The sequence below is a fragment of the Papaver somniferum genome, chromosome 6 (genome assembly GCF_003573695.1).
Source record: "Papaver somniferum cultivar HN1 chromosome 6, ASM357369v1, whole genome shotgun sequence".
Classification (NCBI taxonomy): Eukaryota; Viridiplantae; Streptophyta; class Magnoliopsida; order Ranunculales; family Papaveraceae; genus Papaver; species Papaver somniferum.
In genome coordinates this window covers 1,238,840-1,310,928 of record NC_039363.1, presented here as the reverse complement: position 1 = coordinate 1,310,928, position 72,089 = coordinate 1,238,840, and the positions used below count along the sequence as shown (strand labels likewise).

The 72,089-nt window shown below is 35.2% G+C and overlaps 2 protein-coding genes and 1 pseudogene across 2 annotated transcripts; 1 reads left to right on the top strand and 2 right to left on the bottom strand.

Moving 5' to 3' along the window:
* The first annotated feature begins 2,717 nt into the window (after positions 1-2,717).
* LOC113286543 (L-type lectin-domain containing receptor kinase IX.1-like) lies at positions 2,718-5,429 on the top strand. Its single transcript, XM_026535130.1, has 2 exons — positions 2,718-2,731; positions 3,356-5,429. The coding sequence occupies exons 1-2, from the start codon at positions 2,718-2,720 to the stop codon at positions 5,427-5,429; spliced, it is 2,088 nt and encodes a 695-aa protein (XP_026390915.1).
* A 9,393-nt stretch (positions 5,430-14,822) lies between these two features.
* LOC113286542 lies at positions 14,823-21,285 on the bottom strand (annotated as a pseudogene).
* Positions 21,286-27,087: 5,802 nt separating this feature from the next.
* On the bottom strand, positions 27,088-34,627 carry LOC113286635 (L-type lectin-domain containing receptor kinase IX.1-like). Its single transcript, XM_026535201.1, has 4 exons — positions 33,799-34,627; positions 32,646-32,696; positions 27,983-28,451; positions 27,088-27,916 (listed from the first exon to the last, which is right to left on the bottom strand). Exons 1-4 carry the CDS (start codon positions 34,532-34,534, stop codon positions 27,289-27,291), a joined length of 1,884 nt encoding a protein of 627 aa, XP_026390986.1. The 5' UTR covers positions 34,535-34,627; the 3' UTR covers positions 27,088-27,288.
* Positions 34,628-72,089: the final 37,462 nt, after the last annotated feature.

Sequence of the window (72,089 nt, the reverse complement as noted above, 5' to 3'; positions counted from 1 at the left end):
AGTCAGGATGAATTCAGTTTCATTCTTGCTATTTTTTTTGTGTCAATTTCACCCATAATAATTTTTACTCATCCATTTAAACTACTCCCTCTGTCCATTTTTATCTGTCCTAATTTCTACTTTGGTCTGTCCGTTTTTATCTGTCCGCTCTGTTTATAAACATACTTTTCCCTTAAACTATCAAATATACCCTTTCTTTTTAATAATTGTAAAATCATTTTTAATATAAACTTAATTCAAAGTCATAAATATCATCACCATATATAATGAAAAAATTCATTCAATATTTTTTCATATTAATTGACATTCCTTTTTTAAATTAAGGCATTTATGGGTGGTTAAAAAATTCCTAATAATTCTATTTATTCCTACATTTCCTTTTCATCAATATTAATCTAATAATTTCAATTTTGGTAATAAACTAGGCTAATCAAAGGCTAGTCAGGACATTTTATATGATTTCCTTAATATCTTGAAAAAGTCAAAGCGGACTTTTAAAAGTGGACGGAGGGAGTATGTTTTAAGAATATTTGGCCAATTAACCCAATTTCTATATGTAATATGACTTGAATAAAAATATAAATTATGCTGGAGTTAGAGATACGCAAAGTTTAGATGGATTTACACTTAAAAGAGATTATCAATAGTTAAATAAAAGACTAAGGAAAACGTATAATATTAATTCAATTTCATGAGACCAATATTTTTTCACTTATCAAAAATGAAAAATGATTAACCATTCCAAACAAAACTGTTACAGCCTACAAGAAGTTACCAAATTTTACGGGTATTATCAAGTCCCTATAAAACAAAAATTGCAACCTTATCCTTTACGATTGGTTGGTATCTTTATGAAATTTGATAATCCCTATAACAGCCGTGAATTTTCTAACGAAATATTTATTTAAATAATCTTCGGCGGATTCCAGCTAAACTAGCTCAAACATGGTATATTGGTATTAAAGATATAACGACGACTAAGTATCATGTGGACTTAGTTTAGTTGCCAAGGTAGAAAATTCTACAAAGTGACAGACCAATTTTTAATCGTCAATTTAGTTTTACAAAATCGTAAGACTTCTCTTAAATATAGTCCACATTTTTATTAACATAGTCCAGAAAATTTAAGTTAGAACCAAAAATCTAATTTATCAAACAAGTCTTAATAGTTTTACTAACAATCTACTTCTTCCTCAAAATTAATATATAGACCCTAATTTATTTTCTTAAACCCAAACTAAACTATACTCAAATTTATCTCTAATTTTTTCTCTCAGTGTTATTACAATTGCCCTATTATAATAAACCTTAATTTTTTATACTTTTCTCCTAAAACTGACTAAACCTAAACTTTTAACTTTCTCTAAGATGACGTTAGTTTTCCTAAATCATAACTACAGTTGATTGTGGTTATGTATTCTAATTATTCCTTAAAAGTTCTCCACCATAACATAAATCAAAATCTGAAATTACATAAAGTTTTGTTTTTTTATTGAAATCCAATTTCTAAAACTTCATAAGCATTATTGTTCTATAAAAGATTCTTAAGATGGTGTTCTTTTTTTCTCAATCATGATCAGATTAAGTTAATATTCATAAAAATCATCATTTATCTTACATAAAATTAATTTTGAAAATCATATGATTAACATTTTTTTTTCTTGATATAGGGATTCGGCGATGTATTCAATTATTGTGGGCTATGTATAAAATTTGTATGTAATGTTATGAGTTATGTTGAAAAACTATAAGGAAACATTTGGTTAGATGAATTACTTATTTTTTATGGGATATAGTTAATAAAATCATGGGCTATATTTAAGAGAAACCAATCATAACGACTAATGATAAAACTCTACACAGAAAAGGTTGGTTTTGGTAAGTTATTGGTCGTCAAGGTCCGAAACTCTACAAGATAACGACCAAAGCTCAGTCGTCAACTTAGTTTTACAAATTAAACCATAACGATAATAATTAAATTGTACACAGGAAAACTTGGTTTTTGCTAGTTATTAGTCGTCATGGTCGATAATCTACAAAGTGACGACCAACATTTAATCATCACGATACTATTTCAATAAGGTGATGACTGATAACTAAATTGTACACAGGAGAAACCACTTCGGAAGGTTATTAGCCAGCATGTTTAGGATTTTCAAATCTTGGAAACCCATAATATCACATAATTAGTCGTCAAGATTAGTATTGCGATGATCTATAAATGTTATTTTCAGAGATGAAAAGTCGTCACGATGTTCAACTTAGGAAGATAACGACTAAAATTAAACATAAAACGTCGCTAAGGTAGACGAAGACATACCTTCATGATTACATAATTGCAATTCCAGAATTTTGATTTTTTGACCTAATTTGACATCCAAACAACAAAATAAATTATTGGCTTGAGTTTATGTAATCATTTACTTTCCCAATCTCATTATTTCTTCGGTTTTTTCACTTTCAGATATTTTGTCTTCATTTATTGAATTTTATTCAATTGTATTGTTTCATATTTTTTCCAATTCCAGGATCATGATAATTAGATTTTCTAGAAATTTGTTACCTACGCTTATGCATATTTGAAGATTAATAAATTTCGAATCCACGATTACGAATAATTAATCGACGAGTTTTCAGTTATTCTAAATGATGAAAATGGGGATTAATAGATCTGTATGATAGAGGAAGAATGAGTTCATGAAAATGAAGCTGATAATATGAGATGGAATGGGTCAGTTTTAATTAATTTGGCAAGGATGACTTTGTAATTTTACACATATTTGATACTCTCTATCCTTGTTTTCTAGGTCCACTTAAACTCATGTATACCCAATTAATAAAACTTTTTTTCTAGATTATTTTTATTTATTTGATTAGCTATAATATATTAAATTAAAATTTCTATTTACAAAGAAATTTTTTTGATACAGACCCATCACCTTATACCTAATTAAATCTTTTACCAAAATAAATCAGCCTCTCATGGCCAAAAAAGTAAAATCATTGACCACAAATTATAATTAACCCATATTTGACCAATTTGTTGTTGATCATGACCAAGTCATTTCAACAAGACGATGTCTTTTACCTTATATTTTTCATTCCAAACCAAACACACGTTTGTGAAATGAAAGAAACAATCAAAAGATTGAAAACCTTAATCTTCCCTCTTCAGTGTTCATGCATTTTATAAATCTCTTTCATACTTTTATTTATTTTTTAATAAACAATCCAATCAAGAACAGTTCATTCATAACCAATAATGGGCATCTCCTGCAAATCATCAACAAATTCTCATCTTCACTCTTCAATCTTCTTCTTCTTTCAATCATCACATTGATATTGATTTTTCTAGTACTACTAATTCCATCTCATTTAACTTCCCGAATTTCCATCCAAACGAACGTGGAATACATTATGAAAACGATTCAACCAGGAACGACAACCTTATTGACCTCACCAAGAACTCTGCCGATGATACCAACAGAGATAGTGTTGGCCGTGCAACATACTCACAACCAATACAACTTTGGGATGAAACCACTGGAAGGATCACAGATTTTGTTACACACTTCTCATTCATCATAAAAGGACTGAATGAGACTTCTTATGGTGATGGTATGGCTTTTTTTCTTGCACCATTTGAGTCTGATCTTCCTCCAAATTCTCACGGGGGATCTCTTGGCCTATTGAATGCTAACGTGTCTCAAAAGAACTTGACGACGAATCAAATTGTTGCGGTTGAGTTAGACAATTATAAAAATTCGTTTGATCATATCTCTGATCATGTTGGTATCGACGTTAACTCGATAGTATCTGTGGCTACAAAGTCATTTGCTATTGGTAGTATAAGGGATGGTAGAAAATCTAATGCTTGGGTAAGTTATAACTCTACTACGAAAAACTTGAGTGTTTTTCTAACTTATGATGAAAATCCTGTTTTCAATGGGGATTCCACTTTGTTTTATATTGTTGATCTAAGCAAGATTCTACCGGAGCAAATTCGTGTTGGATTTTCAGCGGCCACCGGATGGGGTATTGAAACTCATAAAGTCCTTTCCTGGCAATTCAATTCTACTTTAGAATTAATCGACGCAAGAAAACATAATACAACTGATGAAGGACAAACTGATAGTATAGGAAAAGGTAATAAAACTGGATTGGCGGTTGGCCTTGGTGTTGGCCTGGGTGTTTTAGGATGTGGGGTTGGTTTTGCTTTGTTTATATGGTTTAAGAAGAGGCGCGGGCCAAGGAACTTTGAGGATGAGGCAGAAGATTCTGATATGTCAATGGATGATGCATTTGAGAAAGGAACCGGACCGAAGAAATTCTCATATAGCGAACTGGTTCTTGCAACGAATAATTTTGATGAGGGAGGAAAACTTGGACAGGGAGGATTCGGCGGAGTGTACAAAGGTTTATTGAGTGATCTAGGCCTAAATATTGCTGTTAAGAGGGTTTCAAAAGGACCACAACAAGGGAAAAAAGAATACCAATCAGAAGTGAAGATTATTAGTCAGCTAAGACACAAAAATCTGGTTCAGCTCATAGGTTGGTGCCACAAAAGAAATGAATTGCTTCTTGTTTACGAGTTCATGCCAAACAGAAGTCTCGGTAAACATTTATTTCAAGGAGAAAATGCTCTCACTTGGGAGGTCAGGTACAAAATTTCTCTTGGTTTAGCTTCTGCGTTGTTATATTTACATGAAGAATGGGAACAATGTGTAGTACACCGAGATATCAAATCAAGTAATGTAATGTTGGATTCAAATTTTAATGCAAAACTTGGCGATTTCGGTTTAGCGAGGCTTGTTGATCATGATCTAGGTTCTCAAACAACAGTTTTTGCCGGAACCATGGGTTACTTAGCACCTGAATGTATTGCTACGGGTAAATCAAGTAAGGAATCTGATGTTTATAGCTTCGGAATTGTAGCGCTTGAGATTGCTTGTCGGAGGAAACCGGTTGAAGGAATCAGGGGTGTCTTAGTAGAGTGGGTCTGGGAACTCTACGGAAGTGGGAAGATCATTGAAGTTGCCGACCATAGATTGAATATGGAGTTTGATGAGAAACAGATGGAGAATTTGATGGTCCCGGGGTTATGGTGTGCTCATCCTGACCATAAATCCAGACCTTCTATTAGGCAAGTGATCAATGTTCTTAATTTTGAATCTCCGTTGCCAATTCTTCCATCGAAGTTGCCTACTCCGGTGTATTATGCACCACCGATTCATATGTTTGATCTCACTTCAACATCGTCTTATGGTGGTTGCAGAAATTCGCAGACAAATGGTAGCCAGTGTACTTGCAGTAGTTGTTCCAATGCGAATTCGTCTCAGATGACAATGCCTTCTGCTGGTTCTTCCCCTTCAAAATGCTCTTTTAAATTCTTATTAAACTTCATTTTTGGTTATTTTGTAAAATTCTGAATTATGGTTTGGTGAATTTTGTATAAGCAGCCGCCTGTTTAATCCTTTTTCGTGAGATTTAAATTTTGTCTTCCTGCCCTGTTCTGACAAAACAGAGAACTCTGTTTGGCATATAGTTATTAAGCCCAACATTTTGGTCCAACCTTTTTAAGAAAGCTTATTCAAGAGATGCTCAAAGAATAACTGCAAAAAACACCGTAAGGATTAGACAACAAAGAAGACCAGACCTGTTTCATTTAGACATATATAGTCCTGGCAGTGATACATCCCGTACCCAAAAAACCTCACTTGGTGTGATTTCGTAACCGAAAGCTTCATTGGCCAAGGGATAAAAGATCACGATAACAATGATTGTCGTCAGAACCATACCGGAGGAGCTCAACTGTATCAGGTAGGGGTTATCTTCCTCGAAGGGGCAGTCTGGGGGAATATAAAGGGACTGCACCCTCCACTAGGCAGCTGAATTGTGTCAAAGACGGCAATATCATGGAACTTCTACTCGCGGGAGTATATAGACATGTTGTATTGTCGCACGAACTCCTGAAGAGGTAATAATACTAAAAGAATACAAAGATAAGGCGAGATCAAAGGACAATGAATCGAGAGAACACATAGAACTGCGATCTTGTCGCCTATACGACAATGTCATGGGGCTTTTGCTCACAGGAGTACTTAGGCACGTAGCATTCTCGCATAAACTCCTGAAGAGGTAATAATACTAAAGAATACAACCATAAGGCGAGATCAAAGGACAACAACTCGCAATAGCACATGGAACTACGATCTCGTTGCCAAAAACAATAAAGACCATGAGGCAATGATAAGGCCTACAAAACATTGGAGAGGAAAAATAATACCTTATGTAGGAAGAACGATAAGACTTCGTATTTGATAAGGCGGGGTCGAGGAACTATTACTCACAAAGAGTACATAGACGTATGTGACTTCGTCGACGGGCTAGGTCACTCAATTGTAAATATCAGTGGCCTCGTCCTTGAGAACTAAGAAACACAAAAGAAAATGAAGAAAGAATGAAATGAATAAAAATATGCGAATGAAAGTGAGATGAAAAAAACATCTAAGAAAAAATAAAAGATCATGCTAAGGCATGAGATTACAAAGGCTAAAATAAAATGAAAAAGAAATATGCTTGTGAAAGCAAGTTGAAGGAAAGATCCCGCAAAGGCATAAAAGAAGCAACAATAACGAGACACATTCTTGCAAAGATGAGTATTATGAAATCTGAAGCAAAATATAATTGCTTGTGAATTGCTTATAAGTCTAATTTGTGATTAATATCTGAGTTAATTGCAATGTTACTACGTTTATTCTATGGATATGCTATACGTGCTAACAATGCAGGTGCAAGTAAAAATTGAGGCGGTGAATGTGCATCCAATGAAACCATGCGATATCAAAGTAATTGAAGCAAATCATCATACATATAGCATACACTCATCGCATACATATAACATATACTCATCACAGACGATCATCGAACATACATATGCTCTGTTCACTTCGGAAATGGATATTTATTATCGTACTCCTTCCGTTTTTTCTTAATAGGCCAATTTTATTTTTAGCGAAATTTAAGAAAATTAAGAGAACTAATCACTGAAAGTGATCCTCATGACGCTTGTCAATAAAAGAAGTGAAATGAAAAGGTCCCCATGACACTTGTTAGCAAAAGAAGTAAAGTGAAATGGTCCACATAACACTTGCCATCAAAAAAAAATTAAGAGAAAGGTGGTACCAAAAAATTAAAATAACATTGGACTTTCCCAATCAGGAAACTGGCCTATTTTTTAAAACTTTTATTTATAGAAACTGGTCAATTAAAAAGGAACAGAAGGAGTATAATTCAAGAGCTAATACATCATATGTTTCTAATTTTTTATTATTAATAATATTTATATAATATTTCTTATTTTACCATTCATTCTTTATAGATTTATTCTTCGATACTTAAGAACGTCGCATAAAAATAGAGGCGAGTATATGTTTCAAGTAGGAGGTATTCTTTTACTGAGTTCTTATGCATCAAGAAATGCACCAAGAATCGATACTTAATATATTTAGGATTTCTTATTATTTATACTTCTTGAAGATTATGCTTTTCATCATAAATATTTTAAATTTTCTACGGAAAGACTATTAATGAAAGATACTTCTTATACTTCGTATTTTTGTATGAGAGCTATATTCACAAGGAGGATTGATTTTTATATACTTCCAAGGATACTCCGCGTTTAATATAATACAAAGGAGGGTATTTATCAATACTTCGCTACTTCACATCAAGGCGTTACACATGAAAGTGAATCTGTACCATACGCAAGCTGAAGCAAGACAGGAATGAAGAACGATATAACCAATTCAAAGGGAGAAGTACTCTACATAAACCATAACATTTTCAAAACCATAAAAGCTCGGGCTCTAACTTATAATCGACCTCGCGGATCAAATCATTTAACTCACATTTTTTATCATCGACAATCCTTACCTCGCAGCTAAAAAACAAAGGATATTATGTCACACAGAAGCAAGTTTGTGTTCTTTATCTCCTTGGTTAGAACCATCTCCGAAGAAAATGCTCGCATATAAATTTCAAGAGTCCTCAACAACGACAGAGTATTGTCCGCAATCAATCTGATTTCATTATGCTTCTTACTTTCCACAAGAACATGAACACCAGTATCCGTAGCTATATTATTATTTGTGAGCAAGGTAGTCGTGGAATTGAATTTCCGAGATATAATTGTTGGAAAAACACAGTTTTATGTGAATAAAAATTAATAATAAAACGGTTTTTCCAAAAATAAAAACACCTTCCAAATATATTTTGGATTTGGGATAAGTTTTACCTTATATATTTTGGATTTGGTTTAGGGTTTTATAAAAGAAGAACCATTTTTTTATTGCGGAAATAGAGAGAAAACTTTTTCTTCTTCTATGTGTTTTGAAACAAGGGTTTAAGTACGTTCAATGTGTTTTCAGCTGCCAAGTTCTAGATAGAATAAGGTTTGAGTACGCTCTTCAAATTTTATTGAGATTGTTGTATGTTGGAGGCAGATGTCCAGTAGGGACATAGCATCATCCTTTTTGGAGTGTAACAGGGCATTCTTGTCTTAAGGACATCATGTTGAACATGCGCCTCAATCCACCATTACAAGTTTCTTCTTTCTATGGTGTTTAGCAGGATGTTCAAGTCATCAACAAATAACTAAGGAAAAAACACAAAAAATCAGATAAGTGCCTCTTATATTATTTAGTTGTTTGATCAATTTTAATTGTTATTCCCAACAATAATTGCATGTGCCTCTCCACCCTTCAGACTTAATGGCGATTTCTTAGTTTTGTCGGATATAATCGAGTTGATATTTATACCAATATGATCATTTCTTGGATCCCATTCATTTGGAAAACAGTCAACTCAACTGCAACAATTTGATATTCAACTAAATTTTTGTTAGTTGTTTCATTAGCAAATAAGCTTAGATAACCACCATATAAATGTGGAGGAATCCGTGCCCCAAAAGGTGAAAGAAAGAAAGTGATCCCATCGCCATATTGAGTTTTATCGACCTGTTGTATTCTGAAGGAGAAGTTTGTAATAAAATCCGTCACCCATCCAGTTCTTGAATCCCAAAGGTGAAGCGGCTTGTTATAATATGTACGACCAACACTGTAAGAGAGCTGGCCGGTTGCTCGATTGGTCGTAAGCTCAAGGCTGTTGTTAGATACAAATGAATCGTTAAGAAAGACAATATTTTGATCGTTTACTTGGAACCCAGGGAAGTTAAAGGATAGTGAGTATATCGATTGGACAAGTAGTAGGGAGAAGATGATGCAAGTCATCTGGAAAATTCTGCGAATAAAATTAGAACAAGTTATAGTAAAGTGATGGTATCAAGTAGTTGTAATTACAGTGACATGCAATACAGTGGTAAAGTCATCTGATGATAGTAACAATAATCTGAATTCGAAACTCGTCAGCACCATATTTTTTACCGAATAAAAAATAATAATTGTAATTTCATAACGCCATCGAGCTGATGAAGAAATGATGGTTTTTTTTTTTTTAGCGTCAGCGACCTCAAATGATTTATGAGAGTTGTTAATATGGCTCATCATTGTCTCAAAAGCAATCCTTGTGTGGGAAATAGTTTTTTGTTCTAATTATTTCTAGATGGTGTTATCTTTTTATCTGTTTTGTTTTTTTTTATTTTGTTGTCATCTTGTAGTTTGTCCAGGTTGTAGGTACGAAAAACCTATTCGCCATGTGGCCTAACAAGATTGAACGAAGTAGCGAAGTAAGGTTACCTTTTATAAGCCCCGAGAAAAAATGTTAGTGACAGATCAAATCAAGGTGTTAGGGTTACTTTAATGAATATTGGATCTGCGAAGTTAGTCATATCGAGAGCGGCGAAATATAAATGGGATAAAATCCCCGAAATGACATTGCTTAGACCAGAAGATATCTCACGAAGAAGTAGTTGATACACGAAGTTAGATTGTTGCACAAGAAATGGTACTACCGTATCGACAACTCACCGGGGTTGTCGGCCAATAGAAGGGACAAAACCTTATTGAAAATGGCTCAGGCGAAGTAAAAAGCGAAATCACGTGAATAGTATCACTAACAACGAAGTAAAATGAGTTGCCTCCCGCTATCCCAATTTTTCCTATAAATAGAAGCCAAAGATCAATGAGAAAGGGGGCTGAATTCTAAAAAAGAGAGAGAGGAAAGGTTAAGAAAGAGTAAATTAGGGTTATGAGTGGTGATTCTTAGCTCAAGAGTGTGTTGTGTATACTTTCTCAATCTTATAATAAAAAGTTTGCTTTAGATTACTTTCATTATGTCTTAAGTAGATTATTATTAATCATTACGGGTGTACTACTAGATTTCCAATAGTTATATTTTGGCGCTAGAAACAGGGAGTTAGGATAAGAGTTTACTCTAACCTAGAAGGATTGAGAGAAAATGGGAGTTGTTGTTTTGAAATACATTATTTGAATTTTAAACGAGAATTTGATTTTGAAGTTTTAGGTAAAGAAATTTGAAAAGTAGAGTGGTTTGAATTTCAACTTGAAAATCAATAAAGATCTATAAGAAAAAAATTGTTCTAAAGATTGGGAACAAACAAAGTTTTGTGGTTATAAATTGATAGCGAACCGGTAATTGACTCACTTGAAATTGTTTGATGGCGCGAATTCCAGATCGAGCCAGACACGTAACTGCATCAAGGAGAAGTACACGATTAGAGGCAAAAAGAGGAAGAAAAATGGAGGAAGGAGAGGTATCAGTTGCACAAGGAAGGCGTGGAATGAACCAACAACAATACGAGAATCTTAATGAAGATCGTTATAGAGAAGAATCGGTTCATACAACTGATATCGAGACTTTTGATGTAGAAGATGAAGGAGAAGAACGAACTGATGCTGAAAGAGAAGGAGATGTCAATGAAGAAAATATGACATTGGAACAGTTGAGGGAAATGCTTCGGCATGAAAAAGGGAGAAGGAACGAAATATGATATGTTTCTCCAGTATCTAATACCCATGTACCATCTGTAATAGTACAAGCTGATGGTGTCACAGTTAATGAGAAATCAAAAGCATCATCTGATTATTCATTACCTTTAGCAATGTTCACCTCGGTATTACTATTATCTTCTTCTCTTGCCTTACACTTGGTATAATCCTTAGCCCAATGACCAAAGTCGTGGCACCAAGCACACTCATCTTTCTACAGTCGCGTTCTACCATTAGAACGTCCTCTACCTTTATCATAACCACCAATCTTCTCTCTCCTATCTGATGAACGACCTCTTGCAAGAAGCAAATCATTATTAGCTTCACTTGTAACGTCTTCACGATCCATCTTCCTGAACTCCTCACTACGCAATGTTGTAGTGACCTCAGCGTATGTCATCTTATCCTTGTCGTGCATTAAAGATTTATTCACGGGTTCATACTTTTCAGGAAGAGAGTTTATCAAACACAAAGCTTGTTCCTCATCGTTGATTTTCTCATCGTAGTTAACCAACTCAGCAAGAAGTTTATTATATGAATCTAGGTGCTCGGTTAGGGTTGCACCTCTCTTCATGTTATAGCGATACAAATTCCTTTTAAGATGTATCCTTTTGGCCACGTTTTTCACAAGGTATTCCTTCTCTAGATTTTCCCAGAGATCCTTAGCTGAAGTCTCGTGCTGATAATTAACTCATGATGTAGTTGCTAAACACCCTCGTACCGAAGAAACACATGATTTATACATCTTGTTCCACTGCTTATCAGACATCTCCACTGGCTGACCTTCTAGAGATTCTTCTAGGTCAAGATGAACATGAGCATCCATTACGTCTGTTCTCCATAAACCAAAGTTATTGGTTCCTGTAAACTTTTCTACCTTGAGTTGTGATCTATGTGAATGAAGTAATTCTTCTTTTGTTTCTTTATCTTTACTTGTGGACTCCAAATGTTCTCCTAAAAGATCTTTCGGATCAACTGGTTTATCTCCGTCAACCATTGTTCGTAAACAACCAAATATAGATAAAAAAAAACAGAACCTTTGAGATTAGTATTACCTCAAGCAATCTTCATAAAAATACCTTCACTTCAACTTCAATATGAGTAACCCGTATCCAAGAGCATCTCCTTGCTCTGATACCAATTGTTACGCCAAAGCCTGCAGAAGCGTTAGGTTTGCATTATTACGAGGTATCTCAATATCGCCAAGAACACAATCACATACACAAGAAGAACAAGTATTTAACGAGGTTTAATCCTCGGGAAGGAATAAGCAATTTTATATATCACCGTATAGGTTGGAATATACAAAGCCTTTAGACGAGAAGAAGAGAACTCTTACTTAGTCCTGGTGTTTTCTCTAGTTCTCTATATGGCTATTTATACACATCAATAGGAGTGGACACATTCCTTAACAAGAAATACTTTCCTACAAGTATAGGATTTCCTAATTTTATCTCTAAGAACAAATCTCTTAAGCTTCTATACTTAGGACACAAGTACTTGGTTTCCTTAACCAACTAGATTTCCTAATCTAGTCCTTGACCATCCTACCAACATTTATTGTGTTCTTTCAACCCTTGTTTCATCTCCTTTCCTGCAAAGAATTCAAATTCCATACAAAGCCAACACTCATAATCATAAAGGAACTCCATCTAAAACAATCGACATCAGTTTTCTGTTAAATCACCATAGAAATGACTAAGATGTTGTTAACTCACAGGATTCAGAAAATAAAAATATCACTCACTGTCAACTATCAATCACTCTCACTATCCATTCAAAATCGATTATAAACACACCACAAAATCAAATTTTGAAATTGATTTGTAGGATTCAGAGATATCACCTGTTTGGTTAAGCGGAGTTTCTACTTCTCATCTCTTTCACTACTTTCTTCACTGGAAGTGGCTCTGGTTTCTGATTGTTCGTTGGATTGAATTGAAGTGTTTTTCAAATGGGAACTAGGTTAAAGATGAATAACTCGAGAATATGTATATCTTTCTGGAATATGGACACAATTCTTGGTGAACAGTACCCATTCTTAAAAATCACCATAAAAAGGACTGAATTAAATCAATTTGTTCTGTTGCTGGTTCTTATCAATTGGTCTGCTGGTGATGATGAAGATGAATGTTTCATAGCGTACATTTTAGAGTATATTAGGTGGTTTACCGTGGATCGTTGATTTTTCTCAAGAAGAATTGCTAGATGATAGATTTTTCTTTTTTCCGACATGTCTTTGAAGTTAATAATAGGTAGGCCGTTTATTTATTTCCACACGCCTTCAATGGACCCTGCAGAAACCCACACTGCAGGAAGGGCATAACTGTAATCTCCGCGTATCCACGATATATCAGCACAATATATTGACTGAGATAACGGATTTTGACTAATCAGCACAATATATTGACTGAGATATATTGACTGATTTTGACTAATCAGCACAATATATTGACTGAGATAACGGATTTGGATGGAATCCGTTAGATTGGCTTACATTTGTAAAAAATAAAAAAAAAGGACTTAGATTTGAAAACGACTTACCAAAACAGAACTATTTCTGTATATATTCCTAATACTAAATAATACTAATTAATAAATTTAATATTACATATATATACTCTAATAGTAGAAAATTTACTTATTTTATGCACAGTAAAATAGAATAAACAATTTTCAGATATACGTTTTTTTTTTGTCATTTTCTCACTCACTATAACTGAAACTGATATTTTCCCAGACACAATTTGATCGTTTTTTGAAATAGTTTAGCTTTAATTTATAATTTCCAACCATTCAATTTTTTTTTTTACATAGCTCGACACAATAACGTACATCAGCAACCATTCAATTATTTTTTTTTAGATAGCTCGGTACAGTAACATACATCCGAAAAGCACTTTTATAAAGCTCGCAGCAATACCAAACTAATGCTATGTTTAGCTAATAAAAATATATTTATTATCACCATTAGTAGAATAATTTATATTTTATTTTATTTTTGAAAAAAAATTGCATTTACCAATTTATATTATTTTCTAAAAGTCTAAACAATTTTTTTTTAATTTGTCATTTAATAAAATATTATCATGGAAAATTAATAGAGTATTTATTGTAAAGTAGAATAATTTTTATATTATCATTTTGAATTCAAAACTAGTCGTAAAATCCAAGGTGACCAAACTTGTGGTATAAAAACCCCATTCAAATGTTGGATCCATTAAAACTCCATCTTAAACAAAATTGATATAAAAATCCCAAAATTTTAAAAATTGATACAAAAACCCCAAATTTCAAAATTGGTTTCATCAAATTATATGATGTTTCATCAAATATTTTGGGGTTTTTGTGTTACCTTTGTTTTGATGGGGTTTTTGTGTTACTTTTGTTTTGATGGGTTTCCTGTGGATGAATAGTGACACCTTTGGGATTATAACTCGCGAACCGTTTTTAGTTTGACATTTAATAAAATATTATAATGGAAAATTAATAGAGTATTTATTATGAAGAATTTTGGAACCTTAATGTCATGATAAATTTTGTCTCTTAGATGCATTTCTAATACCAATCACAACCATAATTTATGACAAACGATTAAATCCCTGAATTTATATCTTATGAGGACAAATCTGAACCGCCAGTTACATAGACAAAGTTAATCAAACTGTGTTTTATATTCTTGACAAATTAATTTATAAATTACAACCGAATGGTACACGGACGGATGTTGGACACGAGAAAGAGAGAGAATAAAGAAAAGATAGACCGAAGCATTTCAAATTCTACTGACCACTAATCTCTGAACGGAATTTATTTTCTTAATAGGCAGAGCTTTGTACTACTACGACTACTAAATTACCGTCCAGTGAGTGTATCGGGAAGACCAACAAATGACGGCAAGTCAGCTACTAGTGGTGATGTTGGAAGATATACCGGAATTGGCAACTGGAATGGAAGTTCAGGTAATGGAGAGTCAAATTTAAGAACATTGAGCACTTGAGCTGCTGAAGGCCTTGATTTAGAATCAGGATGAGCACACCATAATCCTACAACCATTAATCGTTCAGTTTCCAACTCATTGAACTCCATTTTTAAGTCAGCTGCTTCAATGAGTTTTCCACTCCCGTAAAGACCCTATACCCACTCCACTAGTGAGATCCCCTCAGTTACTTCTTTTGGCTTCCTCCCACAAGCAATCTCAAGTGCAACAATACCAAAACCATAAACATCAGATTCCTTACTTGATTTACCCGTAAAAATAAATTCAGGTGCCAAGTAACCCATGCTTCCGGCTAATACCGTTGTTTGAGAACCTAGCTCATGATCAACAAGCCTTGCTAAACCAAAATCCCCGATTAGCATTAAAATTTGAATCTTGCATTACGTTACTTGACTTATTATCTCTATGAACCACACATTGTTCCCAATATTCATGCAAGTACAACAATGCCGAAGCTAACCCAAGAGCTATTTTGTACCTAACTCCCCAAGTGAGAACAGTTTCTCCTTTAAATAGATGGTTATTGAGGCTCCGGTTTGGCATGAATTCATAAACAAGAAGCATTTCATTTCGTTCATAGCACCAACCAACAAGTTGAACCAAATTTCTATGTCGCAGCTGGCTAATAATCCTTACTTCTGATTTGTATTCTTTTTTCCCCTGTTTGGATCCTCTGGATACTCTCTTTAATGGCAACTGCAAGATGAAACTTAGCTTATATAAAGACAACTCTCTTTATTGATGTTTAGAAAATCTCTCAAAACTAAACACAAGCTCTTATCTTGCTCATATGATCAACCACAACTTTGGTGATCATATATATATAGAACTATGAATTCCTTTTCCTAGTCCTATTACCTTATTACATGTCTTTCCTTTTCTTAGAACTAGATGACATCTAATTCCCTTAGGATTACATTAATTTCATAATCTTGTCCTAACCAGCTTATTAGTGACTTCTATGTTGAAGTTAATCCAACATTCTCCCCCTTAAGCTTCAACTGTGCTTGTGAAAAATCTTGTACTCCTATTAATTTCCTCATTTCTTCAAACTTGATCCGAGCTAATGCCTTTGTCAATATATCTGCTTTCTGCTCAGTTCCTGGTATGTGTTCAACGTTGATGATCTCCTTCTCGATACATTCTCATATGAAATGATACCTTTTGTGAATGTGTTTCGTCTTCCCATGAAACACTGGACCTTTGGTGAGTGCAATTGCAGACTTATTATCAATCTTGATGAGAACTTTTTCAGGTTCTCTTCCTTTGATTTCACCCAACAGTTCTTGAAGCCATATTGATTGTTTAGCTGCTTCTGTTGTAGCCATAAACTCAGCTTCACAGGATGAGAGAGCAACAGTGTCTTGCTTCTGTGAACACCATGTAATAGGTGTTTCTCCTAGATAAAATATATGACCAGTTGTACCTTTTCCATCATCTTGGTCAATATTATGACTGCTGTCACTATACCCAACAATTCCTTTTGATCCTCCTCGACCATACTTCAATTTACAGCTGATTGTTCCTCTTAGATATCTCAATACCTGCTTTATTACATCACCATGAGACTTGAGTGGACTCTGCATATAACGGCTTGCTACTCCCACAGAGAAAGCCAAATCTGGTCTTGTGTGTAATAAGTATCTTAGGCATCCAAGATTTCTTCTATAACTCGTTGGATTAATCTTAGGATCCTCTTGTACTTTTGAAATTTTCAGTCCAAATTCCATTGGAATTCTTGTTGGATTACAAGTTTCGAGTCCTGCTTGTTTCAGAATTCTCCTTGCATAAGCTTCCTGTTTAATCTGAATCCAATCTACTCCTTGATGGACTTCTATGCCAAGGTAATAAGTGAGTTTTCCGAGGTCTGACATCTCAAACTTTGATGACATTTCTCTATTGAACTCATTGATCACCTTAAGGGAGTTGCCAGTCAAAAATAGATCATCTAGATAGACTGCAATCACAAGAAGCGTTCCTTTTTCTTCTCTTCTGTATACAGAAGTTTCTTTAGAACAATTTATGAATCTCATTCCCTTTAAGATTTTCATCAGTACCTTCATTCTCATGGCCCATACTGCGTAGTTTGTGGCGTTGAGGATTGGAACTTGTATTGATGGTGGCGTGAACTGTTTTGCACCCACAATGGTGGTTTCGTTTTCCATGGCTCAGAAACCTCGCTCTGATACCAATTAATGGCAACTGCAAGATGAAACTTAGCTTATATAAAGACAACTCTCTTTATTGATGTTTAGAAAATATCGCAAAACTAAACACAAGCTCTTATCTTGCTCATATGATCAACCACAACTTTGGTGATCATATATATATAGAACTATGAATTCCTTTGCCTAGTCCTATTACCTTATTACATGTCTTTTCTTTTCTTAGAACTAGATGACTTCTAATTCCCTTAGGATTACATCAATTTCCTAATCTTGTCCTAACCATCTTGTTAGTGACTTCTATGTTGAAGTTAATCCAACACTCTTAACGGCCACATTCAAGCTTAAATCACTTAAAAACCCTTTGTAGACTCCACCGAATCCCCCCTCTCCAAGTTTTCCTCCCTCATCAAAATTACTAGTTGCATGAACCAGTTCGTTGTATGAGAATCACTTCGCGCCCGTTCCACTTTCAAATTCGTCATCCATTGACATGTCCAAATTTGCCATCTCCGCATCATTAATTCTTGTGTTCTCGCGCCTCTTCTTTAACCAGATCAAGAAAGAAACACAAAGGCCACAAGCTCCGCCAATTCCAACAACAAGACATCAAGACCCATTACTAATGCAACTGAATTACTCTCAGTCTCTACTTTTTGAGCAGTTTTTAGAGTGGAATTGAATTGCCAGGAAAGGATTTTATGAATTTCAACCCCCAAGCCAGTAGACGCTGAAAATCCAACTGTAATCTTCTCAGGCAGGACCTTGCTTAGATCAAAAATATGATATAAAGTGGAATTCTCACTGAAAAGAGGTTTTTTAGCATAAGTTAAGAAAACTGTCAAATGTTTCGTAGTTGCATTATATCTTACCCAAGCATTAGCTTTACTTCCATCCTTCATACTACCAGCCCATGACGCAGTAGCTACAGATACAACAGAGTTGATGTTGACACCGACATGATCAGCACACAAATCCCATGGGTCTTTGAAACTGTCAAACTCGACCGCAACAATCTGATTTCTCGTCAAGTTCTTTTCAGAGACTCTTAAACTACAAGATTTCTATGTGGAATTTTCACACAATAGTGTCGACTATCTCTTTTCATTAGGTATTTATATGAGTACAAATATAGAGAATATCTCAAAGAGTCATTCCTAATCTAAACAACTTATGACAAGAATACAGGTAAGTGATAACTAGATACAACAACTTATGAAATCAATGACTGCACAAGACTCGGACGTTGCTGCATAAGACTCTGACGATGCTGAAGACTTGCGTTGCTGGTTGGTATACCACTGTTGTGGTACATCATATGTACATGTCCAATACCCCCCCCCCCCCCCCCCCCTCAAGTTGGAGCGGGAGGGTGATGAGGCCGAACGCCCAACTTGCTGACAAGACGTCTGAAGTGATCTACGCCAAGTGGTTTAGTGAAGAGATCAGCCAATTGCACTGCATAGGGAATGTGAGTTGGTTTGATAAGCCCAGATATCAATTTTTCGCGAACAAAATAACAATCGATTTCGATATGTTTAGTTTGTTCGTGAAACACAGGATTATCAGAGATGTGAATAGCAGCTTGATTGTCACAATATACTGGAATTGGCTTCGGAATATTAACACGAATATCAGTGAATAAATAATGTAACCATTGTAACTCAGAAGTTACCCTGGCTAGAGCTCGATATTCTGCCTCAGTAGAAGATAGAGAAATAGTTGGTTGCTTCTTGGATTTCCAAGAGAGGGGACTATCGCCCAACATGATGAAATAGCCTTTCGTGGAACGGCGAGTAATTGGGCAACCTGCCCAATCCGAATCAGTGTAACCAGCGAGAGAAAGTGATCTAGTTGCAGATAGAAAAATTCCATGACTAATGGTACCTTTGAGATAACAAACCACACGATAAGCAGCATCCAAGTGACCAGAACAAGGTTGCTGCATGAATTGACTTAAATAATTCACATAATAAGTGATATCAGGACGAGTTACCTGAAGATATAATAGTCGACCAATTAATCGTCGATAAATACTTGGATCAGGTAGAGGATTTCCCGAGTTTGGTATTAATTTAAGGTGTTGCTCCATAGGAGAAGCAACAGGTTTAGCTCCTAAAATACCAGAATCCTGAACAATGTCTAGAATATATTTACATTGTCCAAGAAAAATACCCTTTGGAGAACGAGAGACTTCAATGCCCAGAAAATATTGCAAACGCCCAAGATTTTTGAGGGAGAATTTGGCTTCCAGTTTATGCTTGAGCTCTTGAATAGCCAAGTTATTGTTACCTGTAATAATAATATCGTCGACATAAACCAAAACATAAATAAAAACTTCTCCTGAATGAAAAAGAAAGAGTGCATAATCAGCACGAGATTGTATAAATAATTCTTCAAGTAAGGCATTAGAAAATTTAGCAATCCATTGACGAGATGCTTGCTTAAGACCATATAGAGATTTATTGAGTTTATAAACACGAGTATCTCCCTTCTTCTGAAATTCAGGAAGAAGTTTCATGTAGATTTCTTCATGAAGATCTCCTTGTAAAAAAACATTGTTGACATCAAGTTGATGGAGAGGCCAATTGAAAATGGCAGCAATAGACAACAAGACTCGGACAGTAACTAACTTAGCAACAGGATCAAAATTATCATGATAGTCAATACCTTCCTGTTGTGTGTATCCTTTGGCAACCACACGTGCCTTACGACGATCAATGTCACCATTCGGCTTATATTTAATCTTGAACACCCATTTACATCCAATGATAGATTTTCCAGGGGGAAGAGTAGTCGTGGTAAAAGTATTATTTTCTTGTAGAGCAGAATGCTCTCTAACTATGGCATCACGCCACTCTGGAGTTTTAATGGCCTCCGTAAACGATCTCAGTTCATCATTGGCAATAACCGAAGAGAGAAAAGCACGATGTTGCGGAGTGAATTTATCAAAAGAAATGTAATTCGTAAGAGGATATAGGGAGTTAGATATACCTTTGTTAACAGAGTAAATGTAATCTTTGAAGTGAGAAGGACGATGATGTTCCCTGGTTGATCTGCGTAAAATATTGTCGTTGGCAGAAATAGGAGGAGTAGAAACCACTACGTCAGTAGTAATGCCTGGAGAACTGGTTACACTAGTAGAGTCATTCTCAGGATAAGCAGTATCACCCGTAGTTTGTGTGAAAGAATTAGAATCATCACCTTGCAAAAAAGGTGAGAAACTAGGAGACGGTATATCTAGCACAGGATTTGATGGAACAACATACATGGGGTCCTCAAAGAAAACATCAGGCTCTATAGAGGGTGAAACTACATTGTCAGATGTCAATTTAGCATCTTTGAAGGGAAACAGATGCTCATGAAAGACAACATCTCTGGATACAAAAGTTGTCTTTGTGATTTCTCGTCAAGTTCTTTTCAGAGACTCTTAAACTACAAGATTTCTATGTGGAATTGTCACACAATAGTGTCGACTATCTCTTTTCATTAGGTATTTATATGAGTACAAATATAGAGAATATCTCAAAGAATCATTCCTCAATTAAACAACTTATGACGAGAATACAGGTAAGTTATAACCAGATACAACAACTTATGAAATCAATGACTGCACAAGACTCAGACGTTGCTGCACAAGACTCGGACGATGCTGAAGACTTGCGCTGCTGGTTGGTGTACCACTGCTGTGGTACATCATATGTACATGTCCAATAGAGACGTTGGCACTCAGTAGGCCAAGTGATCCCCCATGAGAATTTGGTGGAAGTTTAGACCCGAAAGGGGCGAGAAAGAAAGTTAGACCATCACAGTACGAACTGTCATTTAGGCCTTTTATGATGAATGAGAAGTTTGTATCGAAATCTGTAATCCCTCCAGTGGTTGCATCCCAAAGTTGTATAGGTTCCGAATAGGTGATTCGTCCCACACTATTTTTAAGAGTATCGTTGGCTGAATTCTTAGTGAGGTCAATGATGTTATCGCTTAAGAATGAATCTCCTTCGAACTTTATTTGGAGATCATTTTGTTGGAAATGTGGAATGTTAAAGGAAATTGAATTAGTAGTAGTAGAAAGATTCAATATTATCGTGATGATTAAGCAGAAGCAAATTGAAGAATGAAGATCATTTGATGATTTATAGAAGAAAGCCATCGATGATGATTGAATGGAAGAGAAAGATCTTCTTCTAAACTGCAAATTGTGTTGCATTATTTAGAACACCTAAGGCAAAAAAAAAAAAAAGGCTACAATTGAGTAAGCTCTTATAAAATAACGAGGGAACCTGATATGCTCTCTAATAGGCTTGGAACCTAATCTTATATGCAAAAGAAAAATGGTTTTGAACTTAATGTTTTCTGTACTTGATCTCCCAAGTGCTAATACAAATTTGGAAAACCCTCGTGTTGCATACATTTAAATTCCAACAGCAAACAAAAGGACTCGCATAAAACAAAATCTGATTGAAATAGGTACACCATTGGACCATTTGTCGTCGTGGAAGCATGTTAATGAATGATCGTACTTTCTGTACTAAGTGAGTATAAAAGGGGTATCCATAGTTTCCTTTCCTGGCTCAAAACGAAGAAAGGAAGAAAAGCGGAAGGCAGATACTACTCAAAGTCTCAAAACACCCCCATATATCACATTTTGTTAGGGACTTTCCTGGCTGATAGTGCCCAGCCTAAACATCTTTAACCATACACGTGTTTTCTTTCTTGTCAAAGATAACGGAGTTATGACTTTTTATCTTAGATAATGGAAATAAAAGTTGACAGTGTTAAACATATTTAGACAAAATGGCATAGTCGTGATAAACAGTAACGGTTTTTCCAGGTGGTCAATGAGTGAAATAGATATTCACTGTCTACTGGTTGAAAGGTCAACTGCCAGAGCAGGTTAGATCAGAATTTACGACGGTTTATATCCCTTGTTTTTCCCCGTCCTGACAAATTTTATTCATCCCGACAAATTTGATCTTCCGTTTCATTTTTTTCTACTTCTTGCGGATACTCCGTGGACCTTGTACATTTTTCTTAGATTTTTTAATAATTTATTCCCTTTCTATCAATTTATTTTTTATTAAACTTCCTTCGTTTCTTAAAACTAAATCCGACATTATTTTAATTAAGGGTGATTGTTATGTTTGTAAAATTTCTGGCCACACCGTAGTAAATTGTACAACATAAAAACCTTAATAAGTAGAAAGTTAATGCTAATTTAGTTGAAACAAACTAGAACGAGTTTAGTGGCATGTTGTCGGAAGTTATTTTGATAACCAATGTGAGAAACCAGTGGGTGGACTCTGGAGCCACCAAGAATGTTTGTTGAAATAGAGACTTGTTCACCTCTTATCATAGGATAGGGGATGTCGAGAAACTCTTATTGAGTAACTCATCTGCAATAGAGGTTGCATAAAAGGAAAAGGTCGAGCAGAAGCTCATATCTGTAATATTCTCACATTGAATGAAGTTTTCATGTTCCGAGCATATGCGAAAATCTCGTATCTTGTTCAGTTGTAGATGGAAAAAGATTTAAGATCTTAATTGAATTTGGAAAACTTGTTGTAACAAGGCAGTGATTTTTTAAGCATGAGTGATAGGACTTTGGGTCTATATAAGCTTAACGGAAAAACTGATGATGTGAGAATAGTTGATTCTTGTGCTTTCTTTGTGTGGTTGATTGTTTTACGTGGCAGACTTGGAACCGTAAACTTATAAGTCAATGCTTAACTGGCTAGCATAGGCTGCGTACCCAAATTTAGTTTGGATTTTGAACACAAAAGTGAAATCTGTGAAGAATCAAAATATGCTATAAAACCTTTTAGCACAAATGTTCAGAGTAATTCTAAGCCTTTAGAATTAATTCAGTTAGGCCTAGTTGACATGAGTTCAACCCAAAACCACTATGGTAAAAGATGGTTTATAACTTCTGTAGATGATTGTACGAGGTACTATCTAGTATACTTGTTTAAGGATAAGGATGACGCCTTTGAAGCCTTAAGATGTATAAACTTGAAGTTGGAAACCAATTAGAATCCTTGAACATAACAACTGTATCCTTAAGGAGATGATAATTTTCATGTTGATTAGTTCAGGATTACCTGCGGCCTTGTGGGGGAAGGCAATCCTCTTAACTAGTATATCCTAAATAAAGTACCCTTTAAAGGATCATATGAAACTCCATATGATTTATGGAAAGGTAGATGACCTTCTTATGAATGCGTCAAAGTGTAGGGGTGTTTGACTAAGATTGTAATTCCTCTTCCTAAATGAACTATTTTTGAAACCAAAAATGTTGATTGTGTTTTCGTACAGGGTATGCTGAGTATACTTCTACAAATAGATTTTTGGTTGTGTGTTCTGATTTTTCTGACTTTGGTGTGAATATTAATACGGAATCTAGGGATGCTGGGTTCTTGGAAAATGTTTATTCTAAACCTGTACCTCATTAGAGATGTGTTGTTGATCCCCTAGATTTATTTTCAAATAGTCAGAACTTATTTTAAAGGAAGAAGTTGATGTTGAGCCTAAGAGAAGTAAAATAATTAGACTTGAGACTTCTTATGAAACCGACTTCAGACTTGTAAAGAAGCCTTGATATCTACTAAAACCCTATTTTGGTAAGAAGCTTCTTTAGTGAAATGGACTCAGTCAGTCGGAACCAGACATGGGAGCTTGCTTGTTTACCTCCAGGGAGTAAGACCATGGGATGGAAATGAATCTTTAAGAGGAAATGATAGGTAGATGGAACTGTGGAAAAATATTAAACTAAGTTGGTAGCTAAAGGCTATAAACTAAAAGAAGGTGTAGATTTCCTTGATTCTAATTCACCTGTGACGAGAATTACTTCCGTTGAGATGCTAATTTTTATTGCTGCCATAAAGAACTTAGAGATACATCAGATGTATGTTAAGGAAGCTTTTCTAAAACCGTGAATTAGATAAAGAAATTTACATAGATCAACCTGAAGACTTTGTAGTGAAAGGTTGGGAATACAAAGTTTATAAGTTTGAACAAATCTTTATATTGTTTTCAAATTAGCACGTAAACAGTGACATGATAATTTTATCATGTGATAATGAGTAGTGGATTTAAGGTAATGAATCTGACAAGTATATCTGCAAGTAACTTGTTAAGTATGTCTATGTGATTGTATGCTTGTATGTCGATGATATGCTTATACTTGATTCAAACTTAGATGTAATTAATTCCACCAAAACATACGCTGAATGAGAACCTTGACTTGAAAGACTTAGGCCTTGTTGATGTAATCATAACAATGAGGATTAGAAGATAATCTAACATTTATAGTCTTAGTCGTTCTCATTATGTTGAATTTGTGCTTAAGAGATACAATCAATCTGATTGTAAGCCTGCTTGTACCCCATATGATTCTTCTTGTAGACTCAAGAAAAATAAGGGTAATGAAGTATCTTAACTTGAATACTCAAGAGTTATAAGATGTATGATGAATTTAATGAACTGTAAGAGTCCAGACATTGCCTATATTGTGAGTAAGTTAAGTAGATATAATTGTAGTCCAGAGCAAGAGAATTCAGATGCTTTGAGTAGAGTATTATAGTACCTAAAATACTCTTTTGATTTATGAAAGGTATCTTGTTTTCCTTGGGACTTTATGATGCAAAATGGATAGTTGACTCAGAGGACTCTAAGTCTACGGGTGTATATGGTTTCACTCTAGCATGAGGGTTTGTTTTTGGAAGATTTACAAACAAACATATCGCTCAATTCATTATGGAATCTGAAAATATTGCGTTAGATAAAGCACGAGAGGGGGGCGAGTGCCTAAAATGCTTTTTAGAAGACATTCCTCTCTGGCATAGGCATGTGCCAGCTATATCTATACATTGTGTTAGCCAAGCTATAATAGTTAAAGCTAAGAAATAACTAATCTCAATCGGCGTTATTTTCATTGATTGGATAAAGTCCAAGGAGAATATCGCGTAACCTTTGACGAAAGTTTGTACAAAAAGATAGTTAAAACTACATCGAGGGGGTTGGGGCTTAAGCTCATATATTAAACTTGCCATGAAGGATACTCAACCTTGCTGACTGGAGATTCCATGATCAAGGTTTCGAATGAGACAACTAATTTGTGGTGGGTAAAGATAAACACTATCAGAGATTTTCATTCTCTGTCCCTTCCCCATGGTGTAGACGTGATAGTGTGACTGCATGTGGAGGATGACTTTTTAATAAGTCTTAATGAGTTTTATAGTTTCAATTTAAGATTGAAGTGGAGTGTAGCAGTAACACTCTTTATGGAAACTCACCTATCTGAATGAGGAAGTGGGTCGCTTCCTATAAGAATATGAGCTGATTCTCTAGAGCATTCTGAGAAACAGGATACGTCCAGGGCCAAAACGGATAAAACGACACGAGCTTGGCAGCAACCTTGGAGATATCATTCGTGGTTGTTATCGCGAATTACATCAAACACTAGAAGTTCAACACATAGTTCACTGTCTCTAGCAAGTAATCCCGGTAATATCTCACTAAGCAAAGGTTCAAGACCTCATGGACACCTCTGCCTAAGATGGTATTTCCTGCATTTTTTATATGATTTTCGCTTTTGATGGTTTTGGTATTACTGGAACTTAGTATCTAAGGGTCACTTAGTGTCCGCTGGTTCATGCTTTTTCACTTTCGTGAAAGGAACCTTTAGTCTCACTTATGAGGAGCCAAAGATGAAAGCTCTCTATACTATATGATTTTTGCAATCCATAGTATGACCCTGGGGTCAACACATTTTTGTGTGAAGGAGAGGACATTGAAATGACTAGTATGATTTCAACACACAGACGGTCCGTATGTATGTTCGATCATGTCGGATCGTGGAGATTGGGTGTTGACTTACCAAGATTTATCTGTGTCTTTCATGTTTTATTGAGGTTTTCATTCATGTGGGGGATTGTTGAAACAATATTTATTAATTATTATATTAAGGTTTTTAACTAAATAAAATTAATTTATTGTTTTGTTTGTGAATGAAAAACTTATTAGTCCCACATTGTGGAGTTTCCACTTTTTAGTTGTTTTAAGAGACTATATAAGCTTTTTAGTCCCACATTGGGGAATTCCTCTTCTTAAATTGTTTTATTCCATTATATAAAGAAATTCACTACTTTTTTAAAATCTATGGGAAAGTGGTTGCTCTATATTTTAGAGGGACCCCTAAGGGAAAATATTTTATACTGTTTCCTAAGCGTTCGCTATTTTCCTTAACGGTTTTATTCGGAGTTGCAAAGCTCAAGTTGAGCATCTACTACATATGCTAGTAGTAGGTGTAGTAGGGTGTTTTATCCTGGAGATATCCGTTCTGTCTTAAGGGGAGCGTGTTGAACACGTGACTCACTCTGGTTTTCCAAAGTTTTGCCTTGTTGCTATTGTGGAGATATGGGAAACTCGTCCGCTTCGTCAACCGATCACTTCCATTAAAAAGGAGATAAATATCACTGACTTTTGCTTATTCGATTTTTTCTTTATTTTTGATTATTGCACCCAACAGGAATGATTATGCTGTTAAGTCTAAGCGGTGTTTTTGACCATTTTGAGGAACGGCCAGAAGAGATTAGATCAGACTTTTTGGCCGTTAATTTTCCTACTTATATCACACTCATCCGACAATTTTTCCCGTTTGATAATGGTTGGGATGTCTATTTTATAGAGATGTAAACAGTCGTACGTCAAAAAAGACGTGTCACGTGCTGTTTGGAAAGCTAATTTAGGATATGAATGAATTTAAGGAATCTACATTTCTACTCCCACTAGTTGGACTTCGAATCGTTTACAAGATGAAGCATTCAATTAGGAAATAATTCACATACCTATAATGAAACAAATAGTAAGAAACAGCCAAGATAAATTATTTTAATTCCCCCAAAATTACAATGAAAAATAAACTGAAACTTGATGGCAAAACCAAGACCGTCACATAAAGCACCCAGACCAACAACAGGATCCATCACAATCGCCTGCCCGTTTAGGTTTTCTGATAGTTCTGAAATTCGATATTTCCCCAATCATTTGAAAGTAGACAACATTATTTTGTAGACATTGCTTTGCAAGACAAGTGCATAGACACATGAAAGGTAAAGGATATCACATACAGTGCTAATAGTCACCAGAATAATACCTATCGACCCGTGAGTGTATCGGTAAGACTAGTTAATGACGGAGAACGCGGCCCTGATGGTACTGCTGTAGTAAGATACACCGGTGGTAACTCAAGCGGAAGCATAGGCAGTGGAGATTCAAATTTAAGAACATTAATTACTTCACTGATTGAAGGCCTTGATTTATAATCAGGATGAGCACACCATAATCCAGCAATCAGTAAGTGTACCATTTCTGACTCATCGAACTTCATTTTCAACCTTTTGTCAACTGCTTCAATGAGTTTTTCACTCCCGTAAAGACCCCAAACCCACTCGACTAGATCCATCTTTCCAATTTCGGCTGGTTTCCTCCCGCTTGCAATTTCAAGTGCTACAATCCCGAAACTGTAAATGTCTGATTCTTTACTAAATTTACCTGTAATTAAACATTCGGGTGCTAAGTAACCCCTTGTTCCTGCTATTGCAGTTGTTTGTGATCCTTTCCCGTGATCCACAAGCCTGGCTAAACCAAAATCGCCAAGTTTCGCGTTAAAATCTGAATCCAACATAATGTTACTTGATTTAATATCTCTGTGAACCACACATTGTTCCCATTCTTCATGCAAGTACAACAATCCAGAAGCCAGCCCAAGAGCTACTTTGTACCTAATTTCCCAGGCAAGAACATTTTCCCCATGATATAGATGCTTGTCCATGCTTTTGTTTCTGCACCTAACTTCCCAGGAGAGAACATTTTCCCCTTGAAACAGATGTTTATCTAGACTTTTATTCGGCATGAATTCGTAAACTAGAAGCAATTCATTTCTTTCGTGGCACCAGCCTATCAGTTGAACCAAATTTCTGTGTCGTAACCGGCTAATGATCCTTACTTCCGATTGATATTCTCTTTTTCCTTGTTGTGATTCTTTCGAAATCCTCTTAACAGCAACATTCATATCACTTAAGGATCCCTTGTAAACAGCTCCAAATCCTCCTTGCCCGAGTTTTCCTCTGTCATCGAAGTTACTGGTTGCATCAACTAATTCCTTGTATGAAAACCTCCTTGGTCCTGTTCCCTTCTGAAATTCCTCTTCCATCGACATACCCCAATTTTCTATTTCTGCATTGAAGTTCCTTGAGGTGCACCTCTTTTTGAACCAGATGCAAAAAGCAATACCAATCCCCAAACCAACAAGGGCAGCTGGATGTTGATTTATAGTCAGTAACATTCTAATTTCACAGGGTAGGCCAATAGTAAATGTGTAATGCATAACCAGCAGCCAATAAAGCGGGCATGCCCCCATAGTCTAGCAGTTTAGGTCCTCTCTCTTTCATGGAGCAGCGGGGATTTATCTTTTTCCTTTTTTAACTCCAAAGGACAGGGTGGCCATGGATTTATCAATAAGACAAAAATTGTTTCTTCCTATGTTGAGGCCAAGTAGTTAATGGGGATGGTGTAATATTAGTATCCACCTACACTGGTACAATATTATCCTGTTAGTGATACTGACCTTCGTTTATGATAACTTGAATAGATGTAAGTAAAAAATACTTACAACATAATATTTTAGCAAAAAAATTAGTTATTAATTGGACTCGAATTTGTTATATACTCGTATGGGAAACTTCCACCGCAAAGCGGTTTAAGAAAAGGGCGAAATTTCACATCCCCTAAAGTCCTCGTAAATTACGAAACAGACAAGTATGACCAAATGAAAAAATTTTGACCAAAAAAGTACCTGAAATAATGAGGTACATCACTGCATGATCAATGCAGTAAGAACAATTTTTAGAGCACACTAATACTATGTGAACATGTCAACTTGAATCATATGAACCGGTCAATAGCACTATATTCGAGTGTCATGTAGAAGTGCACAACCGTTCTGGACAGTCGACTTGACTCAGTCTACTGGCCATAGCACGTTAACTGGACTTAGTCGACTAGCCATAGCACGAAAACTGGTCATAGCAAGTCAACTGGACTCAGTTAACAAAACAGTTGGGAAAAGTACATAAAACCATCGCATGCTATTCTTCAAGCTTTACATGTGTATCTTATGTCTTTTATTGTGGCTCCAGTTGCTGTTATTAAGAAGTTAGAGAGGTTGTTTAGAATTTTTTTATGAAACGATTAGGATGGAAACCACAAGACTCACTTGGTTGATTGGGAGATGGTTATTTGTGATAAAGCGAATGGTGTGGTCTTGGGGTTAAGAACTTCAAAATCCTGAATGCCTCTCTTATTATGAAGTGGTTGTGGCGCTTCGGGTGTGAAAAATTAGCTCTTTGGAGGATTATTGTTGCTGAAAAGTATGGTGAAGACTCCTCGGGCTGGTTTACAAAGTTACCAAAGTTACCAAAATTAGGTTATGGAGAGGAATATGTAAGTTTATGGAAGTTTTTTCTTCACATTGCAAGATGCAGGTGGGTGACGGAAGTCTAACTAGCTTTTGGGGAGATGGATGGATCTCGGATACTTCGTTGAAAGATCTTTACCCAGCAGTTTATGCTATCTGCGGTTGTAAGGGAGCTGTGGTCGGAGAGGTAAGAGTACTTGAAAATGGCACCGTTAATTGGAACTTGAATATTTCTAGAAGAGTTTACGATGCAGTCATCATTGAGCTAACATCCTTACTTTCTTTACTTGACAATTTTACTTCTGGAAATATCTCGGATACGGATAGGAGGATTTGGTTAGGTGAAAAGTCAAATGGATATTTTTCTGTTAAGTCTTGCTATCAATTGCTTTGTAAGTCCAAAACACATCCAACAAGGTTCATTCCAAAGAAGAGAGTGTGGTCGAGTTAGTGGCCAACAAAAGTTAGCTTTTTTATGTGGATTGCTGGTTATGAGAAAATTTCGACACAAGACATGATGGTTAGGAGGGGTTGGCCTTTTGAGTGGGTAAACCATTGTTATCTTTGTGTAAAAGATAAAGAATCAGTTAATCATTTACTTATTCATTGTAATGTGGCGTGGGCGGTGTGGGTTTTTTTTCTCAAGGAATGGTCAGTGAAATGGGTCACACCTCCTGATTTCTTATCACTCGTTTGTTCTTGGCCTAGTAGGTGTAAAATGTCAAGACAAGGTTTGGTATTTCGTGTTCTTCCGGCTACAATTTCTTGGTGTCTATGGAAAGAGAGGAACGATAGAGCCTTTCAAAATACTAGCAAGGATTTTGATGGCATTATTGACTCAGTGAAGTTCACGGTGGCTTATTGGTTGCATAAAGGGGAGTTTTTAAGGGCATTTGCTTGGATCATTTTGTTATTAGTTGGAAAGAAGTGTTATTCCAACCACCTTAAGTTTGGTCGAGTTGGGATTGAAAGTGTTTAGGGAATTTTACTGGTACTTCTCTCCTTTTTGTTTGTGGTTTTGTTGGATTCACTGCTGCGACAGTGGTAGTTATTTTTGGCTTTGGGTGGTTTGTTATAGTTTTCCACTACAAAACAAGTAGTTTCTAGGGACGGCTGTTTTGAAAAAACCGTCCCTAAAGAAGGATATTTGGGACGGTGATGGCCTGACCGTTCCTAATAATCATAAAATATTTAAATCAAGACTAAAATATGTCCGTCCCAAAAAAAAAACATGGCCAAATAGTATTAGTGATGGTGGAACAGGGGACGGTACATAAACCGTCCCTAATACCTCTTGGGACGTTTTTTGGCCGTCCCAAGAGGCCTTCTGTTTTGTAGTGTTCGTTGTCTTGTTCGGTCGGTTTTGTTTTGAGTTCATATATCATGTACTACATTTTCTCCTTTCAATATACGTTTAATTTACCGATAAAAAAAAGTACATAAAACCATCGAGAAGAAGTCTATAGAAAGTTAATTGGACTCAACGTGGGTGTAAAATCGGTATAAAACGTTGCCAGAAGTCAGAAGTGTCACTTTTGGAAATTTTGACACAGAGTAGTAAGTGCCCAGAATATCACCTTTTTCTTTTAATCCTCTCCCGGCCAACAACTCTTAATATGGAGGTAAGAATTTTGATGGTTTTTAGAGAATTTCAAACTTTATTATTCGTCTATGGAGACTTATTTGATATCTTTGCAAATCATTAAAACTCCATTTAACTAGAGTAAGATTTCTAAAGAATCACTTATAAACCTTTGTTATTAAATTTAGACTTCAAAATTACTGCCTTGTCGTTTTTTGAAATTTCTGGACCTTTTTTAGAAAAAAATGGGCATGGGAGAATTATATAATACGTAGGTGATATTTTGAGATTGAAATCTCATGTTTGTTTAGGATTGCTTGTGGAAGTAAAAGCAAATAAGAATATATCTGGAGTCCTTGAACCTCGGTGATAAAAGATCATTTTCAAAACTTAAAAGCAGCGCAACTTGACCTAAGAATACTTGAAGATGATGTTTCCGCTCAAAGGGAACGACAAAAACATGTTAATCAATGACGATATAAGTTGGAGAAGTAAAACAAAGAGAATATAAGCTTAAACATAACACAACGATGAAATTTATTTTATCTATGGACACATAATTTCGTAGGTATCCATAGTACTGTTATTAACATTATAACGCGGATATTTACTAGATGCACATTTTGTTGGTAAATTTTTGGATTTTTTATTAGATGCACATTTTGCTGTCTCTTTTAACCACAAGAGCTCTTTAAAAATTTACTAGATTTTGAATATATGAGTCGTAAAATTTTTCTAAAAATTTACTAGATTTTGTATATTTGAGTAAATTACGTTAAATTTCCTTATGTTAAAATATTCTCTAAAAGAACCGAGGGAGTACCAGTTTTTATAGTTAGAGATACATGTTACTTTTAAGTTTTTGTTGTATTGTTACTCGGAAAATGTAAGTAGGAAAAAAATAAGAAAAAATGAAAAATCTTGACAGCGTTCACCAACATTTTACAGGTTTTCTTTCATTTTAACAAAAAAAAAATTCACTATGAGGGACTATCTAATGACATGGTTGAATTTCGGCGCCATTTTTCTTATGAAATCTAAAGGGTAATTAATTTGAAGATAATTTTTCTCTATGACGCATTCCTATTACAAAGATCCATCTTCTTACTAAAAATGAGCATATTTTAAAGTACGATACCTCATTATCTATAGTTTAAATTCAATAGTCAATATTTAATGGTTGAAATTAGAAGTGGTAGATGGTGGCGTTATACTCTCAGAAATCACTCATTTTTGTTAGGAAGGTTGATTTTTAAAGGAATAATATGTGTTCAGAAAACTAATTTCAAATTCACTTTCATTCGAGTTTCATAAGACCAATGACGGCGAAATGTCAACTATATATCCATGTCATTGAATCTTCCCATCGTTCAATTTTTAATTGTAACTTTCTAAGTACCTCCTCACATCATTCTAGTGTGTTGACCCGTTTTTCCTTTGTTAGATATATTACCTGCGCCCATTGACATTTGAACAACAACCTTCATAGCTCGACTAGGACGACCTGCAAACAAATATAGAATGGTTGGTTAGTACAAAGAAAGACTTGATACGAGAATATATAACACTAAGGTTACCGTCAAAAAGAAAGAAAAAACAAATGAAAAGTTTCTGCATTTCCAGTTATGTTTGCTTTCTTCGAACCGAACGGTGGTAATCGGCCTGACAAAAACCTTGACTGCTGTGGATATTTTTTGTATTGAGTGCTCCCAAAATGGGTGTCACATATCATTTTTGTATTTTTGGTGATATTCTCAAACTCACCTTTTTACAGGTCCGTAGAAATTAAAGTAAAATTTTTTAATCTTGAATTACAGCAGAACCTCCATATATTAATATTATTGGGCACACACAAAATTAGTAATATATAGAGTTTACAAATACATGGAGGTTGATAAATGTAGGATTTTATAAATGGTATTATTATAATTTGTATCAATATGTAGGTTATTAATATACAAAGTATTACTAGATGGAGGTTCTACGGCTATTTTAAGTGCACTGTAAACTTAACGTAATTTACTCAAATTTCACTAAAATTTGAAGAAATTTAACCAGCGTAAATCTTTACTAATATTTACTATTCGACTGTAAAAATAATTAGCAACACATATATGCGTTCTTAGGTGTTTGTTTTAACTTGAATCAATTAGAGGTGAAATTTATTGAGGTTATTTGATTTTTATGAAGTTTAAATATAATTGGAGACCAAAAAGAAATCAAGGTTTTATGGTTGAATTGGTTAATATCGGAGATTAAAACAAAATTACGTACAAGTCAAAAAGTCAAAAAAACAAACAAAGAGAAACTTGGGCTGTTCAATCAGTGCAAGAAACTACAGACTAGAGGCAAGGGGTTGTTCAGTTAGTGGCGGAACTATAATAGTAAGGGCTCTAACTTTCAAGGGTTGGTTTGGTACAACCGTAAATGTCTATCATTTTGATTGAATCTTTCTTAAAAAAACAAATAAAAAACTTTGCTACAGATGAAAAACCAAGATATTAACTCCCGTGCTGGACTATATACGGTATTGATATCAACATTCTGGATTGAAAATTCATCTGAAACATAAAATTAAAGGCGATCAAAGAGAAAGAAAACTATACCTTGTGCAAAACACACTAGGTGATCATTGTCATCTAATCCACAAGATTCACCCGTTTCTTGGCACCAACCACATCGGGTTTGATCCCATTCTAAAGTGAAACTTTTTTTCAATAGCGGCAAATAGTCGTTAACCGGACCTTCAGTTTGATTCAACTCAACTTCCACAGGTACATGAACAGAAAACTGGCACTTCAACTTATCATAAATCGATTTTCCATTAGGAACAATACCGGCAAAAGAGAAAAGGTCAGGATCAGGTAAAGTTACACAAGAAGTATTTACTGGATATGTGAAATTCTCAAACAAATTGCTATCGGAATGGGTGCAATTGTAAAAGAACGTAAGATCCTGAACTTGGGAACCAGATTTGAAGGGACTTTGATCATAATTGAATGTAGAATTGAATGTAGAATTTTTAAAAGGAACAGGACAGGAACCATATGCAACTGAATTCTCTACTCGAAACGATCTATCGATGGGACGTATATCCCGGATTATATAATCATATCCTGCTGTGTATAAAATGGGTTCATTGTTCTTACAAGTGACTTCAAATCCTGGATCACCACAATAGTCTTCTTTAATCCAAAATGGGTAGCTGATATTCAAGCCATTTCCGCAGTCTTTAGGCTTACAATCTTCAAATTTGTTGAGTGTTAAAGCTAATTCAATTGAGTTTAAGGCGAAAACAATACCGATAAGCAAAATCAGATGAACACTGATGTTTGTTTTCATAGTAAGGAAAGGAGAAATACTAATGTTGAGAAAGAACAAAGAAAAAGAGACAGAGATGGAAATTCATGAATAACTGGGATGTGATCAATCTGTTCTAAGGTAATCTCTGCTTACCCTAACAACGGTAGAGGATATGAATATATATCGAGAATATCGACATAATTACAATATATTAGGTACAGCTGGTTGCAACCTATTACAGTAGACAAGGCATCCATATATAGGAATCCTTTACAGAAGAGAACTAAAATAAAATTACAGAAAAATAGCCTCCCAATTAGTAAGTAGCAAGGACTTGTCTTTTATTATCTAGCTCCTTTTTTATTATTTTCTAAACTGCCCGATAACTTAAGAGCTACAAATTCTTACCGTTGAACATCATCATCGATGTGAGGAGCAACGTAAGATGTTGAGAGTTTTTTTATTATCTGTTGAACATCATCGTCAAGGCCGGCCTTGAAGATGTTGATGCCCAAAGCGAACATCCGGAAGAGAGCGATTCTAAACAGCCCTTTATTTCGAACAATTTAAAAACCACTTACTCACAAAAAGATGGGGCCGACCCCCAAAATAAAAGCACGGTCCTATTTTATGGAATGGTGTGAGTATGTTGTTTTTATCATGGTATTATTACGGGCGATCTTAAAAGAATTAGGACGATTTTTTATTCCCAATGCATAGACACGGTTATGGGATATCCAAATTTCCAGAAATTACTTAAGTGTCCTTACACAATCGGTAGTTTAGTATAGATTTTTTAGCTACCGATTATTAAAGTATAAAACTCGAAATGGAACTTGTGGCCGTTATAAATCGGTAGATAATAAACATCACGAGTCTACTGATTGTGAAAATAAAAAAACTCAAAATTCCATTGGCTTTTGAAAATTTTGAATTTGAGGCTACTAGCATAATCGATATATAATGAACATCACGAGACTACCGATTGTAGTATCGGTAGATAATAAACATCACGAGTCTATCGATTGGGAAAATGGAGAAACTCAAAATTCCGTTGGTTTTTGAAAATTTTGAATTTGGGGCTACTAGAACAATCAGTAGATAATAAACATCACGAAACTACCAATTGTGCGTATTTATTTGGACAGAAAGGTATAATCGGTTGATAAAGTATTTTATTATCTACCGATTCTGAGACGTTAATCGTGCCAAATACATTTAATTGTCTCTTTAATCAGTATTGATCCTTGAACATGATATTTTTTATGATGTTTCTCATCTCCTTCTTCATACCCATCCATGTTTGTTGTTGATTTAAGAAAAAAAATGATATTCTCCACCATTTTTCTTCCTTTCTTCTACTCTAAAATCTTAAAACTAAATGATAGTTTGGAAATTAAAAAAAACGGGAAATAAAGGATAATTACATTTTACGTTTGGATGATCATTTTTTATCTTTTGTGTATCCCCTAATTCTTTCATGATCGTCCCTAATGACGCCAGATTTTTTATGTTGTTTAAATTGATGGTCCGACAAGAATTTTGTCAAAAATATGGCCCCATCAACATATGTGGACAATTGGTGGAAAGTTGTTAAGTAAACCATAATATACTGTATCAACAAAAAAGAATAGAAAAAATGATTAGAAAAGATTGCGGTTTTTTATTCTAAAATTGATTAGAAAAAAATTATGTCGGTTTATTTTACTATTTCCTTGGTCCCAATATTAGATGACCTAGTTCAAGTTTGCACAATTTTTAACACAAGAAATTTTTAATTATTTTTACAATTATATTCTTATGGATAATAATTAGTGAAATTTTGAAATGACTACGTAAGTTCGCAAACTTCATACCATTGAAAAGCATTTTAAAACACCTACCTAACGAATATAAACATGCATATCAAATTATGTATATTTCTTATAATCAATTAAATGGAAAATTTTATAAATATCTCCTTATTTAGTGATACAGGTCATCTATTATGAGACGAAATCTAAAAATAAATATGTCAAATAATAATGGGACAAAAGGTGTATTATTTATGTGTATGCTTTCAAAATATCTTTCAAGTAAATATTTAGCACTTTTGGCGTAAAAGAGATGTAATAATCAACATATACAGGGAAGTGAGTGGAATCGGCCTTTCCGTGGGACCATTAAACTTTGCTTCTTTTTTTCTTCTAATTTTTAGTTTTTTTTAGTAGATTTTTTAGGCTAAAGCTGTACCTAGCTCCCTAACCCAAATTCAGTTAATTGAACTGGGCCCACTGCCGCAGCGTATTCCGTCAAACTCCTCTATATAACTAATTAATTAAATATATTAAAACCTCCATATATTAATATATTTGTGAATTCATAAATTTATTAATATAGGGAGGTTTACCTAGAAGATGTGAAAATTGTATATTTCAATGTATGTAAATCATATTAGATAATGTAATCATATTTATAGTTCCAATACATAAGTACATGTACATATCTAAGAATTTGTAAGGTTATAATGAAAATTTTGATAATTCATTGATCTATACAACACAAAAAATGCGTTAACAACCCAAAAGATTATCTCTTCTTGTCATAGAAATGTAAATAAGTATTTTATTTCATCATAAATTTTAATGTAGAAAGATCTACATTTCTCTAATATAACGTCGGTTATTAATATACAGATGTAAATTCCTTAAGGCGAGACTGGAAAAATACATTAATATTAAAATGTGGAGGTTATTACTATATATGTGTAACTGGTCCAAGTTGGGACCATGATTTTTTATTAATACGTAGAGGTTATTAATATATGGAGTATCAAACATATCGAGGTTTTACTATACGAACTTTTTTGGTGGGCGGGGATTGAACCTCTGGCTTCCTTCTTACTGGAGTTTGATTCTTATACTTCCAAGTTTCAATACTTTTCCTACTTCCTTATTATAGTTAAACTACTAAAAACTGTGTTACTATGAGCAAAATCTCCGCTAGAAATAATGGATTTGATACTCTTATTCACTTGATGCCCAAAGTATACCTTCGGGTACTTTGGCTCAAGGCCGAATTTATCATACCATCACTTATTTATTAAAATATATAAAATATTGCTCGGAGTGAGTTTTTTTTGAAGCACGAGCAAACATAAAGAATGGAATAAAAATCTAGTATATGTGGGTATTTTGCATCCACGGAGTCATTATATAGTATTTGGATAATAAAGTTTAGGATTGTCTGGTCCCATATTGATGTTGATAAATCTCCTGCTTGGCTCCCATCTTCCCCGTCATTTGACATACCATTTGTTGCTTGATTTCCTTCTTTATAGTTATGTTGTATAGTACAATGAGGTATTTGGCACATTCTCTGTTTTATTCTAATTATTTCTACAACATACCAAGGAGCTTCAACCGCCTTTTTTATGAAGCGCATCGTATTTTCCGAGTCTATCTCAAAGATAACTTTTGTCCATTGTCTCTTTGTTGTTCTCGATGCTAGCAGAGTTTCCCAAGTTTCAGATAATATTTTTGTAGTTATTCTTAGAGGATGTGCGAGAGCTATCACAGTTCTAGCAGTCGAATCCCTGCATATAAAACCTGTTTCCACCGTTAACCCCGGATGTCCCCTAGCATATCCATCTGTGTTGATCTTTATCCAATCTGGTTCCCGTGTGGGTGACCCTTCTAATATCATCGTGTTGGTCTGATGTTTGGGGTGGCTCTAGCTGGTGTGCCCCCGGGTAAAACATGGGGCAAAATCATTGTTTCCCATTCAAATTCCTTTTGTTCCTTCGGGGAATATGCCAGGATGTTGTCTGAGGGTGTATGGTGTTGCTTGAAAGGTAAATCATTTCTGGATGTCCAAATATTCCATAAAATAAACCGGCAAGCTGATACATAGGGGGTATGTATAACGTTTGTAGAATTTGGGTAACGGTTGTTTGATTGTTTGTCTTGATATGAGAGTTGAGTTTGGGTTGGTTTATTAGTAGAAAAGATAATAGGATATTCCAGGAAACTGTTGATATTGCGAATGAATAAGCATGTGATCCATTGTTTCTGGTTCGGAATTGCACCTGAGGCATTGGTTAGAATTTGTGATGTTGATGAGGTTTAATATAAAGAAGGTTGGAAGACCCTCATTTATAGCTTTACATAAGAAAATTTGAATTTTTGGTGAACATGGTAAGTTTTACAAAAATTTGGTGGGAGGAATAGGGTTTAGGTGGTGATGGTTGTCTTTTCATATTAGACAATCGTATCTAGTGGCAGTAGAGTATTTTCCGGATATTAAATGTGGCCATATGATCTTATCTGGTGGCATGTCTAGGGGAAGGTGGATGTTTATGATGTTTTGGATAGTATCAGGTGGAAGATGATTCAATTGTTCATGATTCTAGTTGTGTGTGGAGGGGTCTATGAGATCAGATACTCGTTAGATTAGATAGCATTGGTCCGGGTTATGGTTTTGATAGTGTGGTATCCAATTTGCTTAGATAAGTGTGTCTAAACCATTCCTGATGCGATGAAAATGAGTTGTTGTAAAGTAGGTATGAGGTATGCCATTTTTTCCATTGTGGGATGGATGATGAAGGAATGGGAGTGTTTTCATGTAAGATCGATCTATTTTGCAGATATTTCTCATTTTATAATATGGAGCAAATGAAATTGGGTTGGCCGTGTATGTTCCATATTCTTTTCATGAGTAATGCTTTATATTGATGGCTACTTTTCCTTATGCCGAGAAATTCTTTTGCTATCGGTGTGTTTAGTTTGGTCCATCTTAGTAGGTGAAAATTTTCATGACCCCAAAAAAATTCAGTGCAACCCGATCTATTTGTTTTTTTATATGGGTGGGTAACATTGTGTAAGCATAAGGTGGTTTGAGGTCGGAATTAAGGAGGTTTTAATGAGCATTAACCTTCCTGATTGAGTACGGAATTTGTTCAACCATCATTGATCTTTCCTTGCGACACATTGAAGCAGTGGTCCAAAGATGTGACTAGAAGTTCTCTCGCGTCCAACTGATGTTGTTGCAGTCTTAGATGGTGAATTATTGTTGATTTTGCTATGTTGATTTCCTGGCCCGTTGAAGAGCTATATGATTGAATTAGTCTCTTGAGGTGTCCATATTCTTCCCCAGATTCCTGGTAGGTGATTAAGAGTTCGTCCGCATACTTTAGACGCAATATATGTGGATATTTTTGAGAAATGTTTAGTCCTTTGACAAGATTTTGGGATTCCAAATTGCCTAAGTTGGTCGAAAAGATTTCAGCACATATTATGAAAATGTAGGAATTTAGAGGATCTCCTTGTCGAATTACTCTCGTAGGGGTGATGTATTCATGGGGGTACCATTGATGTTAATTGAATATGTAACTGAAGTGATGCATAACATAATATAATCTACAAATCTGGTTGGAAATCCCAGTTTTTTGAATGTTTTTTTGATGAATCTCCAGTCTAAGCTATCATAATATCTAGTTTAGGGGCTATTTTTATATTTTTGGTAAAGCAGAGGTTTTAATATGATGGAATAGTTCTCCATCAATTGTTATGATATCATGTATGGATCTTTATGGAACGAAGGCACTCTGACATGGACTGATGATAAATGGGAAGAGAGGGTGTAATTGATTTACTAAGATTTTTGATATCACTTTGTATACTACATTGCAAAGGATGATTGGTATGAATTGGGATGGTTTTGATGGGTGGTTTATTTTTGGTATCAGTTTTATGTTGGTGTGATTCATAGGTGGGTGAATATTCTGTGTGAGCTATTAATTGATGGTGTGTGGTATCCTATAATACCTTGAAAAACTTACTAGTATATCCATCAGGTCCATGAGAACTTTCATAGTTAATGGAGAACAAAGCATGTTTGATTTTTTCTTGAGTCACCTCTTCTGTTAGTTTGGTGCATTGTCGTGACGATAGTCTGGGTATTATTTGTGCGAAGAGATCTTCGTATATATTGTGCTTTGGGATGTGTATTTTTCAGTAAAATTATCAAGGATGATTCAAATTACCTGATCATTATCGCTGACCCAGTTGTTCTGTTGCTTTTGCAATTGTTGTATGTTATTATAACTTTTGTGTATGGTAGCTTTCGTATGGAAAATTTTTACACTGTTGTCTCTTGATTGAAGACATTGGATTCCAGATATTTCTTTCCAATACGGTGCATGACATCGTAGCACAATTAAGTGATTGGATCGAAGTTGCTTTTCCTTATTCAACCAGTAGTCTAGTTCATCACCAGTTCGTATAACACATTGTTGTTGTGCGATTTGAATTGCAGCAGTTGATTTTTGATAAATTTTGGGAGGTGTCCAAAGGTTTCCTTGTTATATTCTATAAGGACTTCGCCAGTTGTAATTAGCTTTAGCTGGAGGTCTAGAGCAGGTTCCGAGTCATTTCGTTGATACCAGGATGTCTCGATTATGTTTTTCACTTGTTTGTGAGTTAGCCAAAGATGCTTGAACTTGTAAATTTTTTTATCTTTGCCAAACAATTGCTTTGGTATTTAACGAAATTGGAGCATGATCAAAATCTATTCTCGGAAGATGAATAACGCCCGCATGAGGATTTTCCATATGCCAATCTGGGTAGCGATTTCTCGATATAGTCTTTCGATGATATTATATTGTCCTTGTTGATTATATGTCCATGTCTTTGGATCCCCGCGTAATTATAGGTCAGTAAAGCTCGTTTGATCCATTATTGTGAGGAATGGTTGTTGGATATTGACTCGATTTTAGGGAACATCAGTTTGATTTCCTAAATCAGTTTTAACTGATTTTTAGAATTATGTTTAGACTTCTATCTAAACAAGAGTTTCCTATATTAACTTGTTTAGGTTTCCTAAATTAGAGTAAAGCTTGGTTTCCTAATGAAGTATTGTAAGCCAATAAATAAAGGCATAACCTTTAGGTTATAGGCATATACATCATCCACATAAATCTTGTCTAAACCCTTAGGTTGTAGACATCACCTCACAAAGAAGAGAAATAATCTCTCCATTAGCAAGACATAGACCCTCTCATGGATTTGGGGATGGGAGAGTTGGGGGAGATTTGAAGGTGAGTTGAGAATGGTAAGAAGAAGAACGGGTGTTGAGTGTCATGTCCATTGTGTATTCTTTTATATATGAATAAAGTGAATTTCTGCTGCCCGTGGACGTAGGCCATTACCGAACCACGTAAATCTCCGTGTCTTGTGTGTTTTATGTGCATTAGCTTCCGTTCAATGTTTATTTTTTTGTTTCTGATGCCAGATCCTGGAATGCCTTGAGGAACAATATGAACCTCTCGGCTCAACAAACTAGTATCATAGATAAGGTCTAGGTTCTTGAAAACTAGGGTTTGCTCGTTTGAATTGGGTTGGAGACGATATGTGAAAATATCAAAGAAGATGTTAAATTTGAAGAAGAACACAAAGACGAGGTGGCGTTTTTGGACAAAAATTTGTGATAGAAGAATCGTAACAGTTCTGAAAACTGTGGTGCAAGGTTGCATCCATTTCATCGGAAAAACGTAGGTGTATTGAATTAGCTGAGGATTTTTGTAAGAAGACATACTTAGGGATTGAAGTAAAAGCCTTGAAGATGATGCATCAATAGGCATGTTGTATAATCAAGTTATGTCATTTGGAATTCATAAAGTCATTGTGAAACCTCATGAGAAGAATCTTGGAAACAAGGTCGTTTGAATTGCATCAAGGTAAAGAGGTGGATTTTCTGATTTGACAAGCATCGTTTGAAATATCAATTACTCATAAACGTATGTATTTGAAGTGTTTCATATTCGTTCATTGTTGATTGATACACTTTTGAATTTGAAGATCTACTTGAAAAGGGGATTTGCATAGCTTCGGCTAAGTGATTTCATAACCTTATTAACTAGTTTGATAAAGGTGTTTAGATGTTTTTGATCTTTACCTTGTTTTTTTGATACTTTTGTGGACTATTTGGGAATACCTTGTTGGTTTTCCATTTGAATGTGTTTTCTTTGCAAGTCAAGTTGCAAGGAAACAAGAGTATTGTGATTGAAGTACAAGTTGAATTGTTTGTACGTTGGAAAAGGTAAAGACGCAAAACTTGGAGGATCCTTAGAATTGTTTGAAGTACCAAGGGGAACAATATGAATGTTAACGGTTGTCATTAGTTCGATCATGTTGTCCTTGACGTAGTCGAAGGAATTGAAGAAGTTAAACTCAGTTTTGCCTCGGTTGCATGATGTTGCGAGGATTGCAGAAACCTATTAGTAGGTTTCATGTGATATTTATCAATCATTTGAATGTCTTAGTGATGTGAGAGCACTAGTGGAGGGTTGGTAAATTCTGGTTGAAGAGTTTGATTTTCACGAAGAAGTGCTTGAAGCAGGTGGCTATAAGCATATTGCATTGTTAATGATCGATTGGAGAGAGTCGGTAAATTGGATTTCCTATATGTACATATTGTGTATGGTGGAGCTATAGTTTCTTGTTTTGTTTTGAAGAATAGTGATTGAAGATGAAGTTGACACAATATTTGGCATATGCACCTTGGCCATATGATTAAAAAAGGGTTTGTTTGAATGTTTTGAGTTTGAAGCTTACTTGTAGAGTTATCTTATGAGCATTGAATTTCTGCAAGCTTTTGTGGTTTACATAACAATGTAGGAGCATAGTTTTTCGTACCGTTGAAACACCGCAAATATGGTACGTTTTGAATCATCCACTCGGATGTTTGAAGGCACCTCTTTGATTTACTGTTTTTTAAAAGAGAAGCTAGGTGGTTTGTTTCCTTTATTTTTGGATGATATTTGGCGGAGAATTAAGGTGTTTACCTTTTGAAGTCATCAAGTTTAAGAAGTGCAAGAGCATGGTGAAAAAAACAGATTGGTCATATGGATATGTTCTGTTTTTGAGGTGCAAACTCGGTTACAAGTAATAAGGTACCATTGTAGCACTTTACAATTGTAAGGTATAATACTACATGTGAAGAATACAGTTAAGCAAAGAAATCGTGAACTATTTGAAGAATACGTATGTCAATCGAATTGAATTGAATTGCCTTATGTCATAAGAAAAAGCATTAGAAAACAGGAAAGAAGTTCCAAGTTCAGACGTGAATGTTGGAATATAAAGATCTAATGTTGATGAAGAACGTGGAAGTTATCGAGTGTTTGAATGTTTGTGTATCATGTGCATCCTCTAGGGAATGGTTTCTGACTTTTAGGAGTTGGAGTTTGAAGTTCAAGATACTAAGCATTCGTTTGAAGTACTTAGGTGCAACTCGAGAAGTTTGTAGTTGTTCGGTGTGTACTGAAGTTTGAATAAGAATCGGAAACCACTAGATCCATTTAACTTCGTGGGATTTAAAGTTGTTTAAACAGTGGAGTATTGAAGAAATGTGGTTGAAGTGATGGAAGGATTGAAAAATGGAAATTTGTATTGTTGAATATGGAAGTAGAAGTATTAGATAGTGCACTAATACATTTGAAGACTAAATCATGTAGTTAAGGCATGAAGTTGAAGAACGCATAATCACGTAGTTTAGAATTATGTGAACATTGTGTGAAGGTTGAGAAAGAATCAAGCTTAGAGTTGGAGTAGAAAGTTCTAGTTTTTTGAAGATATGAGAATATCATGAATACCACCACATATGGAATACCGAAATGTGTTCACATAGATGTTTGGGAACTTACTTTGTAAGGTATGAATTATTTTATCTTTGAAGAAAACTTCGTAGGTATGGGGATACCCCATACATTTTCATGTGATGAAATATTGAACCCCATATTTAAAGACGAAGTGGTGGAATTTGAAGAAGTAGGATGGAGAAAGAGATCAAATTTGACAACTGAAGTGGTGAGTTGAAGTCAAAGACTATCCCACAAGGTGAAATAAATGTGTAAAGAATTGAATATTGCAAGTTTGAAGAATATGTTCATGTGAAATCTATGAAGTTGAAGACGCGTGAAGAATTCATAGATAATTGGATTTGCTGAGAAATTAGCAAAGTAGCAAAAGAAGTGGTGGAATTCGGGTAAGGCCTTCCTGGATTGAATTTGCTACACCGTTTTGGTGTATTGGTGTCTAAAAGACATATTGCAACCCTACTATGGGATTGACTTTGTGAAACACATGTTGATGCACATTGCATCCTTAATAGGAATTTGAAACACCATTTGGTATGTTGGTGTTAGCTGACACATTTGAACCTTACACAATGATTTTTGAAGTTGTACAAGTGTAACATCTTAGGATTATTGAAGCATGAAAGCATCATTAGATGTTTGGAGAATTGAAGTCCTATGAGGGATTGAAATATATTGGGATGGGTGGCACCTACAGGTGAGTTAATTCTCGAGCATGCCGGTACTGCTAACGGCATAGTATGTTGCTTAAATTTTTATGCCGGCACATGATGTAAAGTATCCAGAAACTTGATTTTTTTTTCACTTGACTACCGGCATTGAGCATGCAGGCATTATGTTACGACATTGAATGTTAGTTACCAAGCATCCCGACACCATTTATCGGCATGGTGTTCATCAATTACGGCATGGTCTTCATCACTTCCGGCGATTTAAAAAAATTATTTCCGACATGGTCTTCATCACTACCATCATGGTCTTTATCATTTTCGGCATGGTCTTCATGGTGTTCATCACCACCGCATGGTCTTCACTTACGGCATGGTTTCATCACTACCGACATGGTCTTCATCAATTCCGGCATGGTCTTCATCACTTGCGAATGTAAAAAAAAAAAAATTGTTTTCAAAGTGGAAAATATTTAGGCTTCAAATCCCTAACCCTAACGAGAACGCTGGCAGTGAAGATGCAAATGAGGGATATGATTTTTTTTTTCATTTTAAGTTATTAGATTTTTATTTTGAGGGAAGGGTATTTTAGTATTTTCTCCCTCAAAAAACACCCCTTAGCAGACACTATCGGTTGGGGGAAGTAATTCATATCCCCAATTAATTTTGATATCCCCCAATTGCACAATCCTATAAAAACGAAAATTAGGAGGTTTTTTTATTAATAAAATTATTTTGTTATTGTTAAACCTTGTTTAACTTTATTTTGATTTTTTATTTATAGTCGGGTTCATTCTGAGGTCTAAATAATCACCATATCCATAGTTGTGATTCTTCAGAGTTACAGGGTCTAGATCATTGTTCATAGTCGTTATCGCAAAAATAATTTGAGGTCTGAACATACTATCAGTTACTTTTCTATATTTTTATTCTGCTGCGATACTATCATCTTAAAACGCTTCGGATCTGCATTAGTTGGTACCAACGCTAATTCAATTCTAGATTTGATAAGATTCTATAAAGAGTACAAATCGGTCGTGGTCGAGGAGGTGCTGTAGAATATTTTAATGAAATAGTGGAAGATATCGAAGGTGTCTTCAACATAACATTGATGGTATTTTTGATGACGCTTCTGAAGATGACGAACCTACTGAAGAAGTTGTTTCTGGAGATGAAGAAGATAGTGACATATTTTTTTTCCTATGGTCGAAAGAAAGCTAGTTTTTTATTATTGTGATACACAGATGGTGTCTCGTATTTAGCAAAATAAAAGAAGATTTATTGAATGAACTTATAAGGAACCGTTTTGGGTTCCTAGCATACCTCATACTTCCCTCCAGTACATAAAGTTTTTTTCACCGCATCGTTTCATATTTTTGAAGATTGTCATTAACGAGCTATACATCCAAAATATGTTACCGGCAAGATTCTAAGACGAATCTTTTCCAACACCGGTAGAATGATGAAGGGAGATTTATGGAAACTAAATATATCGTTTTCCCATTATTTCTTGAATTTTATTAATGATAATTTTAACAGAAAATTAATTAATTTTCGAATTTATTAATTAGGATAATTTTAGAAGAGTCTAGAAGTTTATATTAAGAGTTTTAAGAAAGTTGCCTAAAGGTAGTAAATACCTTGGGAAACAAGTTTTTGATATTTTTGGTTTAGGGCTTTTTTTAAGAGGAAGGATTTCCAAATACGAAAATTAGGAGATTCTTTTGGTTAAGAAAATTATTTTTATTTTCTTTAAACTTGTTAAGTTTATTGATTTTGATTTTATATTCAGAGTATTATTCATATCCATAATTGTAATTCTTCGGAGTTACAAGGTCTGGATTGTTTTTGTTGACAGTCGTTATTTTTAGGAATAATTTGAGGCCAGAACAAATTTACCGTTTATTTTTTTTATTTTTATTCCGCTACGACGATTATCATATCTCTTACGCTTCCGATCTGTATCAAAAATTGAATTGGCAATTCTATAGAAAGATCTTTCACTTCTAGTCTAACATACATTGAATAGTGGGCAGAGTTTATCTTTCCGGTTCTTATTTTTTTGGATTATAAATAGATATAGGGCTTCTTTTTATACCCGATAGATAACCATAGACCCGATTTTTCCACTTTGTAAATCTAGGTCTTTATCCATGTTTCCATCCTAATCCGTTACTTTTGTCAAATTCTCGGTCAACACGGTCAATTTCTCATCAGACGATATGAGATAGTGTTGCACAATTTACGGATATGCCCTTATACAGGTGTTGTTGCATCGAGTACCAATCTCATCTTTTTAAAACCCTATATATGAAAATTAACGACCAAAATTAACCTCCCACATTCGGTCATTATATAACACGTGGTTGGGCTTGTCGCATGGAACCATCGAAAGCCAAATCCAGAATCCCGGATTTCCACATCTTCTGCATCTGGGAAAGAAAAAAAAAAAGCCGAAAAATTAGGTTTAGAAAATGAACAAGGTTTTTAATTTTTTCGAAGGTTATTAGAGATAAACCGTCTACGAAGACCCTATTGAAATTTTTTTGTCAAAACAGAGAAGGTCGTGAAGAAGAAAAAGCCACAAGAAAGGTAATTCAGGAACCCTAACTTTATTTTTGTTGATTGTGTTAGTTATCGGTTTGTCATGAATAGGCTTTCATTAATTTTATGTAGAAATTGACTGATTAGGTTTTATGTGTAAATTGATTTGTTTTTTTTGTTGGATTTACATGTTTTTTTACTGATTTGGAACATCAAATTGAAGTTGGTATCAAATTGAAATGTTAATGAAATATCGATTGTTGCAGCATGAGTTCATATGAATGGAATAATTGATTGTTCGAGATGGATTGAATTGTTGGAAAACGATTAATAAAAAAATAATTTTTTAAAGTTTTAATAAAAAATTATAATTTATTGTTTTATTTTGTGAATGAAACTTTTTAGTCCCACATCGTGGAGTTTCCAATTTTTAGTAGTTTTAAGAAACTATATAAACCTTTTAGTCCCACATCGGGGAGTTTTTCTTCTTAAGTTGTATTTGTCAATTTTATAAAGAAATTCACTACTTTTTGTAAAATCTATGGGAAAGGGGTTGCTCTATATTTTAGAGGGACCCCTAAGGGAAAATATTTTATAGCGGTTTTTAAGCATTCGCGATTTTCCTTGACGGTTTTTTCGGAGTTTCCAAGCTCAAGTTGAGCATCTACTACATATGCTAGTAGTAGGTGTATTAGGGTGTTTTATCCTGGAGATATCCGTCCTGTGAGAGCTATAGCATCACTCTTGAGTGTATCCGGGCGCTAATGTCTTAAGGACAGCGTGTTGAACACGTGACTCACTTTATTTTCCAAAGTTTTGCCTTGTTGCTGTTGCGGAGATACGAGGAGCTTGTTCGTTTCGTCAAAGCAATCACTTCCATTATAAAGGAGCTAAGTATCAATAACTTTTGCTTATTTGATTTTTCTTTGTTTTTTACTATTGCACCCAACAATCTTAAGACATTATCATTTGTAATAATCGAAAACGATTGATTGGTTTGTGAATCATGGATGTTAATTGTGGAGTGAAAAACAAAAACGAATTTCTGGTCAGATGTAGAGTTTCAATTTTATCTTTTAATCTAGAAGTAATTTCGATGAATCCTTTTGACACAACGTAGTAGACATTCTGATAGTTACCCGCGTAAAATTTCAGAATTTTTAGAGTTGTAAAAGTATTTTTTTGATATTTTACAAAACAGAAAAACGTTTCTGAAAAATTCTGACGAGCAGAAAATTGTTGTTAACTAAATTAATTTTTGTGGGGTAACCATGAGTTTTTTGAAACGCTGATTCAAACGAAGTTTGTATATATAGATGTTATCTTCAAAACTTATATTTTACTTTCTGATTTGGAATTGTGATTTGTGAATAAAGGTGTCATCTCCGAGGGACATGGCTAATAGCCGCATGTGGTTGGAAACAAATCTTCCAAAGATGGCAAAGGTGAGAACATCGAACGCAACTCTAAGCATGGTCTTCATGATAAAGGTATATTTCGTAAACCTGAATCCGGAATTACTTTAGTTAAGGGTGAGTGTTATGTTTGTAAAATTTTTGGCCACGCGGCAGTAAATTGTAGACAACATAAAAACCTTAATAAGTAGAAAGTTAATGCTAATTTAGATGAAACAAACTAGAACGAGTTTGGTGGCATGATGTCGGAAGTTATTTTAATAACCAATGTGAGAGACCAGTAGGTGGACTCTGGAGCCACCAAGAATGTTTGTTGAAACAGAGACCTGTTCACCTCCTATCATAGGATAGGGGATGTCGAGAAACTCTTATTGAGTAACTCATATGCAATAGAGGTTGCATAAAAGGAAAAGGTCGAGCAGAAGCTCATATCTGTAATATTCTCACATTGAATGAAGTTTTCATGTTCCTAGCATATGCGAAAATCTTGTATCTTGTTCTGTTGTAGATGGAAAAATATTTAAGATCTTAATTGAATCTGGAAAACTTGTTGTAACTAGGCAGTGATTTTTTAAGCAAGAGTTATAGGACTTTGAGTCTATATAAGCTTAACGGAAAAACTGATGATGTGAACGTAGTTGATTCTTGTGATATCTTTGTGTGATTGATTGTTTTACGTGGTAGACTTGGAACCGTAAACTTATAAGTCAATGCTTAACTGGCTAGCATAGGCTTCGTACCCAAATTTAGTTTGGATTTTGAACACAAAAGTGAAATCTGTGAAGAATCAAAATATGCTATAAAATCTTTTAGCACAAATGTTCAGAGTAATTCTAAGCCTTTAGAATTAATTCAGTTAGGCCTAGTTGACATGAGTTCAACCCAAAACCACTGTGGTAAAAGATGGTTATAATTTCCGTAGATGATTGTACGAGGTACTATCTTGTATACTTGCTTAGGATAAGGATAACGCCTTAGAAGCCTTAAGATGTATAAACTTGAAGTTGGAAACCAATTAGAAGCCTTGAACATAACAACCGTATCCTTAAGGAGATGATAATTTCCATGTTGATTAGTTCAGGATTACCTGCGTCCTTGTGGGGGGAGGCAGTCCTCTTAACTAGTATATCCTGAATAAAGTACCCTTTTAAGAATCAGATGAAACTCCATATGGTTTATGGAACGGTAGATGACCTTCTTATGAATGTGTCAAAGTGTGGGGGCGTTTGACTAAGATTGTAATTCCTCTTCCTAAAATAACTAGATGGAAACCAAAAATGTTGATTGTGTTTTCGTATAGGGTATATTGAGTATACTTCTACAAATAGATTTTTGGTTGTGTGTTCTGAATTTTTCTGACATTGGTGTGAATATTTTTACGGAATCTAAGGATGCTGAGTTCTTTGAACATGTTTATTCTAAACCTGTACCTCATTAGAGATGTGTTGTTGATCCCCTAGATTTATCTTCAAATAGTCAGAACTTATTTTAAAGGAAGATGAAGTTGATGTTGAGCCTAAGAGAAGTAAAATAATTAGACTTGAGACTTCTTATGAAACCGACTTCATAACATGCCTAGCTTATTCTGAGCCACAGACTTGTAAAGAAGCCTTAATATCTACTGAAACCCCATTTTGGTAAGAAGCTTTATTTAGTGAAATGGACTCAGTCCGTTGGAACCAGACTTGGGAGCTTGCTAGTTTACCTCCAGGTTGTAAGACCATGGGATGTAACTGAGTCTTTAAGAGGAAACGATAGGTAGATGAAACTGTGGAAAAATATTAAGCTAAGTTGGTAGCTAAAGGCTATAAACTAAAAGAAGGTGTAGATTTCCTTGATTCTAATTCAATTGTGACGGAAATTACTTCTGTTGAGATACTAATTGTTATTGCTGCCATAAAGAACGTAGAGATACATCAGATGGATGTTAAGACAGCTTTTTCTAAAACCGCGAATTAGGTAAAGAAATTTACATAGATCAACCTGAAGACTTTGTAGTGAAAGGTTGTGAATACAAAGTTTGTAATTTGAAAAATCTTTGTATGGTTTTCAAATAAGCACGTAAACAGTGACATGGAAAATTTAATCATGTGATAATGGATAGTGGATTTAAATTAATGAATCTGACAAGTATGTCTACAAGTAACTTGTTAAGGATGTATGTGTAATTGTATGCTTGTATGTTGATGATATGCTTGATACAAACATAGATGTGATCAATTCCACTAAAAACATGCACTGAATGAGAACATTGACTTGAAAGACTTGGGCCCTTTTGATGTAATCTTAGGGATGAGAATTAGAAGATAATCAAACATTTATAAGTCTTAGTCGTTCTCATTATGTTGAGTTGTGCTTAAGAGATACAGTCAGTCTGATTGTAAACCTGCTTGTACTTCGTACGATTATTCTTGTAGTCTCAAGAAAAATAAGGGTAGTGGAGTATCTTAACTTGAATACTCAAAAGTTATAGGATGTCTGATGAATTTAATGAACTGTAAGAGTCCAGACATTGCCTATATTGTGAGTAAGTTAAGTGGATATAATTGTAGTCCAGAGCAAGAGAATTCAGATGCACTGAGTAGAGTATTGTGGTACCTAAAATACTCTTTTGATTTATGAAAGGTATCTTGTTGTACTTGGGACTTTATGATGCAAACTGGATAGTTGACTCAGAGGAGTCTAAGTCTACGAGTGGATATGGTTTCACTCTAACATGTGGGTTTGTTGTTGGAAGATTTCCAAACAAACATATCGCTCAATTCATTATGGAATCTGAGAGTATTGAGTTAGATAAAGCATGAGAGGGGGCCGAGTGCCTAAGATGCTTTTTAGAAGACATTCCTCTTTGGCATAGGCCTGTGCCAGCTATATCTATACATTGTGTTAGCCAAGCTATAATAGTTAAAGCTAAGAAATAACTAATCTCAATCGGCGTTATTTCCATTGATTGGATAAAGTCCAAGGAGAATATCGCGCAATCTTTGACGAAAGGTTTGTACAAAGAGATAGTTAAAAATGCATCGAGAGGGTTGGGGCTTAAGCTCATATATTAAACTTTCCATGAAGGATACTCAACCTTGCTGACTGGAGATCCCATGATCAAGGTTTCGAATGAGACAACTAATTTGTGGTGGGTAAAGGTAAACACTATCAGAGATTTTTCATTCTCTGTCCCTTCCCTATGGTGTAGACGTGATAGTGTGACTGCATGTGGAGGATGACTTTTTAATAAGTCTTAATGAGTTCTATAGTTTCAATTTAAGATTGAAGTGGGGTGTAGCAGTAACACTCTTTATGGAAACTCACCTATGTGAATGAGGAAGTGGGTCGCTTCCTGTGAGAATATGAGCTGATTCTCTAGAGAATTCTGAGAAACAGGATACGTCCAGGGCCAAAACGGACAAAACGGCACGAGCTTGGAAGAAATCTTGGAGATATCACCCGTGGTTGTTATCACGAATTACATCAAATGCTAGCAGTTCAAGACATAGTTCACTGTCTCTAGCAAGTAATTCTGGTAATATCTCACTAAGCAAAGGTTCAAGACCTCATGGACACCTCTGCCTAAAATGGTATTTCCTGCGTTTTTCATGTGATTTTCATTTTGATGGTTTTGGTATTACTGGAACTTAGGACCTAAAGGTCACTAAGGGTTCACTAGTTCATGCTTTTTCACTTTGGTGAAAGATACCTATAGTCTCACCATGTGAGAACTAAAGATGAAAGCTCTCAATACTAGTATGATTTATGCAATCCATAGTATGACCCTGGGGTCAACACACTTTTGTGTGAGGGAGAGGACGTAGAAATGACTAGTATGATTTCAACACTTGCACGATCAGTCTGTTTGGATCGTGAGGTTGGGATGTTTATTTACCAAGATCTATCTGTGTTTTCATGTTTTATTGAGTTTTCATTCATGTGGGGGATTGTTGGAAAACGATTAATAAAAAATAATTTTTTAAAGTTTTAATAAAAAATTATAATTTATTGTTTTATTTTGTGAATGAAACTTTTTAGTCCCACATCGTGGAGTTTCCAATTTTTAGTAGTTTTAAGAAACTATATAAACCTTTTAGTCCCACATCGGGGAGTTTTTCTTCTTAAGTTGTATTTGTCAATTATATAAAGAAATTCACTACTTTTGTAAAATCTATGGGAAAGGGGTTGCTCTATATTTTAGAGGGACCCCTAAGGGAAAATATTTTATAGCGGTTTTTAAGCATTCACGATTTTCCTTAACGGTTTTTTCGGAGTTGCCAAGCTCAAGTTGAGCATCTACTACATATGCCAGTAGTAGGTGTATTAGGGTGTTTTATCCTGGAGATATCCGTCCTGTGAGGGCTATAGCATCACTCTTGAGTGTAGCCGGGCGCTAATGTCTTAAGGACAGCGTGTTGAACACGTGACTCACTCTATTTTCCAAAGTTTTGCCTTGTTGCTGTTTCGGAGATATGGGAAGCTTGTTCGTTTCGTCAAAGCAATCACTTCCATTATAAAGGAGCTAAGTATCAATAGCTTTTGCTTATTTGATTTTTCTTTGTTTTTGATTATTGCACCCAACATGAATCAGCTGCTGTTGCATGCAACTGTGCTGTGGATGAATTTGAATTCAAATTCAGGGAGAAATGATTATGGTGCTTAGGTGGTGGTTTGTACAGAACTTGGGGATTAGTATGGGTCCAATACGTGATTTTGCAGCTACAGAGAAGTCGATGCATTTTTTGGCTGAATGGGTTGTGTCTAGAATTGGAATTGATTGATTGAGCTAGTTTTTATGGGATTAATTGCTTTGTTTTGAATTCGTAGTGGAGGTGATGATCAGTTGGTTGCACTACATGTAGGTGGTTGCTGTTGGAGTTAGAAAGTGGTTGTGTCAATTTCAATTGAAGCAGTGGTGGTTGTACTGTTTGTATGTGTTTGATGCATGATTGCAGGCGATTAATACATGCTAAATTTCAGCAGGGAGATGGAGTTTTTGAAGGAAAAATGTTTGATCTCGCGGTGCTAGATCATCTTTGACCTAGCACTGTGGCCAATCATTCAAGTGCTTACAGTTTTTGAAGGTTTGAAGGCTTAGTGTCTGATTTAAATCCATTCCCCCACTTTCTTTCATCTGTGTTCTTCTCGTAAGGGCCAACTGAGGATTTGTTATGCTTAATTAGTTTCTTTACATACTAAATGTAATATGGTTAGAAATCAAACTTTGATTTATACTGGAAGAACCTTTACCTCTATGCACTGGAAATGAACATCAGAGCATATTTTCTCTCATATGGTTTTTTATCCACTAGTTCCCAAACAGAAATGTGATACAAGGCTCTTTGATTTACATAGATAACGCAAAACACGTAAAGCTGCATCATGACGAGCAGTTCTAGGATTTTGCATAAATTAACTTAAAATATTCACTACATAGGTGATGTCTGGCCGAGTAACAGTTAGATACAAAAGTCGACCAATAAGTCTACGATATGGTATAGGGTCAGATAATGGTTCACCATCTGTAGGTTTGAGGCGAAGATTTTGCTCCATGGGAAAAGAAACTACTTTGGATGCGGTTAGCCCCATGTCTTTTAAAAGATCAATAATGTATTTTCTTTGACAAAGAAATATACCTAGATTTGAACGGGAAACTTCAATCCCTAGAAAGTACTGCAAGCGTCCCAAATTTTTAAGCGAAAACCGCTTTTCTAGAGACACTTTGAATTTTGATATAGAGTTTTCGTCATTACCTGTAATGATAATATCATCTACATATACTAAAACATATATATACGTAGATCTGCGATTATAGGTAAAGAGTGAATAATCTGATTTAGATTGTTGAAAACCTTCACTAATAAGTGCAGATGAAAATGTAGCAAACCATTGTCGGGATGCTTGTTTTAAACCATATATAGATTTATTTAAGCGACATACTTGCGTGCCATCTGAACTTTCAAATCCTGGTGGAAGTTTCATGTATACTTCTTCTTCCAAATCTCCTTGAAGAAAAGCATTATTCACATCAAGTTGATGTAAGTGCCATCCACGAATTGCAGCTAAAGAAAGTAAAACTCTTACAGTTACTAATTTTGCGACAGGTGCAAAGGTTTCATGAAAATCGATACCTTCCACTTGTGTATAATCTTTGGCGACTAATCGGGCTTTATATCTTTCGATCGAGCCATCTGGATTATATTTAATTTTGTATACCCATTTAAAACCAATCGCTTTTTTTCCTTTAGGTAAGCATTGTTTTGTCCAGGTATTATTTTGTTTATGAGCCTGTACCTCCTTGAACATCGCATCTTTCCATACTGGAATTTTGATGGCTTGGAGATAATTAGTGGGTACATCAGTGACGAGAACTTTTGTGAGAAATGTCTTATGTTGTTCAGACATTTTAGTATAAGAAAGGAAATGATTAAGAGGATACTTTGGACCCTCTAAAATAGGAGTTTCCATCACTTTGCATATATAATCTTTTAGATATGCTGGAGGATTACGATCCCTAATGGGACGTGATGAGATTCGCTCATTCATTTGGGATTCATTTAATGATGATAATGACGGTCCAGGAGATGTCATTGAAGATGAATGTGACTCACTCATGTATGGAGGAGTTTCACATTGAGTATCTTCGTTCGACGAAGCATGGCTATATGTGCATCCTTGTGACGAGGAAGGTAAATTTCCAGGCGAATTAAAAGGAGTAATAGTCGTATTTCGTGGAGAAGTAGGAATTGCGGAGTTTTTATCTGATTCATATTCATTACCGTTTTCTAACTCTTCTGAATACTGGTCAGAATCATTGAATTGGTTTAATTCTGGCGATGGTAAAATCGCATTGCCATATGGAAATGTTCGTTCATGAAATATGACATCTCTTGAAGTATAGATTTTCTTTGTTTCTAAATCAAAGATCTTATAACCTTTTTGATTATATGGATATCCAATAAAAATTCCTGGTTTTGCTCGAGCATCAAATTTATGAGAAGGGCTTGTGTTGCAAGCAAAACATAAACAACCAAATACTCTAAGATGTGAATAATTTGGCGGTGATCCGAAAAGGACTTCATGTGGAGATATATAATTGAGTACTAGTGTGGGAATCTTATTGATCAAATACCCTGCTACCATAATACATTCTCCCCAAAATTCTAATGGTAAACCTGCTTGAAAACGGAGTGATCTTGCTACATTAAGTAGATGACGGTGTTTGCGTTCTACAACACCATTTTGTTGTGGAGTGTATACACAACTCCTTTGATGTAAAATTCCATTTTGGAGAAACCATTGTTGTAAGCCCTTTGTCAGGAATTCGGTTCCATTATCGGAACGAAATTTTTGAATCTGGGGAATATAGATTTTTCCAGATCCGCACGAGATAGTACCAATTTTTGACTTATATTGATTTATCACAAAATTAAAAAAATAATCTAAATATTTTTGTGTTTCAGATTTTGAATTCATTAAGAATACCCAAGTGCAACGTGTATAATCATCAACAATAGTAATAAAATATCGTGCACCATTTAAAGATGGAACCGAAAACGGTCCCCATAAATCACAATGAATTAACTCAAAAGGAGATTTACTAGAAATACTACTTTTATTAAAAGGTAACCTTTTGTTTTGCTAAAGGACAAATCTCACACTTGTGAGTGCAGCTGGAATTAATATAATTAAAATTACCACTTAAAAATTTTAGACGTTTCAAGGATGGATGCCCTAGACGCCAATGCCATAAATCAAATGACTTATTATTTCTAACTGAATTTATCGAACTTTGTTGGATATAATAAAGATCTCCTACTTGATTAGCTAGACCAATCTGCATCTTCTTTGTATGGTCCTGAAATGTACACAAGTTAGAAGAAAAATTCGCAGAACAACCAAGTGATCTGGTGAGTTGACTAATAGATAATAAATTAAATTTAAAATCAGGTATGTGATAAACATCTTCTATTTTGAGAAGAGATGAGAATATAATTGTCCTTATGTGTTTCACACGGGTACTAGATCCGTCAGGCAATTGAACAGATAGATTTGCAGGTGCAGATTTATAAGATGAAAACATTGATAGTAAATAACAACAATGATTTGATGCACCACTGTCAACTATCCAACTTGAGTTAGATACGCTCAAAACTCTACCTGCTAGATTTAGATCTACTAATGAAAAAGAAAAATTAGATGTAGTTAGAATTTTACCTGCAAGATTTGCTGATGAAACAACAGAAGAATCACCACCTTTGGAAGCCATAAAAGATTTGAACTTCATGTACTCTTGATAATCATCAGCTGTGAACGATTCTTTTGGTGTCGAAGATTCTTTCTCGTTCCTTGATGTGGAAAGCATTGTCCCTTGTCTTTCTTTGGACTTTGGAACATAATTTGGTGGATAACCATTCAGCTTCCAACATTTTTCTCGAGAATGACCAATCATATTACAATGGTCACAAAAAGGTCTAGGTTTCTTATTCGCTGGACCCTTTGAATACTTTGATTCACTTCTTTGATTAAAAAGCGCTGCACTCTCAACTTGAACATTGGAGGATGTAGAAATATGTAACTGTTTTTCTTCCTGACGAACAAGGTTGTAAACCTTATTGATTGATGGAATAGGATCCATCAACAAAACAGAACTTTTTACATTCGCAAATCTGTCATCAAGACCTTGCAAAAATTCCATCACCTTATCTCTGTTGCGGTGTTCGGCAATTTCTTTTCCTGCAGCACAAATACATGGGGTAGTTCCCATGAAAGTTGCGTCCAGCTCCTCCCATAATGCTTTCATCTTTGTGAAAAACATTGATACAGACATCCCTTCAATTTTAGAGTGGAAATTGCATGTTTCAACTCAAAAAATTTGGGAGCATTGGATTGGTAAAAATGATCACGGAGTTCATTCCAGAGTTGATATGCTGAATCGACATACATAAAACTAGATTTTATATCTGGTTCTATTGAGTTGGTGATCCACATCTTAACAAGATTAGTAGATCTTTTCCATCTAGCATACAAGTTTGAATCCTCGGGTTCCAAAATTGACCCATTAATAAAATTCATCTTGTCTTTGACGGAAAGAGCCATGGTGATTCCAAGTGCCCAAATTCCATAATTGTCGCCATTCAAGAGAGGAGTGAACAAAACAAGACTAGTATTATCCGAATGGTGAATCGCATACGGATCATTAATCGCCACTTTTGGTGTGGGTTCAATTGGAGTTTCCGAAAAAGAATCATCCGGTTTTTTGGTTGGAGAAGAAGGAGGAGTTACCATTTCAATTGACTAAACAAAAAAGTGGAGAAACTTACTTGGATTATGGATCTTTTAAACACTCTCTTGTATACCATCATAGAAATGGACACACCTCTTGTTTACTTGTCTTTCCAACTTGGTTAGACTTAGAATTATATTCACATATATATATATATATATATATGTAATTACATTACTTGATTTACAAAGATATAAAATATAAAGGAATAAAAGAAAAATTAAGAGAAAATAAAATATTATAAATTCTACTCCTAATTTATATGAGACTTGCTATGTACAAAATATATTGCATGATCTTCAATATCTTCCGATCTTCAATTTAATATCTTCAATATCTTCAATATAATATGATCTTTATTTATGCAAATCTTCTTAATATATGTGGGCCCATATATATATATATCTAATAACATTTAATACATAACTTGGAAATAAAGTTGATGGCTTCGAATTCATACACATTAAATTTGCCGGTGTTGTACGCTTTAATGGTGTTGTATGCTTCAATGATCGCTGTAAGATTGAAGGTATGTATATAGATTTGTTCTCAAAATGTATAACAGGAAAGGATAGTAGGAATTTTGCGGGTTCAGAGATTTTCCTTTACGCAGAATATATAAAGATATGTGATTTATCTTCTAATATGTTGACGTCATAAGCACCTAAGTTATTGGCCATGGTCAACTATGGTTTGTCGAATTTGTTTTCAGTTTGCACTGTGATATCTTGATTTTTGGAGTGCAACGTGTGAACTAGTGGTGATGCATACATAGTTTACGTGGACAGAAACTGTACATGTGGGATACAGACCCTGAGCTGGTAAATGGAACTCATTGCGTCAAAGAGCTTAAATGTGAGTTGAAGAACTCAAAGGTCTTTTCCTAATACCCTAACGGGGACAAAACATTACATAACTGCTGTTAGCCATTTTTTCAATAAAGCAGTCAAAATCGGCTTAAAAAAACGAGCCTAGATTTGTAACCTTGAAAAAACAACAGGCCTAAATTTGTTTTTTACCCCTTTTTTTTTTGCTCGATTCTTTCATGTTCTTTGTCTTTCCGATTTCTTTTTTTTTGCTCGATTCTGTGTCTTTCCGGTTCTTTTGCTCCTAGTGCAAGTTGGTTTCCTGGTTTTATAACTTTCAAATCATATCATTTACGAAGAAGTATTTAACATTTGTGGAATAAATGAACAAGAACGCGGTTTGAGATTGATATTCTAGCGGACTGTCATATGGATTGGGCTGTTCGTTATACATTTGTGATAAAATCAGCAGCCTCATTTGATATGCCTCCTCATTAGCTCAAAAGCAATCCTATGGTGGAAAATGGTCTTTTGCTGTAACTATTCCATATAATCACCAGGATGCAATAAGAATAGACAAGCTTCGAAGTCGGACATACTCCTAAATGTTACAATCTGACGTTCCACTGGTTAATAGCATAGTTTGCTTTTCTTTGTGACATCATTAGAGTCTTCTTTCTATGGTTGACAACTGTTTACTGTAGATTAGCCAAAAAGACAATGGGTGCCATCCTCTGGTAACATCTACTGGTTGCAATAATGGCAATGGCACTTCTCCAATCGTGAGAAGGGAGTAAAATAGTCTGCGATCTCGCTGCTACCAAATCCATAATACTAAACCTCTTCCCGATCCTCACCATCTTAATGCTACTCGGCCACTAAAAAACAGTACAAAACATTAAAAAAGGAACTAATTAATACTAATGGGAAAACAAACAAAGACTAAGATTCTCAAAAAATAAAAACTTGATTGCATTTTCTGTTCACTGTTACGCAATCTGTTTTCTTCATCTCGTCCTCCTTTCACTCTACTGCTGCACCGGATATAGGCTTTCGACAAACGTTCCAAAATCATAACCATAAATAGTTCCATTTACGAGGATGCCCTTGCCGTTACTAAAAGTACTGATTTCAACAAGATTCAATGTTTTCGGTTTCCTATCATAACAATAAAGAGAGAAGACATCTCTAATGGCAACTGCAAGATGAAACTTAGCTTGTATAAAGATTACTCTCTTTATTGATATTTAGAAAATCTCTCAAAACTAAACACAAGCTCTAATCTTGCTCATATGATCAACCACAACTTTGGTGATCATATATGTATAGAACTATGAATTCCTTTTCCTAGTCCTATTACCTTATTACATGTCTTTCCTTTTCTTAGAACTAGATTGACTTCTAATTCCCTTAGGATTACATCAATTGCCTTTTCTTATCCTAACCAACTTGTTAGAGATTATCTTAGGCTTAATGTTGAAGTTTAACCAACATTCTCCCCGTTAAGCTTCAACCTTACCTGTGACATATCTTGTACTCCAATCAGTTGTCTCATTTCTTCAAACTTGATCCGAGCTAATGCCTTTGTCAATATATCTGCTTTCTGCTCAGTTCCTGGTATGTGTTCAACGTTGATGATCTCCTTCTCGATACATTCTCGTATGAAATGATGCCTTTTGTGAATGTGTTTCTTCTTCCCATAAAACACTGATTTTTTAGTGAGTGCAATTGCAGACTTATTATCAATCTTGATGAGAACTTTTTCAGGTTCTCTTCCTTTGATTTCACCCAACAGTTCTTGAAGCCATATTGATTTTTTAGATGCTTCTGTTGCGGCCATAAGCTCAGCTTCACAGGATGAGAGAGCTACTGTGTCTTGCTTCTGTGAGCACCATGTGATAGGTGCATCTCCTAGGTAGAAGATATGACCTGTCGTACTCCTTCCATCGTCTTGTTCAATGTTGTGGATACTATAACTATACCCTACAATCTTCTTTGATCCTCCTCGACCATACTTCAATCCACAGCTGATTGTTCCTCTTAGATATCTCAATATCTGCTTTATTACATCACCATGAGACTTGCGTGGACTCTGCATATAACGGCTTGCTACTCCCACAGAGAAAGCCAAATCTGGTCTTGTGTGTAATAAGTATCTTAGGCATCCAACATTTCTTCTATAACTCGTTGGATCAATCTCAGGCTCCTCTTGTACTTTCGAAATTTTCAGTCCAAATTCCATTGGAATTCTTGTTGGATTACAAGTTTCAAGTCCTGCTTCCTGTAGAATTTTCTTTGCATAGCTTTCTTGTTTAATCTGAATCCCATCTACTCCTTGATGGACTTCTATGCCAAGGTAATAAGTGAGTTTTCCGAGGTCTGACATCTCAAACTTTGATGACATTTCTCTCTTGAACTCATTGATCACCTTAAGGGAGTTTCCACTCAAAAATAGATCATCTACATAGACTGCAATCACAAGAAGCGTTCCCTTTTCTTCTCTTCTATATATTGATGTTTCTTTAGAGCACTTAACAAATCTGATTTCTCTTAAGATTTGATTTAACTTTGTATTCCAGGCTGGAGGAGCTTGTCTTAGACCATATAGAGCTTTTGATAACTTATAAACCTTATGCTCTTGTCTTTTTACTTCAAAACCTTCTGGTTGTTCAACATACACATCTTCTCGCAATTCACCATGTAAAAATGCCGTCTTAACGTCTAAGTGGTGAATTTCCCATGAGTTTGATGCTGCCTGTGCAATTAATAAGCGTATTGTTTCAATTCTAGCAACTGGTGCGAAAACTTCATCAAAGTCTATGCTTGATTCTTGAACGTATCCCTTAGCTACAAGTCTTGCCTTATATTTGTTAATAGTTCCATCAGCCTTTCTTTTAACCTTGAAGATCCACTTGAGGCCAATCACTTTTACCCCACCTGGCTTATCAACTAGAAACCAAGTCTTGTTTCTGTTGATTGAAATAATTTCTTCTATACATGCTTGTGTCCATTTAGTCGAGATCTTTGCTTCCTGAAAATTCCTTGGTTCATCGTTAACAGAAAGTAGCATAATCTCACATTCTTCTGCAGCTTGAAGAACATAATCCCCCAGATACTGTGGCTTTTATATCTGTCTTGTTGATTTTCGCAGTGGAATGGGTTGAGTTATTTCATCGATCTCCTCCTCCTCCTCCTCTTCTTCTTCTTCTTATTCGTTATTCTCAGTGTTTTCATTATTCTCTTCTTCTTCTTGATTATCATAGTGATTCTCTTCAGTGTTGATGGTTATGGTTCCTTCTCCTTCATCAATTACTTGACCCCATATCATGTGAAACATTCCTGGATCCCTACTTGTTCCATCATTAGTTTCTTTCCAGTTCCAGTTTTCTTTTTCATCGAATACCACATCTCGACTCACTATTACTCTTTTCGTTGTTGGATTGAATAATCTGTAAGCTTTGAATCTGTCAAATGCTTCACTCTTTTCTTTTATAATAATAGACCACATATATATTGAGAAGTCATCTATAATAACAAATATGTATTTGTTATTTGCAAGGGTTTGTGGTGTAATAGGACCACATAAATCAGCATGAAGAAGCTCTAATGGCTTTGAGGCTCTGAATGTTGTTGCTTTTGGAAAACCTTGACGCGTTTGTTTCCCAACTAAACATGATTCACAGATCCTTGATTCATCGTTTATCTGTGGTAGCCCTCGAACTATCTTGTTCTGAGACATTGCCTTTAAAGTTCTAACGCTTATGTGTCCTAATCTTGCATGCCACTTCCATGTATGATCTTCCAGTCTCATATTCAAACACAATGGCCTTCCAATCATGAGACTTATCTTGTAGCGTCTATTCTGTGAGCGTGAGACTCTAACTAAAAGTCTTCCACTTGGGTCATGATCTGTTAGATAATGTTGTCGCATTCTAACATCACATCCAACTTATGTAGCTTGTCCTAAACTTAGAATGTTGCTTTGTAAGTTTGGGATGAATTAGATGTTTGTGACAAGCTTCTGTTCTCCGGTCTTGCTCTGAAATAGAATTGATCCTTTCCCTTCAATTTCTACAGAAGATCCATCCCCAAACTTCACTTGTCCTTTGATTTTCTCATTGAGTTCAGAAAAGTAGTGTCTCTTACCAGTCATGTGATTGCTGGCTCCATTATCTAAATACCAGATTCCTTCTTCACCATCCTTTGATTCGTAGTTCTTTGGTATTAATTTCCCTTCGTTTAAGAATACAACTTCGTGCATGAGAAGAGTTGTATCTTCTTCCCTTGTTTCATTCTTGTTTGCTTCTTCCATCTTTTGTATTCTTTCAGGGCATACAGAGGAGAAGTGTCCTGGTTTATCACATCTGTAACAAATAATGTTTGATCTATCCTTCTTTTCTTTCCCTTGGTTTTGATCATTCTAACTTGTTGTTCTATCTTGTGAGTTAAACCTTCCTCCCCTTCCTCGGCCTCTGTTTACTCTACCACCTCTTCCACGACCTCTTCCTCTTGTCGCAGAGTTTTGTTGGTAAGAGTTTGTGTACAAGAGTTTTCCTTGAGTTTCTCCATTGTTTTCTTCATCAAGGATTCTCTCTTCATATGCTTTCAATCTTCCAATTATATATTTGTAGCTAGTCTTCTTTAAATCTAAGACTTGTACGAGAGAAGCTATGATATGAATATACTTGGATCTTGGTAAGCTATTGAGAAACTTCTTTACCAGTTTATCTTCATCAATGGATTGTCCAAGTGACGCAGCTTTTTAGGCTATCTCTGATAGCTTTCCAGCAAAGCTATCAATAGTATCAGTGTCTTTCATCTTCACTCTTTCAAATTCAGACATTAAGGTTTGCAGATGACTTCTAATTCCCTTAGGATTACATCAATTGCCTTTTCTTATCCTAACCAACTTGTTAGAGATTATCTTAGGCTTAATGTTGAAGTTTAACCAACAACCTCCTCGTTGTTTACACTCTTCAGGCATCATAATGATCAGGTTTGCACCTGTAATGGCTTGAAACCAAAGTTCTGAGCATGGAATTCTCTGATAACAAGGAATGATGTTTCTTTCCCATTCCAGAGGGACTGAAGTCGTTTCTTCAGTCCATTTAGAAGCAGTGAAACTCTTTTCTTCATGGTCATCATGAAATATCCACATCTTGATCACATCTCTGTTATCTGCATCAACTAAAAGTGTTCTATCCAGCAAACCCACGCATCCATCGATTACCAGTAAATCATTATAATTACGGCTGATCACAAAGGAACTCCGGCGACAATCAGCAATGAAATTAGGGATGGGTATCACTCTAAATTTCTCTCTACCAATATCAAATGCTACTATGACTTTAGCATCAGGAGGAGTTGACGTCTCATCGAAAGAGTTGTAACTACTCAGCCAATAGACGACTCCATTCACATAAATAGATTCTCCGTAAGCCTTATAAGGTGGTACATCATGAATCCTTCTCCATGTATTTTGCGCTAAAGTCAAAACCTCGCAAACATCACTAGCATGAGTTTCGTATATACTATCATATGAATTGTGTTTCTTAGTTTTGGAATCAAATCCAAATCCATAAAAAGGTTTCTTTCCTCTTTGCTTTGATTCAATGCAGGATGTTTTGTCTCCGGTGCTGGGGTTATAAATAAGAACCTTACCCATATATCTCTCAAAGCACACCAATCCATTGACAGGATTCAGAATTCGAACTGGACCGCGTTCAGAGTGTAACTCTAGTATCATCTGATCTAAGAGCACCCTGCCTCCAATCAAGTCCATCGAGAAAAAAAATCTTCCGATGATCCTACTAACATAGATAAGGAGTTTGGGCAAGCTTTTGATCGAGTGTACTGTAAATCAGCAAAGTATGGATCTCTAACTATTGAACGCCAATGTTTACAAACACGCTTTACCTGCAATAATGACTTGAACGGGAGTCGGATCAGTATAACTAGTGTGACCATCAAGTAGACTAAAAGGGGTTCTATCGTTGTTAACATCTTTAATACAATCTCTTTTTCTCTTCATCTTGCTTGTTAATAGGTGGGTTTGAATTAATTGATAAACCCTAAACCCCGAATATAATTGAAAGTTAAATTTAAATTGGGAGTTCAAGCAATGCGTTACAATAAAAAGAAATAACGCATTGTGAAAATATTAACGTATATACCTGAATCTGCAAGCAAACCCTAATGGGTGAGCCAGAGAGAGATAGAGGAGAGATAGGGAGCGACTGATCCCGTGATTCGAAGTACCTCTATTTTTCCTATTTAAAGGCAACGCTGCTAGATTGATCGTGGGCTGTGTCCAGGTCAAGGCCCCTTAGCCCCCAACCGGTAGACTAAACAGGGGGCGGTCATTAAGTATTCAGTACTGTTAAATATCTTTGAACAGAATGGAAAGGTCGTGAAAGAACAGGCTAATGGTTTTTCAGCTGGTTAGTGAGTCAAATAGAACATTAACGTATATCAATCAGATTTAACAAGAGTACATATACGAGAGACTCTGATGAAAAACCAGTCGCAAAGCCGGCATATGTTATTACAAGAGAAAAACCATAATTTAGAAAAACAGAAATACTTAACAAAACATTGATTGCAGCTAACAGAATTTGGTATCCTAACAGGTATCCTAACAGAACACAAGAAAAATGCTAACTCTTATTATACAGGAAGCTGGACAGGCACCTCGGAATTTGCCGTTTCCTCAACATTCTTCTTCGGGTAGTAACATCCCCTGTATATCCCCGCGAATAACAAACAAATACCTAACCCAAAACATACAGCACTGACGATAACATTATTACCGCCAAAAACATTCACCGGAGTGATTATATTGAATTCATATCCGACGAGACCTACGAAGAACAAAACGGAAAAATAAAACATTGATGATAAGTATTGAATTGCTTAAAGTTGCCAATTAGCGAGCTTTTGAATTTTGAGCTCAAGGTTGTCCTCTCCTTTATTTTTTCAGTTTGTGTTTTGGTTGATTCTTATCCTTATATCAAGTCACAAGACACAATACTCTAGCTTGGAGTCAGGTTCACGCAGTCGATCTATTCTTGACTAGATAGTCGACTCGACTAATGTAATAATACGTTCATATATGACATGGTCCAAGCTCATATGGACCAGTTATATTTTTAGCTCGTTACACAAATGACAAAATGGAGATATCTACGTTATCTTCATACACATGAATAAACCCCACATTTTTGGAAACAAGGATATATACAAGTGAATCTCAATCGCCAGTGCTAGAGCATCAAGTTGTTGATAGTGCTACTAATCCAACAAATGTTGTGGTTCTAAAAACGCATAGAGATTTACTAGATGAATTAACTAGATATTGAACTAGGAAAAGAGAAAGAAAGATAACTGGATCATGACCAAGTAATTTTTACCAAATCGTTTCATTGAGATTTAACATGCGTCTTTATTACGGTTTGCGCCACCATGTTAGGCTAATGTAGCTCGTCCAACACGACATAAATATTTTCAAGCTGATGAAATCGGTTGGAAATTGCACTAGTCTAGCACAACATGCTAAAATTTTTACCTTCTGCTCAAATCGGACTAGACATTTTTACCCTCACGCTGTCATGCTAATTGCCTAACTAGGTCGATTATTCCTTTGCAACAACGCATCTTTCAAAATTCATGTCTTAGTTTTTTATATCATGGATGATGGATTTGTGGCTATTTATATTAGACAAATCAAAAAGGATGACAAATTTTTGGAAAGAATGGCAAAGTCGTTAATGAAAAACATAGTAAATATGTCAAATGATTTTTTAACAGAAATGAACATAGTAACGGCCGGTTTCAGCTGGCCAGTGAGTCAAAATGTCAAATAAATTCTCAGGGTCAAGTTAAGTAGTCCAACTGACAGTCAAGGGAGATCCGAAAGCCAAAATTGAAAAACATACTAAAAGAAGATGCAAATGGAAACCATATCAGAATATATATTCACTCAACTTCATATGAAATACACTGGGTTTTAAGCAATATAATTTATCTATCAGATTCAACAAGAGTATTATACGATTGATTCAGATGAAGAGGAACTAACAGAAGGCTTTGTCTACGTCTGAGGAAAATTGGCATTAATTTGAACAGCTGCTGCAAGTATACTGACTGCCATCGTTTTGCGAATTTGAGTGATCACCAAAAGCTGTTGCAAAAACTAACCTGTACATAATATTCATCGCATAAAATGTTGGAGCAGCCATCTGTACTGGTAATGGTTGATTCTTATCCTTATATCAAGACACAATACTATAGTTTGGACTTTGGAGTCATGTTCACGAAGTCGTTCTATTCTTGACTAGATAGTCGACTTGACTAATATGATAATCCGGTCATATATGGCACGGCACAAGGTTATGCGGACAATTTAATTTTTTGAGCTGGTTTACAGAAATGGCGAAATTTAGTTATCTTCATAGACTTGAAGGAACCCCACATTTTTGTAGAGAACTAAAGAAGGACATACACAAATGAATAACATTCAACATTGTCACAGTTTTGATCATCATCAGGAAGTCTAAAACAAATGTTTTGGTTCAAAAAAATGCCTCGAAATCCCGTAGCCCATGAGAAAGACAACATTGTAACATTCAATATGATATACGTACGTCGAGATTGAAAGCCGGCCGGAATGAGAAAGACAACTACACACTTATTGTGGAGGTGAAGAAGAAAATTCTTAGTAACTAAATCATTCTATTGAGACTTTAGATCCATCAAACACGACATGAATGTATCGTGAGAGGTTACACTTCTAATTTCTCATCAATTCGAGTGGGTAGAGGTTCTCATTCTTATGCCCGTAGTAAGTGCCAGTTTCCTTCCTAGTTCATAACTTTCAAATCAAACATATATGGGAAAGTCTTAACAATGATATTTGTGGAATATAAAAGTAACGCGGTTTGAGAAGAATTTTAGCCGACTGTGTTAATAAGATGAATCCATCGAATTCAGCCTTTGTTTGAACGTAAAATTGGTCGTTCTCTGCTAATTAGAAATTCAGCCCTGTGTTTTAGAATCTTTACTCATTAATACCACGAGAAATGTTATAGTGTATTGGATGCGAACCTGTAAGGTTTACAAAGTTATTACAAGACTTATATATGAGAGAGCAACCAAATAGTATTGCAAGACTTGTACATGGGAGGGCAACATATAGTAAGAGCTATTGATGTAGTATATCTTTGACGGTATCCACAATCAACAATGCTTGTTGATCCATTACTACTGTGTCAACTATAATTGTTTATCCCTTTTCAAACGTATAAACTGTTACAGTTGATCCCATCCGTCTAATTACTTTTCATGTTTTACAAGTTCTTACTTTCCTAGTTTAGGTAGATTTCCTTTTCTTTCAGTTTAGTCGGTTATTGAGAACCTATAAAAAGGCTATGCCTTCTTGTTTAAAGAACACATCTTATTATCAATATTATTATAAAGATTGATTATCAATCTTTTTACCTTAGAATCTAGATCCTAGAATCAAATTTTAACTAAGTTCTTGACGGAACTTCAACTATCCCTATCAATCCTGTTTTGTGCAACACTAGTTGGTATCAGATACAGAGTTTTTAGATTTTTATCTAGAAACAGATCCTTTACACAGCCTCCGCAACAACTCAATACCCTACACTTTCTTCATAAAATATATTCGTTTTCCTTTTCAATGGCAGATAAACCTATCACTTTAGCCGAAATCGAAAAACTCTTTGAAACCAAGTTTGGAACCAAACTTGATGAGATTATAACTGCCATTAATTCTTTAGAAACCTAACTTCATACCAAGATTGATTCAGCTACGGATTCTCTGAAAACAAGACTTGATTTGCATGGAGAGTGTATAGACAAAATATGGAAACATGTTGGTCTCGGAGACTTGGTGATGCCTAAATTAACTGATGATACAGAAGAAAAAACAAAGAACACTGGCGAAAAAGAGGATGATACAAACATAAGGAGAAAAGAAACCTGGAGAAAAAGTAGATGATGAAACAAAAAAAGTAAAACCAAATACTTTTTACCAGAATACTTTTATCCCTGAAAACATCTCACATCATCTTTCTCACGATGAGCCTTTGGAAGGTTTTCTTGACAAGAAATTTGTTGTTGTACCTCTCAACTATGATGCAGATTATAAAGCTGAAGTAGTTGAAAGACAAAAGTGGATAGACGATAACAGATTAAAGTCTAGTATGAGTCCTTATGGAAGTATTCCAGAATATAAACTCAAAGCTGATATTCCTAGTTTTCACGGTGGGTTAAACATCGAAGAATTGCTAGATTGGTTTTATGAAGTGGAATCCTTTTTTAAATTTATGGATGTCCCAGATTCTTCTAAAGTAAAGTTGGTAGCATATAAACTAAAAGGTGGAGCTGCATCTTGGTGGGAAACACTCTGTGAAGATCGAGTTAAGTATCACAAACCTCCTATATGCACTTTGGATAGAATGAGAGGTTTATTAAGAGAAAAGTTTTTACCAAGAGATTATAAAAAACAACTGTTTCTTAAACTTCAAAATTGTCGACAAGGAGCCAGACTTGTTGAAGAATATGTAGCTGAGTTTTATGCTTTATTCGCTCGTAACCAATTGAATGAAACGGAGGAACAATTAGTTGCACGTTTTATAGATGGTTTGAACAACTTAATTTAACAGGGGATGACAGTATATTTGTTTACTATGGTTGAAGCTATCCAAAAAGTTATTAAAATAGAAAGGCGTGTCCTCAGTACATCTAGACGAGCAAATCCACGTCAAGGTCGTTACCAACATTACTATAAAGCTTCCATAGCATATAACTCTTCTTATGGTTACCAGGGTGAAAGGAGATCAACAGTAGTTGTTGATCCATATTCAAAAGGTTCTACAGTCGTTGTTGATCCATATTCAAAAGGGTCGTCTATCTTTGTTGATCCACATGATAGAAGCATAAGCCAACCATATCAGCAACAACAATCCACATCTGTTCCTTCAGAAGCTGCTCCAATTATGCATATACCATCTGCTAAAACACCTCCGGCTAATCCACAATGATAGGTTGCTCGTGATACTAGAGGTAATCAATATCAACAACAATTTACACCATTATATAAACACTTCAATCCTTATTCAAAGTTTCGAGGAGATAGATGTAACAAGTGCAACCAAACTAGCCATACTTCTAGTGATTGTCGCAAGTTTCATGCTTACATTAATGAAACTCCAGAAGACACTTTGGAAGAAGAAGCTACAGGGGACGATGAGTTATTTTATCTAAAAGAACATGAGACTTATGATGCAGATTTTCTTAGAATGATTCGACCAATTTTAATCACTGAACCATGTCCTACTCAGAGACATAGTATTTTAAGATCTCATTGTTTCATTGAAGAGAAGCTTTGCAATATGATCACTGATAGTGGAATTACAGAAAACTATGTTTTTTCTAAATTGGTTGAAAAGATTGGTTTACCTGTTACTCTTCACCCAAAACCGTATTCAGTTGGTTGGATAAATAGTTCTTCCACTTAACAAATTACTCATCAATTCTTAATAAAGTTTTCTTTTCCTGGATATTCAGATTATGCTTTATGTGATGTTATTAACATGATTGCAGCAAGTTTATTATTAGGAATACCATGGCAGTATAATATTCGTGTTGTTCATAACTGCTATGAGAATACTTATACTTTTGTTCATGAAGGATGCACCAAAGTTTTGTGGCCTTTACAATCTTCTTCTTCATTCAAGGAACCAGCAGACAAAAAGATGACTGCACTGCTAACTACAATTATTCATTCTTTGAACACTCATTCTTTGAGTTCTCATGAAGTTAATAAACCTATGGTGGATATTCCAGACAAGGTACAACCTTTACTGTCTTCTTTTAGTAACTTATTGCTGAGTTACCAAATATTTTGCCTCCATTAAGAGATCTACAATATCAGATAGACTTTATACCTGGGACTTCTATTCCTAATCAACCTCATTATATGTTAAGTCCTAAAGAGCATGATATATTACAAGGTCAGGTTGATGATTTGTTACAAAAAGGTTTGATAAGACTTAGAAAAAGTCCTTGTGCTAGTCCAGCCTTTTTAGTAGACAAGAAGGATGGTGGTATCTATTATAGGTCAAGTTCTAAAGAGCATGATATATTACAAGGTCAGGTTGATGATTTGTTACAAAAAGGTTTGATAATACTTAGCAAAAGTCCTTGTGCTAGTCCATCCTTTTTAGTAGACAAGAAGGATGGTGGATATCGTATGTGTATAGACTGTAGAGCTTAAAATAGAGTTATTATACCATATAGGTTTCCCATACCAAGAATTGATGACATGATTGATATGCTTTCTGGTGCTAAAGTATTTACTAAGCTTGATTTGCATAGTGGGTATCATCAAATACGAATCCGTGAAGGTGATGAGTGGAAAACAACATTCAAGACAAAAGAAGGTTTATATGAATGGTTGATCATGCCTTTTGGTTTATCTAATGCTCCTAACACTTTTCTGCGTCTCATGAATCAAGTTTTGCAACCTTTTCTTGGAAAGTTTGCCATAGTATATTTTGATGACATACTGATTTTTAGCAAAAATGAAGAAGAGCATATTTCACATTTATCTCAAATTTTTAAGGCATTGCAGGACAACGTCTTGTATGTGAATCTCAAGTAGTGCACTTTCTTTACAAACAAAGTCACCTTCTTAGGATATGTTGTGTCAGATACTGGGAGTTATGCGGATGATTCTAAGGTGAAAGCAATTGTGGAATGGCCTACTCCAACATCTATACGTGAAGTAAGAAGTTTTCATGGGTTAGCTTCATTCTATAGAAGATTTATAAGAAACTTTAGTACAATTGCAGCTGGTTTGACAGATTGTTTGAAGTGTTATACTTTTGAATGGACTGAAGAAGCAGATAAGAGATTTAATCTTCTTAAGGAAAAATTGTGCAGTGCACCTGTTCTTGCCATGCCAAACTTTGATAAACATTTTGAGATTCATTGTGATGCTTCTGTTGTTGGCCTTGGTGCTGTGTTATCTCAAGAAGGACATCCAGTTGCATATTATAGTGAAAAGAATTTAGATACAAGGAAGAAGTGGTCAACTTATGAGTTGGAATTAATTGGTCTTGTTCAAGCTATTAAGAATTGGCATCCCTATCTTATTCACAATGAGTTAGTTGTCAACACTGATAATCAAGCTCTCAAATTTTTGAAAACTTCAGCAAAGGTCAATAGAA

What these genes read in the sequence shown, in the direction of transcription:
- LOC113286635 (XM_026535201.1), bottom strand. Translation starts at nt 34,534, where the DNA reads ATGAAAACAAACATCAGTGTTCATCTGATTTTGCTTATCGGTATTGTT. An exon ending in TCAAATGTCAATGGGCGCAG is followed by an intron (nt 28,452 to 32,645) that starts GTAATATATCTA and finishes ATCAACATCCAG; the next exon opens with CTGCCCTTGTTGGTTTGGGG. An exon ending in GTTCTCTCCTGGGAAGTTAG is followed by an intron (nt 27,917 to 27,982) that starts GTGCAGAAACAA and finishes CTGGGAAATTAG; the next exon opens with GTACAAAGTAGCTCTTGGGC.